This window comes from Thermobia domestica, chromosome 5 (assembly GCF_964235325.1).
Source record: "Thermobia domestica chromosome 5, izTheDome1.hap1.1, whole genome shotgun sequence".
NCBI lineage: Eukaryota > Metazoa > Arthropoda > Insecta > Zygentoma > Lepismatidae > Thermobia > Thermobia domestica.
The window spans coordinates 26,631,782-26,703,870 of record NC_137458.1 but is presented as its reverse complement, the minus strand read 5'-3'; the positions used below and the strand labels follow the sequence as shown (position 1 = coordinate 26,703,870).

Genomic DNA, 72,089 nt, shown 5'->3' with positions numbered 1-72,089 from the left:
GTGATATGAAAGATGAACTGAAAATGTTATCCGTTATAATTAAGCCTAAAAGCTCACCAAAAGAAACTTTAAAATTAATTAAGGAACATGACTTTGCTCCCAATGTCAGTGTTGCATTTAGGATTTTGAGAACTAACTCCGGAGAGTAATGCTCCCGGAAGTAGGAACGAAAAACACAGTTCTGATTGGTTGGCGTTCTCTGTCTTGCCACGTTGTATTCAAATAGCAGAATTCAGACGGTTGTTGTTGTCGGTCCTCGTGGCCGAGTGGGCTAGCGGTATATGTTAGTAACGAAAGTCTCTTTTGGCGTGAGTTCAAACCCGGCCCGAGGAAAGTTTTTTTTACATTTTTATAACACTTTTTAAATTAAAATAATACGAAAATAATACTCAAAAATGTGATTTACTTTTGTGCAGATAAGTAGTAGTAGTAGTTCAATTTTTTTGTTTACTTTTCCGTTTCATACATGTTTTTGAATGGGCCATCATACTTTTTCGTGACACCTGAACGTCTTCTGTCAAAATAATGTTTGCGGATTAAAGGGGCGGCATCTGAAAGTACTGCCCAGGGCGGCAAAACTGCTAGAGCCGGCCCTCTGTATAGACGAAACAACCAACTTTAGATAACAGTCATCTGTAGGTGAAAATGTAATTATATACAAGGAGCGAAAACATGGATAGGGAAACTTTCCATGTGCTCTGATCTCAAGGGAAGGAATGTATAGGTATTCAGGTAGCAAAGCGATTAAATCAAGAGCATGGGAAGTCGGAGACCGTGGTTCGATTCTGTTCAGTCGTTCATTGCTTTACTTTCTACTTAATTTAATATTCACCTATATGGGTAAGATATTATTGATTGTTTCGTCAATTTATGACACGTAATATGAACTCAACCGTCAGAAATCTTCAAAATGTAGAAACAAGGTTGTCAAAGAGCATCAATTGTACAATCAAGGCTGAGCAGAAACTTCAAACATGACGGAATGTGTAGTCGTTCATGGAGCAAATTAGATAGTATAGTTGTTAAAGTACGGTAAAGCGAGAACCTAGATTTGGCTCTCGGTGTAGACATGTTATGTAGGCTTGCAATTATTTCGTAAGTCACAAGAAAAGACTACAACATTCCAAACAGTAAGCTGTTTGTTGTTTTATATTTCTCGAGACTTAGGGTTCTCATGCTGAGACCCTTTCTTTCTTTTTTATGTGTGCAAACGCTCCATTTGCAAACGTAGGGTGTGCAAACGCTCCATTTTTATTCTCTTTACATTTTTCTCGGTACACCGGACGAGTTTATGAAAAAGAGAATAATTTCGTTAAAAATGGGGAGTTTGCACACTTTATTGTAAGTGCTCTTTTTGTTTGTTTGTTTGAGAAATTCAACCGTTAGTCTCGCCCATGACACAAAACATAGATATATTTAATATTGAGAATTATCAATTTTGAGTTCACGGATGAAAACTTAGATGTATGAACAATTCTCCTTTCTGTTTATGGGTCTTCATACATTTCTTCAAGAATATTACCTAACTTTCAGATGAAGTGTCCCATCCATGATACATTATGCTTGTTTACTTATGCCTGTTTGGCGCAGTATACTTTTACCTATTAGATTAGAAGTTCCCCCTCCCCTAGTCGTCACTTATTTCACTTTCTGGATGTTCAATAAGCAATAAACAGAAAATAGTAAAGCACAACTTATCACATATTCACTACGCAAGTGAAGTTTTTCAGTAAGCTTGCACCAAGTTATTCCCTCTGCTCGACAAATAATTCTATGCTCATAACCGCTTAGACAAAATATAAGCACAACTCGAGCTCTTCTTACATATTATCAAGCACCCAAACGAGCAAATTATCCATATTTTCCCGGTAAATTTTCAAAATTTTGCTAGAAAAGAACGATTAACTTCGGAATTTAACCAACAACAATAATAATCTTCATCATAAATATTTGATATCGTTGTATAAAAGGCAAGATTCTGCACAAGACGACAAAATTATAGTTTCCTGCCCGGTATATTTACAAAGCTGGAGTGAGTATTTTACTGTAATTCCGAGCATTTCATTATCACGTATTTTACTACATGTTAAACACTAAGCCCATAACTTACAAAAGGCATTTATTTCGCTAAGACCCGCCAGCTAATGAACATGATAATGATGATGATAATAACATGATACTGATGAATAGGTTAATTTAGGTTAGGCATCATTTGATTCTTGTCACTTACTTATTTGGGCTAGCAGGCTTTATTGGAACTTAACCCTTATAAAAGATTGCACTTAAAATTATGAGCGTCTGAATATCATTTTTCAACTGAAATAAATGTTAAGTTACATTATGAAAATAGAGGCAATTAACGGTGCTGGTGTAGTTTTTCCCACCACATTTTGGGAGATTTATAGGTAAAATTAGATACTTTGCATGAAAAAAAAATGTTTAGAAGTAACATATTTCTGCGCGACAGAATTAAATACAAAGGGGTTAAGTTCCAAAGTTGGTCGTCAGTTTCTAGCAAAATTTTGAAAATTTATAGAGATGAAATGCATAATTTGCTCGTTTGTGTCCTTGTTAATATACAAAGAGAGCGAAGGTTGTATTTATATATAAATGTGGTTCTAAATATGGAACTATTTGGGAATTGAAGGGAACTCTTTGACGCAAGGTTACCGCATAGTAGGATTGTGAGAAAGTAATAAGGATTTCTCTTATACACATGGCTGCAGGTGTACAGACACGTTCCCCTGGATGTCAATTTAGTTTCTGAAACAACGCAGTGATAATCAGAAAAATATATTAACAGTATGCTGAAGTAACCGCTTAATATACCTAAGTATAAATTGCAGAAAGTAAGATAACCAAATAACTGCAAAGAAACGAGAAGAAAATTATACATTTCAATGTAACGGTAAGTAACATATTGTAACAAGATGAATTGGCATGAATTTTTAAATCAACCCTCGTATTTCCCCAGCGTCAATTCTTAGAAATATAACATAATCAGCTAACATTTGGAGGAGAACAATGCTCAGGAATTTGTTATCCAAAAGGTGCCTCACTTTTCCAGACAGCCCTGCTTCCTCCCGTCAGCCCATATAAGGTAGAGGAATTTTGCTACTCTCGAGATCAACGCCCACGCACCAAGTCCTCATGACGATGACAGATTTTTACGTGACAATGTAAAATCTATCAATAATCGTCAATCGCACAACTTATTGGAACAATCAGTGTTTTTAATGTGATTTCTATTAACCTATGAACCATTTATTATATATAATTAGCAATTTTATGAAGCAAAAACTTAATGTTTTCTACGAACTATATCTTATTTTGTTAGTGTATTCTTGCGCTGCTAACTGGCAACGATGAAAAGCGCGAGAGAGTAAGACTCACTCGCCATGTAGGAGTCATCATGTGAGAGTCTGAGTGTTTCATAATGTTATAATACTACTACGTATTAAACTTACACTCTCCAATATTAATTTGTATCAGACCGAAGTATTGTAAAAGGGAAGAAATGCAATGAAAATTTGTGCTATGCAGGTCCTGATAGTTTACTGGCCAAATAGTAGTTTTTACGCCTCCTAACGAAAGTTAATATGTTTTGTGAATATTGTGGATTTACAGCGTAAACAATGTGTTTCCATTGTACATCCTCAGTTAATATATTTCGGATTTAAAACGAATGAAGAATCTCATAGAAGAGTGTTACTACGTTCCAGATAATGAAGACGTCAAATAAACTTATCTTTATACAGCGATGGAAGTGAAGTGTCTGTAGTGAACTGCATAGTCACTAACCGATTCATCATATTCGTTCGGTCGTAAACTTCGCGTATTATTTCGGTATCGTATCGGTTCGTATACCACAGTGATTGGGCCATCCTTTTTGTCTAAGTGAAATCTTGTGTTCTTGTGTTCTCACACGTTTGTAAATGTTTTATTTTCATTGAAGTTAAAATTTAAATATAAGTGTTTTGCAAAATATCTTTTTTTTCTAATATGCAATGGAAAGTAATATGTAATAACCTCAAAGTGTGCGATTTCTATTGTCTCTTTCTCAGTGAATGGAGGATATTATCTTCTAAAAGTGTACATGGCCTAGAGTACAATTAAACAGGTAAGGTATTTGTGAAGTGGTGAAATTCAAATGTTTGCTTTCGACTCGACTCACTCATCTGGCATCAATTATGCATATGCGTTCCACCGTGTATTGTTTTTACAGACGTTAATGAATTTAATTGTAATCTGACGCAGTGATGATGGTGGGCACACGACATATGCACTTGATCTTAAGAATGCCCGAATCCTAGGACCGTGGAAGTGGTGTTATTTATTTCGTTACCAGTTTTTTACTATAACCTATTAATTTGTGTAAATGAATGATATTTTAAGGAAGACTCTTATAGAAATCCAAGGTTCGGATCCTGATTACATTATAAATTGGTCTTCACAAACTGCAACAAGCAAATATCGAACCCATTCCTCTTATATCTGGCGCACCGAACAAAGACAAATGTTTTGGTGGGGAGAAAGCGAATTTTTGAACTCCACTGTTTCGTATTCAATGCCATCGTAGTGATTTGTGTGTTGTGTTTTGTAGTATATTTTACAATGTCAACTTCTAGCGAAATGGAAACACTGCTTGAAGCGGTGAAAAGGTTGTCCGCAGATTTAGCTAATACTAACCAAGTGATAAAAGATAATCATAATGAGTTAGTCAAACAAGGTAATAGTTTAAAAGCAGAAATCACTGAGTTACGTGAAAAGTATGAAATTTCAACTCAAGAACTTACGAATGGTATACAAAGAGTCGAAGCTGAGTGCAATGCTTTTAAAGTAGAAATTAAAGTTGAAATTGAAAATTTGAAACGTGAAGTTAGGGATTTTAAAGCAGAAGTAAATGATCGTTTTAATGAAATGAAAATTCAAACGAACAATCAGCTGATCGAAACACGAAGTGAACTGTCATTAGCTATCCAGCAGGTTGAAGCCCAAAGTTGTAGTTCACTAACTCAAATGAAGCATGATTTTCAACAAATTTGTAACACGTATGAGTGTAAAATCGTAGATCTTGAGGAGAAAATACGTAGCAATCGAAATTCATTGGTAGACATTGAAAGTAAAATTCAAGCTCACCAAGCACAGGTAGTCCAGTGCATGCAAAAGGTAACTGTAAATGAAAGTAGTGTAAATAGTTGCGGCATGGAAATTGACCGTATTAATCAGTCGTTACTTTTTCTCAAAAATACAGTAGATCGTTGTAACAACATTGTAGTAGAATTAACAAATGATAGGGAAAAAGAATCAAAACGATATGTTCAGATCCAGAGTACTATTTTGGAGGTTAAAATGAAATTGGTAACCTCAAACAAGAACTGCAAATGTTACAAGCTCAACTAACCTTGACGCAAAAACAAATTTTGAACTTGCACGTGGAATCTAGACCTAGTAGCATTGCTAATACTCGTAGTATAACTAATTCACTATACAGTAGTGTAGCTAACACTTCATCAACTCGAAGTTCTACTAGTCGTAGTAGCAGTAGCGGCACTAACACAAGTTATGAATCTAATAGCAAACCAAAATCTAAAAGTAAAAACCGTAATCGTACTTATAATAGAAAACCAGTTCAGATTACAAATACTAGGCCAATTAAGCGTAGTGATATTGAGTCATTTGAAAAGTTCTTAGGACACGAAAGCGAAATCACAGCTTCAAACTTCTTGGAACTGTTTGAGAAAAATGTTAAATTAATGCAAATTCCTGAAGAGCAGTATTTAGATATTTTAGATTTTTTGATGCAAGGATCTTCTAAATGTTGGTTCCTTCCTCGTAAACCTGACTTTAAATCATATAGTGATTTTGTTTGTGCTTTCAAGCAACAGTTCGAATCTCCGCAAGTTGTAGCTGGTAAAATGTCAGTATTGCAATCGAAAAGGTACGATCCCAAAGTTGACGGTACCGTTTACCAATTCGTAGCAGATCGCTACCATAAAATTCGAGAAATGAATGAAAACGTTAGTGAAGCTTTTATTTTGAATACAATTAAATTGTTACTACCTAATTATTTTCAGAAACAATTGGTTTTGTTGCCATCTTTGGATTTGCAAACTATGTTAAATGTTGTTCAAAATCTTGAAATATTGTCAAAAAACAATGACAACTTTAGAACAAATAATGGATTTCTTAAGAAACAGATTCGTGTAAATCAGGTTAATGTCCAGGAAAATGAAAGTAATGAATATAATCTTAGAGAATCACAACATCAAAGCAAAAACAAAGGTAAAAAGCAACCCCACAGCAAAGGTAAAAATCAACATTTTAAGAATAAAAATAAACCAAGACACGTTCATCCCCAGCGTAACCTTGAAAACGATAATCAGTACGATAGCCAAGAAGCTATAAATTACACTGAGACTAGGCGCGCTGACAATGGTGGGCACACACCTCAACCATTTCCAACTTTTCATCCTGGTAACCAACCACCTTTTATTTCAAATTTTAATCAACCTCGTACCTTCCCTCCTCCTACATCATCAGGTAATCAGAGTAGACAAACACAGTTAAACTAGAAACGCTCTGCCGAGAGAGTGCTTCTGGTAGAGCTTATGAAAACTTTAGTAATAGTCATGATTTTAGTAATGAAGATGCACTCACCCCAATTTTTCCTGTGGAATACGTAACGTTGAGTAAAAATATTAATAACGTTGTTAATTGGGACTTAGATATTTCTGAAGATGAAATAGAAATTGATGAAAATGTAAGTAAGGGTAATAACACTCGCACTGCAGAAATTTATTGTAAAGTATTAGATACTCAGTTGAAAGCATTGTGCGATACAGGTGCTTCAGCATCCCTTATCAGTTTTGAGGCATGGAAACGTATTTCTTCCGTAATTTCACATCCGCAATTAAAACCTGCACCACATATTCTCTTGGTACATTATTCTGGTAAACGGAAAAAGCAGGTTAAGGGTGAAGTAAATATTTGTGTGGAAATAGAACACTTGATGTTCGACATAAGAGTTCTGGTAGTAGATGAATTAAACACAGAATGCTTGTTAGGTCGTAATTTCCTCACAATCGCCCATGCGATGATATATTTTTCGAAAAACGTAATTAGGTTTTCTGACAGAAAAGAAATTTTTGTTGTTCCTATGCTCATTGAAAAAACACATAGCAAAGAAAACAGTTGTTGTCAACCCAAGAAGATTTTGACTTATGCTGATCGAATAAACAAACCTGTTGACACTGAGTTTGGTATTTCTGTAGAAAATGATAACTTGTCAGATGAAAGTTCAGAGTTTGAACCCAATCATGACTATACATCTTCAGCATGTCCTGTAATTAATAGTTTGATTTCACAAAAAGGTAAATTAGAACAAGAGTGGATCCGTGTTTTACATGAACGAGATCAGGCGTATTCACAGTTGAGAAAAGAGTCGAAAGATTTTCGAATAAAAGATCTTAATATAAATCAAGCAGTAGAAGAGAATTTTTTACTCGAGTATTATGGTTTACAAATATCAGAAATTGATAATGAGATTCAAAACGCTCATGGTAATATTCAAAGTAAACAAGAAAGTTGTGGGGATAAGGTATCAAATGATACTGCTATTTTTGAAAATGTGTATGCTGTAGCAACAATAAACGAAATCAGGGAAAAGGTACATGAATGTGATCATTTAAGTAATGAAGAAAAACAGCAATTATTTGATTTGTTGGTAAAACATCGTGATATATTCACAGATTATCCAGGTAGATGTAATCAATATGAATATTCCATAGATGTTGACACTACTGACCCTATAGTAAAAAGACAATATACTTTACCCTACCATTCCAAAGAAAGCATTGACAAGCAAATTAGTGAATGGTTAAAAGTAGGTGTCATTGAACCAGCAGTGTCGATACATAGCCACCCAATTTTCTGTGTACCTAAGAAAAACACAACTAAACCTAGAGTTGTAGTTGATCTGACTGAGCTGAATAAACATGTTAAATTAAAACAATTGAAAGTAAACTGAATTGATGATCTATTGTTGAAATTTCAGGGTGCTAAGTTTGTAAGTTCAACTGACCTTGTGTCATCGTATTCACAAATTCCTGTGTCTGAGGAATCTCGTGATTTCATTGCCTTCTCTTGGAACGGTCATATGTACAGATTTACTGTTATCCCATTTGGATACATAAATGGTTCTGTTGCTCTCATAGATGCATTACAGAAGGTGCTAGGTTATGCATTGTATAATAAACTTGTTTCGTACATTGACGATTTAAGTATTCCAACTTTTTCTTTTGAAGAACAATTAAATTTATTAGATCAGTTATTTACTAAGGTGAGTGAAGCTAACATGACTGTTAACCTTTCAAAATCTTCATTTTGTAAGACTAGTTTTAATTTTTTGGGTTTTGTCGTAACACCTGAAGGTATTTGTAAAGATCCTTCTTACGTAGAAGTTATTCGCCAACTAATTCGTCCAACCAATATAAAATAATTGCAACGAGTTTTAGGCCTTTTCGAATGGTGTTCTAAATTTGTACACAAGTTTGCTGAATTACCTGTTCCTTTATTTGAACTTATCCAGAAAGGGAAAAAATGGATTTGGACTCCAGAATGTGAACATAGTTTTCAGTCCCTTAAAGACAGTTTGGTTCAAGATGTACTACTCACGCACCCAAAACTTGATTCCGATTTTTCATTGATCACCGACAGTTCACAGGTGGCCGTGGCTGGCATACTTTTTCAAGAAATTGATGGTAAACGTAACATTATTGGATTCTGTAGTAAAACTTTAAACAAAGCGCAGCGTGCGTATACTACAACTGAACAAGAGGCGTTAGCAATAGTGATTTCTATTCGTAAATGGGGACATTTACTGTATGATAAACATGTTAAAGTGTATACTGACCATAACTCTTTAGTATACTTACATAAGATCAGAAATTGGAATTCTCGTTTAGCTCGTTGGAGTCTCGAATTACAAAGTTTTGATTTGGAAATCATTCATATTCGTGGAATTGACAATAAAGCCAGTGACGCCTTGTCACGTATAGTTTTAGCTCCTAAAACTGAAACTCATATGGTGAATAACCTTCAAGCGTTACCGTCATTTTTCGGAAACATGACCACACAGGAACTAATTGAAAAACAACATGAACATTCAGAATATGATTCAATAATAAAATTTCTTCAAAATCCTAATGACTCATACTCTAAGGTGAAAAACAGAAATCTTGATAAATTTTACAAACTTGAAAATGGTGTACTTCTGAACAGAAATTTCCATTTCCCAAATTCTTGGAGAATTTGTGTTCCACCTTCATTAGTTCATATTGTTGTAGAACATATGCATTGTCAGCGAGGTCACTTTGGAATTGAAAAAACATTTGGTTTTGTAAATGAAATTTGTTATTGGAAATCCATGAGAAAAGATATCAGTAATTTTATTATTGACTGTGTTGTATGTAAAGAAATGAAAGTAGAAACATCACCTCCGGCTAGACAAATGGAATGTATTACTGTCAATGTTCCTCTTGTACTCATTTCAATTGATATTTTAGGACCATACGTTTCTTCTTCCTCAGGTTATAAATATGCATTGTCAATTTTAGACGTTTTCACTATATATTACACTTTGTATCCTATGCGAAATGCTACCACCAAATGTGTATTACGTTGTTTAGAATCATTGTATTTCTTGCATTTGGTCATTCCTAGTGCTATTCTGGTTGATAATGGCAGCTGTTTCATTTCTCGAAAATTTAAAGAAAAAATGTCAGAATATGGAATTAAAATACATTATATAACACCATATCACGCTTCTTCCAATCCAGTTGAGAGAATTCATCGTGAGACTAATCGTCTGTTTAAATTGTTTTGTAGTGAAGATCACACTGCTTGGGAAAAATTCATTCCTCAAATTGTAATTTTGTTAAATTATTCGATCTCAAGTAGCTTAGGTGTAAGCCCCGCCAGCTTGCATTAGAATGTAAAACCTTCTGAATCAGTATTTAAGCATTTTGGTATTGTGGTTACTGAAAAGGACACAGATGAATATGTTTTGTGGGATAGCAAATTAGTTATGGCAGATTTGAAAAGAAATGAAATAATTCGTAAAAGAAATGTTAAGCATAACCTGAAACAAGAAAGTAAATATAAGGTAAAGGAAAATGACTTAGTTTTCTTGAAGCAAACAAATTTGAGTTCAGCCATAGACAAAAGAATCTCAAAATTTCTTTATCTATACAAAGGTCCCCTGTTGTGTTCTAAAAAGGTCTCAGAAAATGTTTTTGAGTTAACGGATCCACTCACTGGTAAATGTTTAGGATTACATTCAGTTGACAGATTAAAAGTTTGGAAACCTACTAAAGAAACAAAGAGCATTTGGCTTAATTTAGCTACTAAACACTGTGGAACCAAAAGTGATGAAATCTTAAAAGAACAGAGTAAAAGCTCAGAGTTGAATAGTTGTATTGAAGAAGTAACCTATGATTCTATCAATGCTGTAATGGTAAATCTTTCAAACCAATGTGATTCCAAAATTAACTCGAATAGAATTGGCAAAATCCTTGATGAAATTTTAGAATTAGATTCATATTTAAAATATCTCATTGAATCATCATGGTGTAACGTACATAACTTAGAATTTGCATTGATAAACTTCATTAATCCTCTCGTTTTGTTTAATTAGCATTCTGGTAAGATCACAGTGATCAACTTAAGTTGACTGACTCCTACTGATGTGGTGGGCTACCACAGCCTTGTTTTCCAACTAAACACGCCAACGTGGTGAACCACTGAGTCACAAACGGGAGAATAAAAAAAATCATGGAATCTATATTCAAATGCAAATGTGAGACTAGTAAAATGAATACTTACATACTAATTGGTAGCAACTATTGTTGCATTCACTTTATATTAATCTTTTCGTTGAATACGAAACTATTTCAAGTAGCACTTGAAGACATTGAAGCAAAGGTCCCTCCAATATTATGGGTTATTCATATTATGTAATGCCCGGAGTAGGCAATTTTCTTATTAGTCCCCTATATATTATTTTAAAATTCTAACCAAATATCCTATTTTTTCACTTTGCTTCGGGGATGGAAATACATTAACTAATAATTAGGGTAGGGTCTTGCTAACTTAATGCAGGCAGTATATTTTTATATACTTTCAGCGTGACGAGCTCACATGTGCCCAGTCTTTCATTTCATAGTAAATGAAATATTTTTAGTGTTATATTTACACATGTACTTTTAATATGTAATCTTAATAAAATATGAATCAATTGATTGAATAAAATATCATATGTTTTAGTTGTGTTGAATTGTTTCGAATATTTTCGATAAATGTTCTGTGTTTAGGTCAAGGAACATACACATTTGAGTTTTATGAATAATGTTAATGTTTTCATTGTAATAAATTTTCTACACGTATAGTAGGAAGGAATATCTCATTTTCATGAAAAATAAGATCAAGATAAGTTGAATTATTTGATGATATATGCTATTTTTGAGTGATATTATGTGCTTTATTTTAGAATTAAGAAGTATTATTGCAGAATCATAAATTAATTTTACCATTTTAAATTTGTGGCTATATGTTTAGTTTGTACTATTCATATTTTGTTGTGCATTCTTAAAAATGGCATTGAATACGATACCTTCCCAAATGTAATATTTTATTGCATATGATGCTTTATTGAATACATTATTGCATTGAATATATTAATATGTTTGTGTAATTTGGTTTGAATTTTGAAAAAAACATTATGAAGTACAATGCTGAATAATATTTTGAATTACCAATAACTATCGATTTATATTCAAATATTGAAATTATCTTTGTGTCTGCATTTCAATGGAAGATTAAAGGAAAAGGACCTAAAAGACATTTACGAAATGGCCCTCGCGTTATCGTAAATGGCCCACGCGTTCGTTATTTTTCGAATTTCGCGATCATGTGCGTCCGAGTGAACCTACAAACTGTTATTCGTCAATACGAACGAACTTGAAATGATATTAACCCTCTATGGACTAATGGAGTGCTGTGAGTGCTGTTGTGTTGCAGTGTGATTAGGAAGACTTGAATTCCAGGGTTCTTGCCCACTTCTGTGGTACCATTAGTGGACAGTCCGTTCGCCGCCATTTGTAACAAGATGAATTGGCATGAATTTTTAAATCAACCCTCGTATTTCCCCAGCGTCAATTCTTAGAAATATAACGTAATCAGCTAACATTTGTAGGAGAACAATGCTCAGGAATTTGTTACCCAAAAGGTGCCTCACTTTTCCAGACAGCCCTGCTTCCTCCCGTCAGCCCATATAAGGTAGAGGAATTTTGCTACTCTCGAGATCAACGCCCACGCATCAAGTCCTCATGACGATGACAGATTTTTACGTGACAATGTAAAATCTATCAATAATCGTCAATCGCACAACTTATTGGAACAATCAGTGTTTTTAATGTGATTTCTATTAACCTATGAACCATTTATTATATATAATTAGCAATTTTATGAAGCAAAAACTTAATGTTTTCTACGAACTATATCTTATTTTGTTAGTGTATTCTTGCGCTGCTAACTGGCAACGATGAAAAGCGCGAGAGAGTAAGACTCACTCGCCATGTAGGAGTCATCATGTGAGAGTCTGAGTGTTTCATAATGTTATAATACTACTACGTATTAAACTTACACTCTCCAATATTAATTTGTATCAGACCGAAGTATTGTAAAAGGGAAGAAATGCAATGAAAATTTGTGCTATGCAGGTCCTGATAGTTTACTGGCCAAATAGTAGTTTTTACGCCTCCTAACGAAAGTTAATATGTTTTGTGAATATTGTGGATTTACAGCGTAAACAATGTGTTTCCATTGTACATCCTCAGTTAATATATTTCGGATTTAAAACGAATGAAGAATCTCATAGAAGAGTGTTACTACGTTCCAGATAATGAAGACGTCAAATAAACTTATCTTTATACAGCGATGGAAGTGAAGTGTCTGTAGTGAACTGCATAGTCACTAACCGATTCATCATATTCGTTCGGTCGTAAACTTCGCGTATTATTTCGGTATCGTATCGGTTCGTATACCACAGTGATTGGGCCATCCTTTTTGTCTAAGTGAAATCTTGTGTTCTTGTGTTCTCACACGTTTGTAAATGTTTTATTTTCATTGAAGTTAAAATTTATATATGTTTTGCAAAATATCTTTTTTTTTTCTAATATGCAATGGAAAGTAATATGTAATAACCTGAAAGTGTGCGATTTCTATTGTCTCTTTCTCAGTGAATGGAGGATATTATCTTCTAAAAGTGTACATGGCCTAGAGTACAATTAAACAGGTAAGGTATTTGTGAAGTGGTGAAATTCAAATGTTTGCTTTCGACTCGACTCACTTATCTGGCATCAATTATGCATATGCGTTCCACCGTGTATTGTTTTTACAGACGTTAATGAATTTAATTGTAATCTGACGCAGTGATGATGGTGGGCACACGACATATGCACTTGATCTTAAGAATGCCCGAATCCTAGGACCGTGGAAGTGGTGTTATTTGTTTCGTTACCAGTTTCTTACTATAACCTATTAATTTGTGTAAATGAATGATAGTTTAAGGAAGACTCTTATAGAAATCCAAGGTTCGGATCCTGATTACATTATAAATTGGTCTTCACAAACTGGAGCAAGCAAATATCGAACCCACTCTTCTTATAATATCCAAAATGGCTACGAACCCACCTTCACTCGCTGTCGCTCGCTTTGCATTATTATGTTAATTGGTAATTAAGCTTTGGTCAAGTAAATTCAATTAAAAACTGACGATTTTTAAATTTTCGTAACCTATATTACACTTTTGGCCCAAAACTAGAGAGACGACCAACTTCGGAATAAATGCAATGCTAAATAGATGTATTTAAGGTTTAGAAGTATAGGGTTATTAGTGTAAAAATAATTACAAGTGCTTTACAACTGATAACTAAGTGCATAGGAAAGACGACCCCATTAGACTGTATCTTCCATCGGTGGTATATTTCTATGTATTATCTTTACAAGTGGTGTGTTACTACACTGCGAAAAACCTCTTATTTTGACTACATTCGTTTATGCACATACCCATCATCACTAACGCGCCCGTTTCCTTCGGACGCACCTCTGCCCGAGTGCACAAACTTCGCCCTGCTCTGCCTCGGTTAGGTCGCAATCGTGCTTTTTACGGGAAACAGAACAAATTAGTTTGTCTTTCTTTGCACTGTAGTTCTTATACTACACATCCGGAAGCCAATTTATACGCAAATCTCAAAACAATTCTTCCTACTTGTGCGCCAGAAATAAACCAGTAAGTAATTAATTCCTGTCTTTCTTTCATTCCTTCCACCTTATCTGGTAAATTAACTACGCCTAGTAAACAACAACTACTAAACCGACTCCTTTTCAATAGCAAACATTGTCGCCAACATTGATTTCTACATATTCGCTTCACAATTCTATAACTTACATCTCACAAACATTTACAAACAACATTTCGGTTCGGAATTCGTGTATCATATCTTCTCTTCATAAGACTATTATCAGTCAAATAGGTAGCTGCACCAGCTCTCTATTCAAATGTCCTACAATGCTAATTGGTCAAATGTATACCTCAAACAGAGGATTTATGATTGAAAAACAAAATAGAATAATATACAGGACACAATCGGGAAGAATGGACACAAGTCGGGAAAAAAGTCAAAATCAGGAAAAAGTGAAAGTCAAAGTCGGGAAAGGAGTTCAGAAAGGGAAAGAGGGCGAAAAGCCAAGGTGAACAGGGCAAAAAAGTAGAGGAAAGTGGGAAGTGTAAAATGAAAATAGAAAAGAGAAAGAGTATAAAAAGAAGGGAATGTATGTACGTGTAAATGGAACAGAAAGTGTAAGTGTGGTGTAGGTGTATCACTGGGCCCACTTAACTCCTTCCTCTTGAGCAGCACTAGCTACGATGCACGCACTAGCACAGCCGCTGTCGAACTCCCGTGTATCATATGTTTTTCATTTTTACAGGCTATGCATGCGCACGTCCAGTTTTGCGTAGTTGCCACGTTTATTTTTCTCATCTGATGTATTTGGGTTATATTAGTTAATCATACCCAAATAAAATTTTTTGCAGTACTCAAAGTAGACTCTGTATACCAAAAAGTTCACTTTCCTTAGTAGACAGCTAGTATGTAACTAACTAGTAGGTGACTAACGATCGATTAACGAATTGTCTCTGAATACCACCCTGGGTTTCTATCGTCTTCATACGACTTAATTTTTTGGGGAGGATTTTGTATTCACATTAGAATATTTCCAGATCACTTCCATAATGCTGGTCCATAGGCTCGCCAATGTTGTAATTTAGGAACGTTTCACTTTTTGGATGTGGAGTGGTGAATGATCTAATGATTTTGCTGCGTGCTCCAAAGCGTTTTTTTTTTTTCGTCTCAGTGATTGGTTTATCAATAGTCGGCAGAAAAATGCCTCTTAGTACATTATCTTTAGAAAATTCTGCTATTATCCTGTAGTCGATACTAGTTTTCAGATTAGATTTGAAGGAGGACCATTAGTTAGATATCCTGTAAAAAAATTCGTCACCACTGATTAACTGTTATGCATAATTCCTACGATGTAATTTTCTCAGAATTCCTGAATGCTTGATTTTCTTTTAACAAAGAACAAATATAAATCTGCGATAAAATTGGGTATTCGCTGACTGAATTCACTATATGGAGTATCCGTGGACCAGTCCCAAAAACTCCTCATATCTCTCTGATTACTAAACATTAGAAAACGGGATGAAACAACCTGGTGACGAGACTAACTACTTTTATATAAAATAGCATTACTGCTGCGAACAAGTTGTGTCATATCGGTATCTTACCTGATTGTTAGTAATCAGGAGATTGTAGCACTGGCATTGATAAGCTTCGGAATTTCTCTAGAAGTATTTTTGGGATTAGGGTACAGTTAAAATCGTTTAAAACAAAATAGTTCTGAACGATTTAATTTAAAAATCATTGATTTTTACTACATTTCCCCAGGCTTTAGTTAGTAATATAGGTCCACCAAACGCTGAAATCCTTTCCCTTGGAATTCGCTAGTATCGCTAGTTAAGTCATAGTAAGATTTGTACAGAGTTGCCAACGGCTAAGAGCGTTAGGAAGAAAACATACTAACAAAAGAAAACATACTGTTTTAGAGACAAATACAGAAGGTAGTCTAGAGAGAGAATCATTAAAGGTAGCAAGTACTAGGTGTAGGTAGTATTCAGTATCTTATTTTTCTCAAGCGATCTGGATACGAACAACAGAGGGAATGACTATTGCAGAAATAGGACCTGATAAAAACTTTTGTTCTCTTCTTTTACTGTATATTAAACAAGACGGCTCGATATTAAGATTCTTTGAAAATAATAATAATAATACCAAATTATTTAATAGATGCTATTCATTTGTTCTGTCGCCATAATCAATGGAAATTAATTACTTACAGTACGAATTATAATAAGTAGCGTACGAAGACTTCTTTCGTTGAACGCAAATGTCATGTTTTGCTGTAGCGTAAGCTATTTGTAAGCAAGCATCTATATGTTTTTCAACATTCAAGTGAATGATAATGCTGACTGATTTTGCTTTTTTTTTCTGATTCTTTGTTGAAAACAAAGAAGATAACCACATAAGAGACAAAGGTTAAAATGGACGTTCAGATTGTGAGGTCAATGCATGTACGATACAGATTTCAATGAATTAGATCTTACTGTACTGTAAACAAAAGAGCTGCCTGAAGCTTTTTACTCGGAACGCAGACTACTGTAACATACGGTATTCTGCAGTTGGTAGCTCTGCTGTTTCAGTAGTAGTTTCATTTGTGGCGACCCCGTTTGTCGACCTATAGCAGTATCACTCTGTGTGGAGTGCCAAGAATTTGAGCAAGGAGGCCTGGCCCCCCTTGGCCCTCCCCTGATAGTGGATTATGATTCCAACTTAGTTTATATTGAGTCGAAGGCTCCACGAAGGTACTTCGCAACAACTTGCCGAATCCCAACTACCACACCGCACGATGAGCCACATGGAAAGACAGCTTGTGCGTATGGATCTGGTGGATTGGACAGCCAGATAACGAAGACTTGCATTAACTCAAGGATGTTGTACACCGCCTATGACCTCACGAACAATTGTTCAACCTCGTCTCGCAGACCCTGCCACCCATTACTGCGGCTGCCGCTGATCGCGTGTCGTGCGTGGAGAGCTGAAGGGAAGGAAATCATTTTTATACATGAATTCGGGTTTTATCCGCATCATCATGATGGCAATATTTGAAGTTAGCAGTAACTTGGTACTTCTTTGGGCGATGACTGATATCTGCGTCGGTCCTGCATCGGATGTTTATGGTGTCGAGTGCCATGAGATTCCTTGTTCCTTTGTTTCGCACACATTGACACTTGACCAGTGAACAGTACATCGACGAGATGTTGGACACAGTTAAATTCCATTTGGTGTATATTCCCGAGGGCTCCTTTCTAGCAGAATACTACATGTTCCGGTGGTATGTAATGTTTCTGGCAAAACACAGCATTCCCTCTGTTTTCTTGATCGATGCGTTCCCCTTATTTTGTGTCAATTGAGCATGTCTCGTTCATGATTGCACAGCATCCCTCACGCCAGTGAACTCCCTCTCTTAGAGTTTATAAGCTGTTGCATCTTGTCGAAAATGCATGCGTTGTCATACACATAGTTGTGTTGCAGCCATTCTGTACGGCCATCTTGGGGCTACATTTTACTGACCTCTGGCAATTCTGTTTTGCTGGCGTCACGTTGTTGCGCATCGATCAGAGAGGTATATTTAATTATTTGTTATTTGTATAATAAGGTGTCTACCTAGCAAATGTGGAACTGCCATCTTGTATCCTTCTTTATATTGCATTTTTCATTGCGAGCAGTGCATAAATAAATAGCATGTCAAACATAAAGTACGTCATCATTTTCCTCAAAATACAAAGAAAGGCAATTGTGTAGGTAATGAATTGTTAAGACTTAATAGACAGTTATGGTTTGGTGAGAATAACAACATTTCGTCTCTTGGTGTTGCATTTTTAAATCCTAGCAGTGTATAAATAAATGGCCTCTAAAAAACTGAAAATGTTCAAGATTATTTTCCCGACAACAGATACAAAGATATACTAGAGTATGTTGGATTGGAATGTATCAAAGCACTATACCCCAACTCGGGCAACAACAGAGTGCATAAATAGTCAAGTGTGTTTTGGCATTTATAAGGTTTTCTTCGAATTTAATATGCTACGTTCATACGGCACCATTGTTCGTGTGTTTTCTTCTCAGCTCTGGCACGAAATGGAGATGGCACCTTCGTCCTGCCCCAAACATAGCTTTCTGTAGTTATCATCTTGTACAATTTCAACTAGTTTCCAAAGCCTGGCATGTTAAGTATGTGCTAAAATTGGCATTCTTTCATAATTTCTTACGCAAAGTAAAGAAATTCTGCACAATTTACAGGTGAACAGAATAATTTGATTGTTTGTTAGTATTGTTTGATCCAATGAATGACCTTTCTATAATATCGTGCCGGTGTGTTTATTAGCAAAGTTGTATGGGTTGTACATATGGCGCATCAGGGTATGCTTTACTAACATGAATATGTAGATGTGAAGATTGCGATATTTCTGTAATAATTTTCCAATCGAGATTTAATGGGGAAAATAAAGTTATTACGTTGTTCTTAGAGTAAGGCCGCGCCTCTATTGCATCCGAAAGCGAATGCGAATGCGTACTGCGAATTCATGTGCCTCTACTACGTCCGAAGTTTTGTGAATGCCGATCAAGTTGCAATATCTCTTTCAAACCTTCAATGTGAAATATGTTTGCTTGAAAATTCATATCTCAAAGTTTTCAGAGCAATAATAATAATAATAATAATAATAATAATAATAATAATAATAATAATAATAATAATAATAATAATAATAATAATAATAATAAATATAATAATAATAATAATGTATTAATCTCCTTCGTGTGCAAAGTAAAGTGAATGTCGCTCCTGTTATTATGCTTCTGTGGTAACCGCTATTTTCACATTAAAATAACTAATAAAATTAGAGATTGCAAAATCAACCAACTTTCTAAGAAAATTTTCTCCATGAGTAAAAAACTCGTTTTTGCTACTTCATACATATTAGTCAATAATTATATGCATTCGTAAAATCATTATTTGACGAACAAAGAGGAAATATAAATTGAATAAAAAGTTGCAGTTCATGTATTAATTAAATTCTCATATTTTAAAGAGAAAACAAAGAAAATTATACATTTCTTCCACTGCAAGTTCTCTACTTACATCTGCCCATAATTTGTTCACGACGTGTCGTTTGTGGTAATCTGGACGAACTTTATCAAAAACACAATTCATTAAAACATCAACATCTATTTCCATTTTTATCTCCGTACCTCGTAACGTCGTCTACTTTCACGCAAAACGAACTTTCTTCTCTCACGTAGCGCTCAATTTCTCTGCAGACGACTCTCCATTGGCACGAATTCGGACGAGCAATCCCAGCATGTTGGGATCGTTTGCATTCGCATCTTTTCGTCGGTTTTTGCAATTCGTATGTCGGAAATTAAGATTGAGAGAAAGTGAAAATAAGAAATTGGACGGAACATATATATATATATATATATATATATATATATATATATATATATATATATATATATAATATTATATTATGTAATCAACGAAAATCAATAGAAAGAAATGGTGTTAAAGACACTAGACCCCCTTAACGGAACATTGACCACACACACACACACACACATACATACATACATATATATATATATATATATATATATATATATATATATATATATATATATATATATATATATATATATATATATATATCCAAATGTGAGCGACGTGTGATTTGTTTCAATTCTATTTTACCATATTTTACGTTTCATTTGAGTCAAATGTATGTTAGATGTAAGGTAAGCTAATCTACACTACATTGGAGTAAAGACCAAACATTTGATGTCAGTTATGCTGAGCTAACCTGACCTAATCGTTATTCTACAGAGGAGTACAAGGGCAAAATATTGGATTAAGAGAAAATAGTACTTATGTAGTTTCTGGTCAAACATTGTGTGTTAAGAAAGTGGGAAATGACATTGCGCCATCATACTTGAAATTGTCGTTTCGTTTCTTTTCCAAGCGAAGAAACTCTACGCGTCAGCAGTGAAATAACTGATGGAAAGAAACTATTAGTTGTGATAATAAAGGAAAAAGCACCTTCCGCACACGTATAAATATGCTGTTCTCATATATATCAGCACCTATGTTATATTACTGTGCAGAAATGTGTATAACAAAAGCTTTCTTATAGAGTGCTTTTTTATTTAAAAAATAATATAATGAAGATAACATATATATACATATATACACATATATATGCTCCATTATATACTAGAAACTTATTTTTCTACACTACACTTTCCACGAAATATAGTAATGCCCGAACATGCATGTTTCCGTGGTATATGGATTCCCACATTTCCGTATTGGTATAAGATGGAAACACTGTGACGTTCATTTCATCTTTCCCAAATAAGGTCAAACGCGGGATGTAATTTCCGCTGGTATTAATGTGGCGATCGTTTCGTGATTTTTTTACCCGTATTTGGTTGTACGAAGAGAAGAGTAGCTGGGCAAACACACACACATAAAAACTTGTGGGGAAGAAAGTTCGCAGCGTTTCAAATTCCAAGAATTCTGTCTTAATGCGCGCTGATTCAAAGAAATCCTTTTCCGTATACAAGGATTGACTAAAAGATATATAACGTTATAGACCTCCAAATTCTCCTGGATTCTTTCTGAAATTCGTCTCCTTCTACAGCGTTGCACATCGCTTAACTTCACTACTTGCTTAATCTAGTCTAAAGGTCATGTAAGTATACTCGGGAATATCCTGACAGATGCCGCAACAAGATTCGGAACCCTGCATGGCACTCCCATTCATCTTTCAGTCTCACCTACTGCCCTCTTTCACTACTTCCCACAATTCATTATCAACGCTGGACTGTTTATAATACCTCATGTACAAAGACACGTTGGTACTGGCTCTATGCTTATTCTCTCCGTTCTCCATCTTGGTTCAATCATCACACTCTCTCTCCCTCATTCCTCCATTATCTTTTCCGTAACAGACTTGACATCTGTATACTAACCCGACGCCTATATCTTCTTCGAAAATGCACTACTACACTTTGTAACGGTGGTGTTGATACTGGCTCCATCAAACATCACATTTTCTCTTGTACTCTCTACCAGCAATATCCCCAGCCATTATTCGCCATTCTCCATAAATATCAAGGCTCTGGTCCATTTAATTTTCACCTTCTCTCCACCTGTTCTTAATGCCCATTATCTCTATTTACAAAGATCTACATTATTACTCATTTTATAAGCATCATAGATTTGTCTCATTCTTCCATTTTTTCTTTTGAAAATAATTACCGTGAAAAATAAGAGATAATGTAACCGAAGAAGAAGAAGATTTGTCAAACATGGTGAAGGATTGATTCAGCGTTGCCAGATCTAGCATAATGATGCTAGATCTAGCATTATTGCATGTCTTTAGCATCTAGCATCTTGCTTTTAGCATCCTGCCCAAATCTAGCATAATTTCAGCAAGTTTATCAAAAAGCCGCAAAACCTGGAGATGAGAAAGAAGTTGGTCGAGGGAAGAAAAAGAACGGCAGAAATGTATCCTCTCCCACTCCCTGTATGGTCCTGATCCTTCTCCAGAACCATGCAGGCAGTCTCATTTTCCGAAGTAAGTTAGAAACGGCTTTGTCCTTCTTTTTTTTTATTTTTTTTTGTGGCTCCACCCAGGGTTTTCTAATCCTCTAACTAAGAGGCATAGGCGGACCTATGGGGGCCATTCTCCCCCAACTTTTTGACAACTTCACCATTTTTATTTCTGACTTCATGGCCATCTTTATTCCTGAAATGAAAGGTCCGAGACCGACCGAAAATCTGCCCCCCAGCAGAAAATTCCCAATTCCACTTATGCTGCGAGGTAATTTTCTTTGAAAGTATGTAAACAAAGACTTTGCATTCATTTATACGATATATACGCCTTTGAGTCTGGCAACGACTGCACTAGTTTAGTTGAGTTAAAGCTTTGGTGTGTGAAGTATTGAGTTCTATCCACGCATTCTTACGCTCTGCGTATTTTGAGTTACGTTATCGTATCTCAACTTCGTTTTGTTTTCTTTTAAAACTCTTGAATTAGTAATTATGAGGATCTAGCATAATTTGACCAAATCTAGGATAATTTCAATCGGGTTTTGGAATAATTCCGAGCTGTGCGTCTGGCAACGCTGGATTGATTAAATACAATTAATGATTAATAATGGAATGATTAATAAGTATCATAGAAAACAAATTAAGATGCAAAACCAAAGATGTAAAGGATCACTTATGGATAAAGGTAAAGCTGGGGGGAAAGGAATTATATGTAGGTGTAATATATTGGAGGCCTGAAAAAAATCTAGAGTGGAACACGGAAATATATAATTGTGCAAATGAAGATTTAAATGAAATAAGAAAAGAAAATGTAGATTACATAATAGGAGGAGTTTTAAATGCGCATTTGATAGAAACGGAAGTAGAAGTAAACAAAAATGGGCAACTTTTATACTCACTAGTAGAGGATTTTAATTTAGAAATAGTGAACATAAGACAAACACCAGTTAAGAAGACATACTTCAAAAGAGAGATGGCTACTACTATTGATTACTTTCTTGTTAGTGAAAAAAGCAGGAAAACGGTTAAAGAATTTGATGTTGATGAAGAGGGAATTTACAGTGTAGGAAGTGATCATAGATTAATAAAAATGGAGCTATTTGACCAAGAGGGCAAGAGAAATTACCCAAAAAAAAAAATAAATAAAAGAGATCAAAACAAACCTACTATTAGAAGACTGGAAAAAGAACAAGATATAAAGAAATATAAAGAGAAATTAGAAAAAGATTACACAAATGAACTAAGCTATGAATCTTTAGTAACAAAAATTAAAAGTGCTGCAGCTGAAGTTACAAATGCGAAAGAAGGGAAGAAAGGTTATAGAGAAAGTAGAAAGTTCAATTGGACCAAAGAAACAGAAACAAAAATTAATATAAGAAAAGAAAAAAGCCGAACCCATAGACTAATACTAAAGAAATTCAAGAAAGGAGAAATTGGGAAAGAAGAAGTAATTCAAGCATGGAACGAATATATAAACAGCAAAAAAGATGCACACATAGCTAAAATGAAAGAAATTAGAAATTTCAATGAAGAAATAGCAGAGGAAATTAAGTCAGGAGGGAGAGAAGCAGGGAAAAGATTCTGGAGACATGTTAGACAAAAGCAAAACGAAACAGAAAAAGAAATTATTCTTAGAAATGAAAAGGGACAAATAATGAAGGACAGGACGGAAATTGAGGCGTACTTAACAGATTGGGCGATGAAACAAAATTGTGAAGAACCGAAAAATGAAACAAATAAATTAGCAAAAATAAGTAATGAGAGTGCAGAAGAAGAAAGTCAGGACTTAACTAATGATATTGAAAATATGGAAATAGAGAAGGCTAGGAAAAAGCTAAGAAGGGGAAAAGCAACAGGAACAGATGAGGTGTCAAATGAGATGTTAATAAACTTAGATAATAAATATTTGGAAAGTTTAAAGAATATTATGAATAATATACTTGAGTCAAGAACCATTCCTCCAAGTTGGAAGCAAACGAAGATTAAGTTAATATATAAAGGAAAAGGTAGAGATAAACATGATATAAAAAATTATAGACCAATAGCGATTACCAGCTGCGTATATAAGTTTTTTGCAATTATTCTAAGAGATAGATTAATGAACTGGCTAGAGAAAAACAAAATTTTAAGTGAGTTACAAAATGGATTCAGAACAGATAGAAGAACAACAGATAACATCTACATTATAACACAACTGATAGAAATATGCAGAGAAAGAAAAGAAGATTTCATAGTAGCATTTATAGATATTGAAAAGGCGTATGATACAGTCAAGAGAAAGATATTATGGGAAGTAATGGAAAACATAGGAATATCAAAGAAATGTATTATGCTCCTTAAGGAATTTTATAAGAACAACAAATACAGATATGAAATGGGAAACGTAAAATCAAAATGGATAGAAAGTAATAAAGGTTTGAAACAAGGATGTCCTCTATCACCAGTTCTATTCCTGATATACATACATGAAGTGGAAGAGGCATTGATCAAAACAAACAGAGGGTTAGAATTAAGATTGCAAGGAAAAGAAAAAGTAAGAAAAATCCCTGGCACTCTATTTGCAGACGATGTGGCTCTGATGAGTAATAATATAGAAGATATTAAGGAAATGTTAGAAACAGTAGTTAGGAAAGGAGAAGAAATTGGTCTAAAAATAAATGAAGAAAAAAGCAAGTTCATGGTTTTTAATGGAGACATAGAGGATAAAAATATACAAGCAGGAAACATAGAAATAAGCAGGACTGAAAAAATAGAATTTTTAGGAATCACACTTGAGGAAGGAGAACAATACTTAGTTGAACATGAAAAAAAAACTGAAAAATAAAGTACAAAAATATACAGCAATTATAAAAAATATAGCAATGCGGTCATACAATAGATATGAGGTATCAAGAATATTATGGAAACAAGTAGCAGTACCGGCGCTAACATATGCAAATGAAGTAATAACTTTAACGGAAAAAACCAGGAGTATTTTACAACAAGCACAAAATCAAATAGGAAGGTTTGCCCTAGGAGCAAATAAATTAAGTGCAAATGTAACAATAACAGGAGAAATGGGATGGAGTGATTTTGAAAAAAGAGAAGGTGTGAGTAAAGTAAAATATCTTGGAAGATTAAAATTTATGGAAGAAACAAGATTAGTAAAAGTGGTGCATGAGGCCACTAAACATATGAGAAAAGGGGAGAACACGAAATGGTTTAGTAGAGTTAGGAAATTAGAAAGAAAGTATGATCAAACTACCCGCTGGCATAGAGAAGAAAATTATAAAAATTGGGAAAAAATCACAGAAAAAACATTTAAAGAGAAAGCGCAGGAAAAGTGGTATGAAGAAGTTGTTAAGAAGAGCACTTTAAAAGGAATATACACACATAAAAAGAGTTATGAGAAAATAAATTACATGAACAATGATTTAGGAAGCATTTTACTTTTCAAAGCCAGGTCAGGGAGCCTTGAAACAGGGATAAGACTGAAAAAATTTAAAGAAGTGAATGAAAAATGTCAATTATGTTTTAAAGAAGATGAAACATTAGAACACATATTGTTAAAATGTGAAGAAACCCAAAAAATCAGGGAAAAATGGAAATGGATCGATGAAATGAAAGAGGAAGGAAATTTGGTTAAATTAGCTTGGAGGCTAGGCTTTAATGTAAATGGAAGGGAACTAAGTGAGAAAGAAATGGAAAAAACCAAAGAACTTTTTGAATTTTGGTGGAAAAAGAAAATGGAAAAAGTTAAATGAAAAAAAGTACTTACTTTTTTTTCTTTTTTTCCAGGATCCAAACTTCCGAAGAGAAGGAAGGAAAATACCTTGAACCTGAACCTGAACCTGAGAATGTAAGAGTAGTGAGGGCAGTTATAGAAACAGCAACCGCGTGGAGAACAGATTTAATTTTAAAAATCTTTTTATGAAGCATATATATATATATATATATATATATATATATATATATATATATATATATATATATATATATATATATATATATATATATATATATATATATTTTTACATCTCTGACCTATATGATGTATCTCTGAGCAGTTATTTTTGGTCTTATTGTTTTTATAGAAGTAAATATACCAACGTGAGTTGATAAAATTTTTAATTCCCAATATGCAACTTTACAATGCCCGCTCCAGCTGGTATACACATTAACAGAAAGAGAAAATATGAAGTTTATGAAAATGGGTCAAAACTTCTCCAACCTTAAGCTAACCCGTTCCTACCAGTGATGGAGAGTGGGAATATTCCCGGTGGGAAAGAATTTTAAAAAGGGGAACACATCCGGGTTGTTTCCCTGGCCTATAAATTCTCGGGAAGAAATTTATTTCCATTTCTTTGCTTCCATATTATAAGAACCGTATGACTAATTACATTATTTTAGTATGATTTACTTTTAGGTTTTAAAGAACTTTGTGGTTTAAAAATTTAAAATTCTTTGAGTGTACTTTATATAACTAATAGGAGTATGTTTAGTACAAGGAGTCCAAAAGCACGTAAAAACACAAACTTTACAGGAGAAGTGAATGATGCAAGTACTTACACGTAACATAACGTAACCAAATTAACTTTACCTAACATAAGCTAACCTGAACTAACCTAATATTACTAGAAATAAGCGAAATTCTACCATTTTTTGGAAAATTATGCGGGACACCTACTCTAATATGACGCAAACTAAACTAACGTAACCTAACCTAAACTAATCTAACATAACCTAAACTAAAATAACCTACTCTAAACTAACCGAATGTAAACAGGAATTACGAAAATTGTAACATTTTTTAGAGAAAAAATCTGGACCCCTTCTGCTAAACATAAGCCAACTAATAATATGAGTTATGAAGTTCCATTTCATGTGCAGTAAAAAGTAGGGTACCGTAGTTATTTACTATTGGAGCCTACAACTAGAAAAAAGTAGGACGATTTCCGGAACAAATGAGTTGATAGTGGTGTTCAAGTAGTCAAAGTAGTATGAACACATTTTTTTTAGGGCAGCAGGGGGTTTGTAACAGACCGTAAAGATAAGTGGAAGTGATTATGTGAGAAAGAAAGTGAATTGTTGATAACGAAGATGGAAAACAACGAGCCTGCGGGACTCTACCCCGCCTTCACTCGCTAACGCTCGTTCGGCAATGCTGTCTGAATTTAATGTTGGTAACGTAATTTAACGAATGAAACCATAAGACGACCGCATCGGAATAGAATATCGCAAAAAAGTAGGTGCATAAGTGGCCCACCAAAGCTAAACAATAGCCAAAAGTGGCAAATTACTAATTTACAAATGATGAAAAGGAACCATTTTGTAAAGTGTTAGAACTAAAATATCTTAAGGGAGTGACCTATTGTCTACCACTCAATTACCAAGACCAGTAATTCATATAACAAAGTCAACATTCTAGTATAATCGTAATTACTTTTATTTTTATACTTTATTTTAAGTTCTTTTTAACTTTTACCTCTTTTACACAATCAACCTATGTCGAGGGTTTTCTTCAGACCTTACGTCAATAACAAGTTAACTTTCCTTTTCACCAACTTTACATATACATTACATAATAACGGAATCAATAACAAAAGCAAGTATCAATATTTTTTAAAAAAAAAAATAAATTCAACAATTCTTTTTCTTCTTTTTTGCAACATACAATTTCTTGAAATACCTTTTACCTGCTTTATTACAACATTTCCCCCTTCATTTTTTTTTAAAAAGAAGTTAACTCTTACTTTTTTTCTCATTAACAGTATTATTTATTTTGCCCCTTTTACGATGTCTGGTATCTCGTGCTCCATTGTCCAACCTAGAATTATCCGCAAAACAAAACTGATGTCCCTCTTGAAGAAAAGCTTCGGGCGATTCTTGAAGTATCCCCTTCTCCTTTTCTAATTCCTTTCTTTGAAAGATGTCTTTTAGAATCGACCTTCCTTGTTAAGTTCGTAGCGAAATTCCAGTCTTCTGTTTTATATATTTCGACCTTTCTTGTCTTCCTTCCCCTGTAATCCATTACTAGATTCGAGTGTGGACAGAAGTTCCTTCGTTTCAACTATGTGACTACTGCTTTTATCCATATCATATGTTGTATCCTTTAGTGTTTCTTCATCTTTGTCAGATAATACGACCTTCACATGGGAGGCCTTTCATGAATTTGATTGTTTTGCTTCTTCCTTTTCAATTTGGTTCTTTTTCTCTTTCGTCTTCTCAATCATTTCTAGATAATTACGACTGGGCGTTATTACTGTATTCTTTTCTTGTTGCAACTGGTCGTTGTTGTAATCATACCTTTCAACTTCCTTTGACTGGTACCCTTCTGGAGATATTTCTTTTGATCTGAAGAATTGCAACCAATCACAACCTGTTATGTTGCAATCTAAATATTCTTCACAAATCCGGAGATCAACTAGGTATTCCCTTTCGTTAACCGGCACTGCCACCGTAGTTTTACCCAACAAGAATACAAACGATCTTCAGTCTTCATGACCGTTCTGTTGATTGGTATAAAGATACAATTATTGAGATATTTATCGTAAGTTGCGATAGATATCACTTCCCTATCCGTTAAAAAAGGTAACTCTATTCCGTTGCACGTGACCATCTCTAATACGTCTTCAGCTTCAATTTCTTCGTTAAATGAAGCCTGATAATTCCTGGTATCAATTGTTTCTTCCTCACTTCTTTCATCTAATTCCACCTCCAACACACTACTCATGTGAAACTCATCTACAGGATTTAAAACATATTCTTGTTCCCGGTCCAGTGAAGCTAAATTATCTAGAGCCTGTTCATATTCATTAGGTGAATTTCCAGTACTTTATACTGGAACCGTTGCATTGTCCAGTAAGGGCACTCTATCTACGCAGTGCGTTGTATTGTTACGTTGTAGTTTAATATACTGCACATAGTGGTTGTTCTTTTTGCACAGATGACATTGAACACCCTTCGCCGGAAATTGATCCACAACATGCGACCTGCCACATGCACGACAACTTTATGCCTTTTGTGAATATTTTTCTCTACAATTAAGGCAAGTTGCTCTAGTTTCTCTTGTTTGATAGGGTATGAAATCAACATTATATTCTGGTTGATGAGATACCCTGATTTGTTTTTGCAGAAGTTCTACTTGATTTAAAATGTCGATGGCCTTGTCCATAGAAAGTTCAGCGGTAGCTAACAGTTTCTTACGAGCTATTTCACTTGCAATCCCAGACAATCTGATCACGAATAGCATCGCTTTTAAAAGTTTCAAAATTACACTTGTTTGCGTGCTTTCTTAATTGCAATATATAATTTTGCCAGGGTTGACCAATATCTTGCTTTAAATTATGTAATTTGTTACGTTCGACAATGAAATTGGACGTACATCGAAATTCGAAAAAAGCATGTCTTTGATTTCTTAGTATTTTAAATTTGGCACTTTTTAGGAGCTGCTAATTCTCTTAGTGTTTGAGAAACGGTGTTGCCCATGTCAGATATAAACAGACTGATTTTTTTCTGTTCTTGAATGTCATGAGCAATGCAATATTCATCAAACCGTTCTAAATATGTTTCCACATCCATTTCTTCAGTATTTAAGGTATCGAAAAAAGGCAATTGTATAACTTGTAACATGTTTAATCCTCGTCGCCAATTCGTTAGAACTAAAATATCTTGTGGCAGTGATCTATTGTCTACCACTCAACTATCAAGACCAGTAATTCATACACCAAATTCAACATTCCAATATAATCGTAATTACTTTTACTTTTATACTTTATCTTAAATTCTTTTTAACTTTTATCTCTTTTACACAATCACTCTATATCGAAGGTTTTCTTCTGACCCTACGTCAATAACTAATTAACTTTTCTTTTCACCAACTTTACATACATTACATAATAACGGAATCAATAACAAAAGCAACTACCAATTGTGTTTTTTAAATAAATTCAACATTTCTTGTTCTTCTTCCTTGCAACATACATTTTTTTAAATTACTTTTTACCTACTTCACTACATACAGTAACGTAGAATTATGTAGAAATAAAGATGAAATACTATTAATAAACCCTGAACCACCGTTACTAATAGACGTCGGTCTGTCTCCTGTCTCTGACTCGAATTTCTGAAGAGGTACTCGAACTTCTTTTACATGTGAATTAAAGCATGTAATTTCGAGTAATGGGCATAGTTTCACACAAGAAATGTCGTGTGTGGCAACATTACATGCAAAATTTTAAAGATAAGAGAGTATCTTGCAAATATTGTGAACATGCATATTTATGCGCAAATGTTGACAAATTGGTTTGGCATGTGTCTTCTGGCAGTTACACAACTTAATTTGTTTATAACATTTCAGAATTAAATATGGTTATATCAGTATTAGAGTCAAGTTTAGGAAATCTACATACATGTAAATTTAAACTTTTTTGCGGTTTAAAAGTATGTGGACTTACTATACAATTTTTGAAACATTTACTTTCATAGAACATATTGTAAATAAGTATCCATTTATGCGTACTCTCTAAATATAATAAAATATTAATAAAATAACATCACATCGTTCAGAATATACATTTTAAAGACTCCTCTGGGGACAATAGTAATAATAGACCGTGATAAAAAAAACTAATTTAACTTTAAAATCTAATATAGTAATAGAATGCAATTTTATTTGTGATTGTACATATATTCCCGGAAATTCCCATTTTTAGAAATATTCCCGAGAAATATCTTCCAGGGAATTTACCCATCACTAGTTCCTACCCCTATACTACTTATCTAATATATTACCAATTTATAGCAGCGTGGTCTTAATTATCTATGTGAGGGTGGAACCTGCATAGTCCCTTAGAATTTATCACAAAATCCGAACTTAGCATAGATAGAGTTCACGGGATCCACCAGAGATAATTGGGTGCTATTTTACTATAAGAATCCACAGATTCTAAAATGTACAGAAAATTTAGGCGTGTCTTAAATTTGCCCATTTTATGTCGAGAAGAGAACCAAACCAATCTCTACGGGGCTTCTAGGATGTTCCTACTACTACTTCTATTATTATTTATACTATGGATGTCTATAGTGAAATTGAACGAAAAGTTGTTTAGAAGATAAATTCTTTCATGGTTTGTATAGAAAAAAAGAAAGCTACAATTAAAAACAAACCAATTTGTGCTAAGTGACCACCAAACGGAAATAAAGCCGTGTAAGTGATCCAGGCAGTGCGTATCTGGTGCTCGGATGTGAGTCCTGAGATCAGCCTAGTAATTGCATAACGTGGAAAAGATCCCTTCTGCATTCCCCTCCTTCCTACAATCATTCACTCGCAAATTTCAAAAATCAAAAGGGATTAATTTGCTACTGGTAGTTTTCTTGTATTCAAAATTGGACCAAAACAATTGATATGTCACGTGTGACCTACCTCTACAGGAAAAATATTCTCAGGACGTTCACTAAATTCATTTTCCCAAATTTATGGATATGACATTATCAAATATGTTTTCTCGCCATTTTTGTTTTAAGACAAGATACACACCGATATCGTATTAGAACACCAACATAACAGTAAGGAGGATTTTCGCTTCATCTATTAACGAAACTACGATCTATGAAATTCAGGGTAAAATTTAAGATTCCTAACTTCGTGTAAGTACGAAGGAGAACACAAATTTTGATTCCAAACGCGTCTGTATGTGAGAGTAGTCTCGGTGTGTTTTGTATTGAATGGTAGTTTTTCATTCGAGAATTAATTGTGGAATTGATGAGTTCAGAAGGTTTCTGACTGAGATTGAAAGAAATATTGCGGAAGCGCCTGTGAGCGTTCTTCAGTCCGATCGGAAGAATCCTGAGGGGAAATTTGAAGCTCCGGGAGGAGCCAATCACTGTCGTAGAGAAAGAAACTTTAGAAGATTATCTGGTGACTATGATGCAAAGTAGTAGAAGTCACGTCTGACTCAAACCAATATTTGTAAAACGAGAAAGATAGTATACGATTGTTTTTTTGTAATGTTGAGGAAATCGTGCAGTTTTACTTTAGGCAGTTTTACATATAATTGTTTCACCAATTTCCTTCTGATTGTCCCCTGAAGGATTTGCGATTGCCAACATGAAAATGTCACTAGGCCTAGATAAAATTAGATGGGGCCACCAGAAGTGATTGTTGAGAAATTAAAATTCTTTCACGATTTGCGTATAACTGCAGCTTCTGGATGTATAACGTAACAACTGCAGCGTAGAAAATCACCAACCTGTGCTAAGCGGCCACTAAAATGAACAAATGGTATCGGTTCGATTCAGGGCAGTTGGAGCGCGGTACTGTGTGCAAACGGTGTATGCATGTGAGCGTAGGTGTTTACATGCGTAAGTTAGTAAAAACAAGGAGATTAAAATATGTTTCGATAGTACTTACAATGGTTTCATACTAGTAACGCTACACATGTAAACATAGAATACAGCATCTGTACACTGTACAGAAATACACCGTTGGAATAAAGTAGCATGTAAGTGAGCCGTTTTTCATATGCATTTACTTATTTTATCAGCAGTAAAGCACCTGTAATGATTATGGTAATACCCCTACATTTGGAAACCTAAAATACATCTGTATTAAATTTTGTCGCTTACAGAAAATTGTTCCTTAAAAATATATCTTCTCATGCCTTTTTATGCAAAGTATTTTGTTTTACCTGTAAATCTTCCAAGATGTACTCGAAAACTATATCACACAGAGAAAATGACCTGTTTCTGTGTCCTAGAACAAGCAAATCTTTCTACAACATATTACAGTACGTCTTGACAATATTATCCATTTTTAAGTGGAAAATTTGCATAGCATTGCTGTCGTGTTTATTTAAAAAAAATATATAACTAAAATATCTTCTACTTTATTAATAAATATAGTAGAAGATGTTTTAATTTTGGCGTTTTCTGTACTCATGCAACACTGATCGTACATTGAGTATTGGTAAATTTATTTAAAGGAAAGGAAAAAAAAATCAAGATCTGTACCTCGATAAAATGTAATAATGTACAAGACAATTATATTGATATTAAAGAAAGATAACATAGGCCTATAACCCAGGGAATTTAGGCCAAAAATAGGATGGATGTGAAATAAATACATAATATGCTGAAATTAGCAGAGTTAGCTCCTAGAGATTTCTAATTTTCAATGTCCGCTTCCAACCAAAATAGCGGATCAGAGATGGATGCAAACTCTACTCTCCCAGAAGATGTTTTGTTTTCCTTCATATCTCAGTAAAAGAAACATCAGTTTTCGATTGTGTAAAACCTTGTGTACTCTGCAAGAATGACTGTTGTGATTTAAAAGTAGATTTATTCAATGGAAGCATTGTAGCTATTAGGTGTAAGACTAGTATACATTGACAATTAGGTGAAAATGCTATTTATTTTGGGGGGGGTTACAATTTAATATTAATCTGTTTAGCCATATAACTTTGAAACAATTTTCGATTCGTAAGAAGTGATCCAAAAGTTCTTTGTATTTTTGTTTTCAGACGGGAGTTTCGAAAATTAAGGTCGGCAGAAAAATTGCTGACGTATTTAATTCTTAGTAAAACGGTCGTTGTTGCCTCAAAGTTGAACTTTTTGTGTACAAGAAGGTACTTGATAGATAATTATGAATGTTTCTGCGTTACTTTTCCATATGTCAATTCTGATTGAAGTGGCTTCCTAAACCACATAAATTAAGTAAATTCTATAAATATTGCAACCCCCTCCTACCCACATTGCAGTTCCGTCACTGTTTACATCGTGCTATCTATTCTAGTAAAACAAGCGCCATTATGTAGTTGTTCAAGAAGCGGTACGCGATAAATGTAATATTAGGTGGTTTCGAAGCATTCTGTGTCTGCAATGTGGTAATATCATTTATGAATGTTTCGTGTATATTCCAGTGAAAATTGCATCAACTTTGAACAAACTGTGACTGAAACATAAGCAAAAATTTAAATTTTATTTTCTTTAACCCATAAGTACTATATACCGTCTCTCAGACCGCTTGGGCTTTTCGTATTATTATATTTTCCACAGTCCCACTACGGCAAGTGGATATTTTCGTCTACCTTCCTGTCTAGCAAATGATTAGGTACTGTGAAGTTCGTGTTATAGTTGATCCCGTGTGCGCGGCGCTGGAGGGGTCGAGCGGTCTCACAAACGTACTATAGTAGTTACGTGAGTATTCTGATGTTAAGTTGTGTTTCGTTGTCTATTGATTAGTAGCAGTTCTGAGTCTTACTGTGGGGCTCGTCTTCGACCACACATCAAATAATGACACAGAGACGGAAAAACCTGAAATAATCATACTTTATAAAATGAGTAAAGTTGGAGTGGATACGCTAGACAAAAGATGTACAGATTACACATCAAGTCGTAGAAAAAGGCTGTATCCATTGACAATTTTCTTTATGCTGGAGGATGTTGCGTATGGTGTCAATGCATATGTCTTGCATTAAGTCTACGCTAAGTCCGCTGTGATGACAAAACGTGTTTTCATGAAAACGTTCACAAAAAGACTTGTTAGGCCTTACATAGAACCTAGATATTTCATCGGACATGTGCCATGAGAACTGAGTTTTTCAATCAAGAGCATACTACAGCTTGAAAGTGAGTTTCCCACCATCGCGCACAAGGAGTTGAAGAGGAAAACATAGTCTTCTGACCACTGAGTTGTAAGCGGAAAGAAAAGGTATTCGTGTCAATGGTGTGGGTTACCGATTTCCTTGTAGTGCAGAAAATATAATATATAAATGCCTATCTGAAGAAAGTGCATGCTGTCAGAAAAGTTAGTGCGATACTTTCTTTACGGGCAAAACGTATTTTCTTTACTTTTGCCATCAAATGAGAACCAAAAATAAGTCTTATTCATTACCTTTTCACTACAGAAAACATAACCGTACCATTATAACAGTACTTTCTTGTAAGTTTAAAAAAGCTAATAATCCACGTTTTTCTCCGTTTTTACTGTATTTTTTTATTCTTAGTGCATCTATAAGAACAGTATATTTTAAATTAGTGTTATTTTGACTACATAGAAACGGAGAAACAATTGAATATTTCAACATTTACAATTTTAGGATAACAATGGAAGCATTGTTGCAAATTTTGACTATGTTCTCTTTCTCATTGTAGTAAAAATATAAAGCTTTCTTTCCATCGTGAAATTACTATGTTTTATTTTTCTATAAGCAACTAAGATATGTAGGATAGCATTTTAAAAAATATGCAATAAAACTACTATTCAGAAAATGTGAAACAACAATACAGTTTGTCAGACCGTTTCATAGTAGTTACGTGATTATTTTCGTCCATAGTACTTAAGGGTAATTCCATATAAGAATAACTTTGGTTGTAAACAGTGCACAATTATTAGTTTATACTGAAGTGAAACTTGTTTGATAAATTGTAGTGTATTTTAATACTTATAGTGCACGAGCCAGGGACTGATCTGTCAAAAATTGTTTTTTAGTTTGGTGGGTTTCATTTGGTAATGTCTTACCTAGGCACTATTGGACACCTAATGTCAGGCAGTAGAATCGAGGAGCTGTGTGTGTGTGTGTGTGTGTTTGGTGGGCGGGGGGTTGTATTCGAATAACTTAGTTTAAAAAAATGAAGAATGGTCATGCTTATTCCAAAGAACTAAGGGTTCATTTTCTGATATTTATTATTCTGTATGTTATACTTCCTGTACATTCTCTAAAAGAGTTTAACGAAAGAAGCAAAACTGTTATTCGAGACACTATTTATGAACCCATGGATAAAAATACAAAAAATTTTTTAAGATCTTCAAGAGAGCATCAGCATCAAACAACTAATCGACATTATTGAAAAGGGTGCAGAAAATGGAAACTTCTCGAGAGCTGCTAGATTACGGTATATGGAACAGGTCAAACTTATCCTTGTCTACATTCAGGCAGATCTAGTTAGGGATTGGGAATTATATTTGTATTGTATATGATCAATGATGCCTTACTTTCACGCAGCAGGTTCACATTTTTAGATCAAATGAGCCTATTTATATGCACAGAAAGTGAAACAGTTGAATGAAAATATTGACATCGCTGAATTTAGGATATTTACTATTTAAAGGAAAGACAAAGTATGGAGTAGAGATCGCCAGATATAATAATAGAACAGTGTCTTATGAAATCCCTGAAAGTTAGCGTGGAGAGTAACACAAGCTCGAGGAGTGGCTGATTCTACTTTATCAAGATGAGTTTCCTCATGCCCTATAAACAAGAAAGTATCAGAACTTTTGGAGGACTTATGAAAAACGTTTTGCACCCTGAAAACGTAGAATATCGACCTTTTAGACAGTCATGAGATGACTCGGATCTGACAAAGCTACTCTAATCGCTACGCTTCACAATCTTTTCAATAATTGTCCTAAGCACTTATTGATAATTATAGCTACCGGGTTGGTTGCTGATGATAAAACGAATTGTGACAGTGCAAATGAAGTTGCTGAAAAACTAGAATCCTTTGAAAAAGTTAAACTTCAGAGGAAAAACAAACTTATGAAAATCTCTGGTACGAGCAATCCATTGATGATCAAAAATGAAAGTGTAATATTCAATCAGCATCAGTTGTTTATCAGGATTGCTGCTGTGCTAAAGTCAAATGAAAATTTACGAGATCATCTCAAATATAAATTAGCTGCTCAACCACCCTCGCTCTTTGATGATGTTTCCTTGAGGAAGAATGCAAAATCAGCTTTAGCAGCTATCATTGAATCAGTTCAATCATGTGCTAAGGCTCCATCAACCTACTCGTCCATTGCACGGAGAGGAGTTCTTCTCACGCATTGACTTAGAATGAGTTATATGCCCGAAATATGTTAGATTTGTGCAGGGACGCTTCTCTCCATGTGAGGGAGTGGTTTTTGATGGATATACCTGCACCTTGTAAACTAAAATATTGGAAAGGCCAAAAAGGGTGATGTCAAAAATGTTTGCAACTATTGCCTGTGACTAAAACATGGTGGCAAAGACTGAACAGGCTATTCCTTTGCGAAATTTCTAGAAGAAATCGAGGCTAATTCAATAATGATGGGTTTTTCCAATCTGATGCAGTCAGATCGAGACGCAAATACACTAATTGCTCAACTCCAATAAATGAAAGTAAGACCAATGCCAGATCACTTGCAGTAAAAGGTACTAATAAAAATCTGCTTACAATTCTAATTGCACGAGGTATCCTGGAACATGACTCTACCTCTTAAAAACCTACTCAATTACGAAATAACCAAAACACAAATAGCTTGGGGCCGATGAAGGACATCTTTCTCTTCCTATACACAACTGGATGTGACACTACGTCTACAAAATACAGAAACGGGAAATCTACAGCTTTCAAGTTGATGAATCAGAATGACGAATTGTGTTCTTTGATTTCAGATTTCAACATTCCTCAATACAATCACCAAAAGTTAATTGAAATTGGGGAAACATTTTGAAACATTGGCTTGGGAGACCCTGGTTCGATTCGCGGTGGGCGCTCATGTGGTTCGGATTCCACATTAATCAGTAGGTCCCGTCTCATGTAGCCTCGCTGCTGAAATGGACGTTAAACTCAAAACTAACTCATTTCTGATTCAGTAAGTGCAGCAGCTTCACAACATTCACTTCGGATTTATCTTCAAGTCCAGCAGTGGCTAGAGAACAACTTGAACCCTACTGAATCGGATTGGTTCATAAAGGTAGATTGAACTTAGTGTCTTCAGCACTTCCCGCAGCTTCAGAAAAACTTCTAGAACTAATATCGTGTGACTGCAAATAACATCAAGAACGGACTGTGACGAATCATATCGATGCAAAAGACAGACAGGTTCCAACTTTTGTACCTCCTGGTTAGGAGAGATCTGTAAAAATTCAGCTTCTCCCTCTTACGATTTTGATGACAGCGATAATGATGTTGAATGACCGGCCAATATTTTTTGTGTATAAACTGTAAAAATGCCCCACAAGAAACATTTAATAACATTTTTCTTGATTTATCAATGTATCCAAATTTTAAGTTCAGCTAAAACTTAACAGCGCAAAAATGTTGCCTTGCGTCATAAGTAAAATTAATACGTACATATATGGAATTGTTTTATTGGTCATTTTATGGTATACATCGAAGTAGTAATTCTTGTAGAATACATAGTTTTTTCATAATTGAAATGTATTTAATTTAGATGCGTCGAAAAATATCATAAAAGCCAAAGTTCTTGGTGGCCATTTTGGATAGAAGCGAACATGGAAAATTAAGGGACATTTCAGGATTCGTTCTGCATGTAAAGAGGAACTATTCCTGAAATTTTAAGCTAATTATCAATTAGTTTCATATCAAAAATTTACTGGGCTACTATATTATCTCGTATGTAAGTGGAAGAAAAAAACAGGTTTTTCTTTGACAAGAGAGAAGATTGTAGAAAATCGGGTATTGGTCAGTAGTTGGATATTTCGGTATTTAGGTATATCGATATTTTAGTATCAGTACTAGCAAAATTTCGGATTTTTAAAGTAATGGTTTCAATACTTTTTACATTCCTAGTCTGATCCCAAAGCATTCCATCCAGTACCTCAATTTACCTGTAGCGGCAATTATCGTTGTTTTCTCGTGGCCAGCTCATAAACTTTGTTAAAACGAATAATATTTTTCTTATTGATTTCAGATCTATTGGTTTTTCTTGAACGTCAACTGCTGAAGGTTTCAAATTTCCAACATCAACAGTTTTGTGCGACCAAAACGCCTTTACATTATTTCAACCTTGCTTATAATAAAATTGAAATGTAAACAGAAAATGCTCATATTAAAGTTGAAATGAAAATCGAAAACGAGTCATTTGAAGAATGTAATTATAAACTATGTACTGGTAATATTAATGATCATAAAGATCCTCTTGCTATAGCTTTGGAATACAAGGAAAGAGAAATTGCAACGAATGTAGTGAATATCGCTTTTGAAACGAATAAGGATGAAATAATATCAGATTGGAAACTAACTTCGAAAGCATTATGTTTGGTGGAGCGTTTACCATTAGGTGTATTTGTGAAGGACGAACGTTTTCATGGTAACATCAGGCCAAGATCATCCGATCTTAGAATCATCACGGAAGGGTCAAGCAGTGACAGGAACGATGACGGAGAGGTTGATCAAGAAAATAATAATCGAGAAGCTTTTGGCAACGCGCAAGTCCTGAGGTACGTTTAATGCGTTTATTTTATTTGGGGTATGTTTTGTATAAATATTTCTTTTCAACCCTTGGAATACTTCGTTAAATATTCTTTTTTTCTTCACCTTAAACTGTGTTATTGGAATCACGAACATTTGAATGTCCATTCCATAAGCATAACAAAGATATGTTCATGCACAAAAAATTGGGTGCCACGGACAAAGGAGTAATGCCCTGGGGCTCATTAACCGTATTACTATAAAGAAAATCGTAGACTCGTAGTGAAATATCTACTGCATCAACGCTGTTCATTGGAGTCATGGTTTATATTTGATTTTCTTCTCCATGAAACAAGCTTTCCAGAGGTGCTATGTATTGGGGTCCATAACGTACTTGAACCGGGAAAACTGGGAGAATGTCGAGAAAATTGCCTCCACAAATCCCTCCCATCAACTTTAAACTCCTTGGAGTGGCCCCGGATGAAAGCGCACAAATCATATATATATCTCGAACATTACTACAGGGGATAAGAAATGTGTGTAGCAAGTTTTGTTTTCATAGTCGAAGTAGATATCAGTATAAAGCTTGCATATAAATACACGCTTTTTCTCTGGGATTGAACTAAGGATCTCGCTCACAAATATGACAAATGGCACTTAAGAAGTGGGATAGTACAATGAGAATTAAAAATAATCTCAATAAAAGAATTGAATGATCATAACTTCAATAAAAGAATTGAATGATCATAACTTCAATAAATATTGGTTTGCACACGTTTGTTAGTAAGGCAATGGTTAGGTAAGGGAAATATATACTGGATATACACTCTGTAAAGAAAAAATAGCGACACCTCAATTCTCAAGCTAACTTACCCAGAAACCATAGTTGCACCCCGTTAGAAGAGGAATAGAGAAAATGAAGAGTGGGATAGTTCATTTGCGTTATCTATGACACCTGTGGTGTACGACATCGCTTGCCAATTGTTTGTGTATCAGTAATATTTTCGCTAGATGGCTAGATGGTGCGTCTCGTAAATTATTGTAGTGAGAATTCTGCATTGCATTTGTGATGGGTAAGCTGAGGTAAATAACATTTTATGATTGTTTTTTGCTTTCTCATTGTTTGGACAGTGTCAAGTGGCAAAATCGTAGTTGTGCAGCGTTGTTTGTGTGTGATACTGTTGCTACATGTGGAATGTAAACAAATAAGCTGGGTAAGAAATGTGACTTGTTCCCATGTGAACAAGACATAATTCCTGCTTTGCGCAACTAAGGCAAATCTCTAACGGAATAGATGGAATACTGAAACTCCATCATTCTACGGCAGGAAGAGTAATTCACAAGTGGAAACAGCATAACAACTCGTCCCTTCGTCAACAGTGTGAAAGATAAAAGAAAGCATCACCCAGAGCAGATAGCTAAATGAAATCAATAACACTGCAGATTTAAGGAGTGATTTCCCCCAAAATCGCTTCTGCAATTTGACATGATCTTGGAACTGCAGTTACTCGTACAACTGTATTGTCTTGACTGCATGAAGAGGATATTACAAAGAAGAAATGGCGTAGAAAGTCGAAACTGACAAAACACAGAGGACTTCAACATGTAGTTTTGTGAGTCGATATGCAACTTGGACTTATGACAACTGCATGCACGTCGTTTTCTTCGTTGAAAAGAAGTTTAGAATAGTAGGAAACGATGGTGGTGTGAAGTTGTGGATACAAACAAGCAAGGAATTTGGCAAGGATTTTGTTTAAGAGATGCAAATATTCAGTTACTGAGTGATTGTATGGGCTTGGTTCACCGTTAAAGACGTCACAACGACGGATATATGTGAAGGATCGTTTCATGCACGAAAATATCTTCAAATTCTGGTACGTTAAGTTCTTACAACAGCTAAAGATGACTTTTCTGAAGAAAATTTGGACTATTTCCTTTTCCAGGACGATAATGCGAGCGAAAATCGTTAATACGTGGTTCAAGAATATGACTGTTTAGAGACTCATGTGGCCTACAAACTCACCTGACGTTAATCCAGTTGAAAATATGTGGATCAATATGAGCAGAAGATTCAATAGACAAGTATCTCAAATAGAATGGAATTCAAGGAACAGATAATCCGGGTGCTATTCCGTGAAATCGAGGTTGCATTTTGCAATAGCCTTGTTACCAAAGGGCTCCGATGATTCCCTGCACTGCAGAAAGCCCATGGTGCACATACAAAATACTAGTTAGGTGTATGGTACTTCGCGATGTTTGCACACAGTATGTCTTACTGTTAAGAAATTCCATTCTTGTTTTCTGCTATTCTTGTTCTTTTTCAGTTTTATGTGCAGCTCTTTCTATAATCGATTTTGCTCAAAATACACATAGCTACTTATATATGCATATAAATTTATTAAACTCAAGCCTGAAACTCTGGTGCAAGTATTAAGAATGAACTGCTCATTAGGAATATGCATTGTAATATTATCAGGAATTCATGTAAAAAATCATATTGATTAAAGTATGTTGCGAAAACCATATCCGAGCAAGTGTCGCTATTTTTTCCTTACAGAGTGTAGTAAGAGGTGAAATTATAGTAACAAGGATTAAAGTATAGTAAATTATAGTAAATTTCCTTTCTGATAAAGGTAGAGAAAAAAGGCCACAGATCGTTCTATAAAATGTACATTGTAAGAAATATCTCGCTCGACAGGATTTAGCTGGATTATATATAATCAGGATGTAATTCTTTTTGCCGTTGTTTCTAACGTTTTAGACTGTAGCTAAGTCTTATAGGTTTAACTTCAGATATGTTCAATTGCCTCGAAATGCTTGCTTATCGCCAAAATTTTTGTTACTCCTACTGAGAATCTAAGTTACAGTTCCGCTTACCTAAGACAGACTACAGAAGACAATATTGTAGTAGGCTATGCGTAAAACCAAGTAACAGCGTCAGGTGTATATCTCGTGAACAAGTTGTTTACATTGCGTTATGTATTTTCTCAATTAATATTGAAACCGGAAATGGTAGTATATTTTTAACTTTTCCGGTTTTAGTAGAGAGGTTAGTGATTTTAAGTTATGAGTAGCTACTGTAGTTTCCAAACCATATTCATTTATGTTTATACCCGCCGTCGCTTCTCGCTTGCTCCCTACGGAACCAGCCCCGCAAGTTTCGTCCAGCTCTAAGGCTGTCAAGTACTAAACATTTTTGAAAAGCTAACAATCTTTCTTTTGCCCGCTTTTCGTAAGTGAAAAGAGATAATGAAAAGTAACACACCACAATAATAGATAATGTTATTCTACAGCCGAAAATACGAATCGGAAGAATAATCAGTGTTGCTATCCATAGATTTTACAGTACGTCCAAAAGTTAAAATACTTATCATGTTGTCTTGGTTCCTTGTTAACTACTTTCTAATTAATGTTTGTATTTTTTTTTAATAATTTATGTGAGTTATTACAAAATAAATACAAACATTAATTATTTAAAAAATATATAGCAAGGAACGAAGACATGATAACTTATTAACTACCGTTGAATTCATTTTTCTAGTTCCTGCCTTAACATAGTTTTCTGAGTAATTCAAATTTTAGACACAGTGTAATTTCTATGGATAGCAAAACTTATAATTATTCCGATTCGTTTTTTCTGGTGTAGAATAACATTATTTATTATTGTCGTAAGTTACATTTCATTATCTCTTATCACTTACGAGGAACGGGCAAAAGAAAAATTGTCAACTTTTCAAAAATATTTAGTAGTCTAGCCCCTTAAGGAGAATATATATACAATTATTGTACAGTTAGTGCATGTTTTGCGCATCAATATTCTTTTCAAAATGTGTCAGTTTGCAAGCAAATTGATTTGAATGTTTATATGTACATAAACCATGATAATAACACCCTAGACTTGATTAAGGTATTATTTTAGGAAAGGAAAATGAAATGCAATAATATCCTAGAGTAGATAGCAGCTCGTAAAACTGTACACCATGCAACTTAAGCAGTGATCAAGATCGAATAAATAATTACAAGTTGAAATTAGTGTGAGTTTCCTACACTTAAGAATACAAATTACACGTTATTGTTCCACAAAACCTACGCCACAATAAATGTTACCTATTTTCAATGTGTTAGCTCATAGGTTATGGGAATTATATTTTACAAACAATTTAACGTGAAGTTATCTAAAAAAAATAAATCATTCATTACTTTTTCTAAATTTTAAAGTATGTTTCAACTACGCAACAAAGATTACACCACGTCAAATTTGGAATGTCAAATTCTTTATTATTACATAAAATATGTTTAAATTGTTTTTCGAAAATATTATTTTATCTTTGGTGACTGAGAACAAAATAATACTTTGTTTACCAAAGATAGTCGTATGGTTTATGTAGAATATTTGTAACAACATCAGATTTTGCAGTTGCCTCGGTAGCCGAGCTTGCTAAGGCATGTCTCCTTGACAATTATTTTCTAAATTTGAGAGATTTATTTTTACGTGGTTCAAATCCCACTGTGTTGTATTTTTTGTTTTTCTCCTACGATGTAATTGTATAATAAATGTATTAACTTCAATTGTCTATACCATTTAATAGTGTTTTTTTAAGAAGAATATTAAAAGTTTATGTATGAAACTTTAGTTAGAGATTTCATTAGATTGCGGTGAAGCATTATAAAAACATTTAAACAATGAAGCAGAACTTATTTGAATTTACCAAGTATTTAGATCTGAATCATTCTCTTTTAAACCAATTGTTTATTTGCGATTCATTACAAACAATAATATTAAACTCTATCGGTTTTAACTGCTATCTGGAAAGAATCGATGTAATTATTTGATGGAATGGTAGATTAACTGTGTGCTCCTTTATCGGTAATGCGACGTTGCCACGTTGTGGAAATCGCGTCTTCAGACGACCAACAATTTTTTTAATATTTATTTGGCCTGGAAAATGTTGCTCTGTTGTCCGTTGGCGACGTTTTTGGAATACACGATCTATCTGTCTATCTACTTAGTTATTCTGATACTTAGAATATGACAGTCTCGTATATGCCTGCTGATTCTGAATTTACTAATAATGCGCTACAGTCGTGAATATGTACTCTGTTTTTCAGTCATCGATGCGATATTACAATGATTAAGTGTTGAAATGTAAATAATACAAATATTACAACACTGGTATTAAAATTCAGTAGTTATAACAGCCAGTAAAGAACATAAAGTTAAATCATTACATCTTTTTGTATTGTTCATATTAAATGCATAAGAAGTAGTCATTCATGGACATAATCTTTACTTCAGTCATATTAGATTAGTAACAAACGCGTCATTACCTACTGCTTATCAAGGCGAGATATTACTCACGTTTAAGGTTAACCATAAAGTAAATGATTACACATAAAAGAGTACATACCCTGTCTTATAAACGGTTAGTCACATGCTGCATATTAGTGCATCAGTAATTTCCATACTCTCAACAATAAAGTAAAAGTGTGAATGTATGTTGGAATAAGGGCAAAAATTTAATTTGTGATGAATTTATCTTGCATTGCTGTTTCATTTGTGATTCTCCACGTTAATTCCAGGCTTTTACTGGTAGTAATCTCAGAACATCCTTCACATGAAACGGAAAACTACATAATTTTAAATTATTACTAAAGGATTAAATACTCGCATTTTCACTTTTAAAGAATTTCTAATCTGTTTTCGAGGAAGTCAAAAGTGTTTTGCAGATATTCGTGTTTATTATATGGACAAACAAATGTGATAATTTTGCAAAAACAGGTTTGATCATCTGTTGGGTATACGCATCTGCATATAAATGTAAAGTATTCGAGAACAAAAGCAGCTGAAGTACTGTTATTTCTATAATAAGGACCATATTCTAGAACAATTGTTTTTTGGTTTAATTATGTTATACGTATGTGGAAAAATGCGATGATTCTGGATCCAGTGAGCCACTTTTCTGTTTGATTGCAGTCGATTTAAGCGTAATAAAAAATATACCGACATAACTGGAAAAAGCTCTCCCAATGTTTTAAACGCTCATTGGACATAACGAAGATTTGATTGTATTAAATTTCAGTTACCGTCCGGCTAAGGAGAGGCTATATAAGACGTTGATCTACAGTCTAACCTGGTATCCGAACCACATAACCTCCCGCCGGAAATCGAACCACGGTCTTCGAAACCGATGCCACGTACGTTATCTAAGTGAGGGCTCGAATGACAAACGATAATTAACGTGTTTCCTAAAACTCTTCTTCAAATGAATCGAGATTATAATAAAATGGTTTGCTTAGAGGTTTGAAACCAATGGCTTGTGGTTTAGGTCTTTCGTTCAGTTTCACGATCAGCATTCAGGTATAATTTTCGTCCATGCTAAGCAGTGCTTGTGTGCGTTATTGTAGTCGTAATTATATGTATCTTTTCGACAAGTCAATTCATTCAGTGGTAATACTTCTTTCACACCATCTGATTTCGTTCCGTATTGATTTGAATCGAATTTTCTAGTATATCTTTTCCGACAATAGGCAAAAATACAATCAAACATCACATTACCCAGAGAGAAATAATAGGGTCAGTTAATCTATAGTACTATACGACCTCTTGGTTTCCTTTGGATAAGATTCGTACGAAAAAGAAATAATTGTGTAAAAAGATTGTTACAAGTTGCAATTTTCTGTTTCCTTGTATTTGGATACCACGAACATTTTCTTAAGGAGTAGTGTATATATCTGGTAAGAATTTCTATATTTTATTTTTCGTTTCACTTCGTTGTAACAACTCTATTAATACACTAGTAAAATTAGTTTATTATCACAAGTTCCTATACCTATAATTATCTAATAATGTGCACGCATGAGTAATGAACATCTTTGGCGTGATTGTTTAGGGATGAATTTAATATTTATATATGTTTAAGAATAACTTTACTTCAGCATTTCTGGCGTACACCAAAAAGGTAATTAAAACATGCATACGTACCAATTGTGGTGTTCATTTTGTGCCAACTGTGCACTGAAACGAAACATATTCGTACTAATTTTAATGGAGTACATTCTCATTTACTCTTATATGTTTATGCTAATATTTGGAGTAATTCATTTTCAAATATGCACATGGAGCAGTCTACCGTTCTTTCCTCTGTTCTTGAATAGCACTGTTCGTTCCACTTAGTCCTTAAAGAAAAACAAATCCTATGTGGTATGTACAGACGAATTCTCGTAGGTTATCTTGAACTCTGTGTATTTTCACACACCTTCCTATTTCTCTCTTATTATTGGTATTGTATCATTAGAGACAATACAACATTTCATCTTTAGGCTGGCCTATATATTTCAGGTGAATTTTAGTCAAATTTAGATGAGATGGACGCCTCTTACTAAGATATGCCTCCGATTATCTTATATTACTTGTTACTGCAACGATTAATAACAATTCTTGGCTCTAATTACATAAACCTAGTCATATATCTTATGATATAACTTTTTGCAGAGTTGGAATTCAAGTCATCACTTAATTGATTAAACCTTCCTATCTGATCAATAAGACAATTTCTTTCTTTCTTAATCTCGCTTATCCGCGTACTATTGGATACTACGAATTTTTATTATACTTAGGTGTTAGAAATTTCGTGCTAACTTCTGCTTTATAAATCCTTCATTAAAGCATTAAGTCATTTTTGTCTTATTATGTAATTATGTAATTATGTATACTTTTGTATATGCAACAACAAGTTCTGAACTCTACTATTTTTGTGGGCTCCGAACCACACTCTAATTGAGTAGTAGTGAAGGATTTTTGCCAAACTACTTTTCAGCTTACGGACCATGTGACAAACGGTTTATAATAATTTATGTCAGTGATACTTCTTGCTGTAATCATGGCAATAAATGTATATGTTGAAATGGGCTTGTCAGGCAGCTACAGTTGTATTTTCTAATGTAAGAACCGTCAATAATCGTTGCCATCGGATAGAAAAAAGAAACTCTTCACTAAGATCACAAAATATCTTCTCAAATGTAACAAATTCACATGGAACACTATCATTGAGAAAATGATTATTATTCAATTTTTCTGGCCCTGATTTAAGCTAAATTACAAAATATTGTAATAAATGCAGACTATGGTATTATATACTTGGTTATTAACTTGGAGAAAATAATACTGACGAATTTTGAAAACTACCTGAGACTGAAGTGAATTACAACAGTGTGAGGTGAATTGAAAGAAACTTAACGTCGCTCCACGTATAGTTGAAAGGAAAAGTTCATATATTATTACACGAACAATGAAATCGAAATGTCTAAGATAGGTAGGTCTTGTCGCTTCAGTCAGTAATGCACAGGGGTAACGTAGGAATCCTGTTAAAGAAAATGCTATACAGCCGGTTATGTAAGTCGGAAAACGATATGGCATTATACAATGAAATGAAAGTGAGTGATATGAATCCATTTTGTATTGGTTTAATCCAAGATGACATCCAGTGAAAAAGTTTTATTTCTGGCTCAATAAGCTTTCCATTTTGATGAATGACAGGGCGAATCGTTTTCGTATATTACCGAACGTGTACTGAAGTTTAACGGTGAAGGGTATGTTCTGTTATCTTCTGTGTTTAACATTTGCTGGTGAAGTTAAATAGTGTACTACTAATTATTATCAAAACTTCAAATGAAGGTCAGGGCTGTTGCAAATATTTAACTCTTTTTCGGTCTTCATTCACACTTTCCGAAATGTGACCACAATAAATATTTTACCTGCTTGAAGCCAGCAGAACACACATTTCATCACGAAGGTGCAGCCTCTACAACAAGAGGGTCCAGAAAACCAAAGCATTACTTAAACTTTTCAATTTCACAGATCGTTCAGTAAATACAACCAGGGTAAGCTATGCACGTTATCCCCGGTTCCGAACATTTACAGGTTTTTGATCTTTTTACTGGAGTGAAAATTGGCCAGTTTTAGGACGTATTTTTACAAAGAAAAGGAACTTTAGCTGAGATGATATGAATGAAATGGGTACTCTTTTTTAGATTGCTTTGATAAAGACGGGAAAAGAATATATTTTCTAAAACACTATTTTGAGTGTTAATTCATTTTCTGTTTTCGTCGTTATAACGGTTTGTAAACATTGATTATTCATCACAAAATTAAGTATATAGTATCATATGTTTTACTGCCTCAAGCAGTTGTTTAAAAAAGTCATATAATGCACGAACCCCTTAAAATTACATAAATATAATTAGTGAAGAAAGTTGAGAAAGTGTTGTCAATATGACTGTGAATAATGCAGAAAGAGAGTGTGATTATTGGGCATGGTTTTCTCAAAAGTAAGTAAAGCGATACGTTAGGAACTGGAAATTTGCGTCATTTAGAATATAAATTAGGATAATACTTCGTTTGCCCGAAGAAATTTCTGAAGTCTTATGCCACAAGAACCTCTGCAGTGAAAGGCGTTGCTAATATTAAAATTTCAAAAGAAGACTATATATTTTGTTTAAGATGTATGGGTTCACATCTTAATAATATTTGATGACCTCCACTTGAAAATCTAGTTTTCCTAAAATTTCTTGTGTGCTGGCAAAACTGTGGCCAGTAAACTGTATTAGATGATGTGTGATAGATGTATGTGCATAATATGTTAATTTTATATCGTACTCCAAAATGGTAATGTGATATATATAATTGAAAACTACACAAATAGCCCTGTCAGCCCTTAAAACATAGATCACTTGCCCACTGCTTTTTAGTAAAGAACTAATATAGCAGATTTCACCATCCTGACATAACCCACTCGTAAAAGATCCTAGTTTAGCTTACATTTACATACGTTCCTTTACTCATAGAAGCTTCATTCTAGTCGGAAATAGTGGCATCTTCAGTATAACATTTAATTTCAAAAGATTTTCTCCTTTCCTGCGCTAACAAGAGAAGGTGGCTGTGCAATATACGTTCTGAGAAGTAATACAGGGATCTTTTTCCTTTTTGGGGGGGGGGGGATGAACACAGTATTTACGAAAACACTTGTGCACGACACATTTATTTTCATTGAGAGTCATGTGTACTAAGTTTTCTGTATATAAGAAGAGAGACTCGTGAATATATCATTTTTGACGTACATTTGTGTTCTTTTATGATACCCATTTCAATGAAAGTAATATGATAAAAACCGAATTGAAGGTAGGCACTCAAGATATTAGAAAATTTATTTCAAAGAATTCAGTTGCTTTCTCTTTATAATGTAATGTATAACACGTTTCTTGCATTTCTTTAAAATATAGAGTGGACCATTTATCTTGGCACGCTCCTTTAACTTTTAAAGTAACAACAATAAACACTGAACTTTTTTGCGATTTAGCTAATACTCATGAGACGTTGTTTGATATACCTTGCAATATGAGTGTTATAAACCTAGTATAGAATTTGGTTTCGTCCAATTTCATTACATGAGGTTATTACAAATGAAAATCTGCATCTTAGCCGGAATCTAGAAGAATAGTACTTTTTTTTTTTTTTTTTTTTTTTGATTGCAAGATAAGGACGTTCCAGCTTTAGAACCTATGAAACACTAAAAGCTTCTAATACTAATAACTGCAGTGAAACGACCGGGGCACTATTTATCCTCATTATCCTAGCGTCGAATTCTACATCATAATCGTATTTCTTAAGAATAGGTGAAAAGATACCAGGAAATGAAAAGTCGACGTATCTTAAAAGATTTGTGTCACAAAAGCATCTATATATGTATCACATTTAAGGACGTAGATATATATCTATGGACATGAAGATCGTAATTTTCATTAAAATTTAATATATCAAAGCAATCCAATAATATTAAAAATATCAGCAGTTATTCTTATAGTGCTTCAAATGATATTTTGTGCATTTTTTTAATTTGGTATAGCATTCCTATTTTACCTTGTCGTTATAGTAACAGTATTTGGTATTTGTAATTGCAACAAGTTCTTGCATTTACTAAATTTTCTGACATATTTTAACAATACATTTCTTAAACATATCCATTGACTTCCTGCCTCCATATTCATCTATAATATCATGTTCGTTCCATACTCCAACATATGTTCATTGATATGTACATGAGTTTAATCTGATTCCGAACTTTTAAATAAGTTCAGATATTAGGTCAAAGGGCATTTTCATCTTTGCAGAGTATATTTTGTAGGAAAACCCCTCGAATGTTCTAAATTCCATATATCTACGTTTCATGTAAAAGTTCAGTATTTTTCTGCAGTCTCATATTATGTATTTCCAATTTGTGGTCGTTGCTTTTTTTTTTTTTAATTCCTTAAACATAAACTTTCCAGAAGAGCAAATGCCTTTATTGGACGAAAGAAAAAGAAATCTCATTCAGCTGCAAAACCTGATACGTGCAGAGAATGTGGAAAGGGATTTACTGGCAGTTCATATTTGGAAACTCACATTTTAAAACATTCAGGTGAAAAACAGCGCATATGCGAAGGGTGTGCAAAGGGGTGTAAACGTAAATCAAATTTGGCAAGACACATTTTCTCACATACATATGAGAAACCTCAAACTTGCCAAGTGTGTGGCAGGGGATTTAAGTTTAGTTCATATTTGGCAAGACACATTTTAATTCATACAGGTGAAAAATCTCACAAGTGTCAAGAGTGCGGAAAGGGATTCATTGGAAAATCAGATTTGGTAAAACACATGTTTACACATACAGGTGAAAAACCTCACAAGTGCCTAGAGTGTGGTGGGGGATTTGTTAGTAAATCAGATTTGGTATATCACATGTTCACACATACAGGTGAAAAACCTCACCAATGTCAAGAGTGTGGTAAAAGATTTGCTACCGTCAAATGGGGTGAATAGAAACATGGGGGTGAATAGAAACAAACACTCCCAGATTAGTTTTGGATTTATCTGGACGATAAATTAATCAACAAAACTGAAATTTCTTAACATAGTCTTATATGGCTAAAGTGTTCACAGCAGAGACAAAATGTTTTAGTGAGTTGGGAACACTGAGGTGGACGGCAGCAGCGTTAATATGTTACTGAAATCCTACACGGTATTTTGGCGCTCCGCAAACTTTCTTGATAAGTATGACATTTTCATATTTGTTGCGTTTGAACATATGCTTGTTTTGTAGTTTGTTGTTTCATTTAATGAGGTTCATAGTAAAAGTTTTCCTTTTGTAAATTATTTGTAATCAAAATTTAACTTTACTGGGTTATTGTTATGATTTTTAATTAATGGTGTGAATAGAAACACTTCTTGAGGAGTGGAAAATTTTTGAGGAGCGAAAAAAGGACCTGATAGGAATGAATCAACCATCTCTAAGAACAAATTTCCGTCTTCTTAAAAAAAAAAAAAAAAAAAAAAAAACTGAAGGAGGTAAATATAAGGACTGGATTTGAAAAGTGTGGAATTTTTCCCCTTTCTCGAGACCAAGTACTGAGGATGCTGCCAAAAAGACACTGAACGAGAAGAAACAGAACAGCAAGAGACATCTCAGACTGTAGACCGTTCCCTTATGGGTCTTCTCAAGAGCATGAGAGAAAATGAAAAAAATTAAACACGGAACAAGAGAGTACGAATAGATGTTGTTTCTGGTAAGAATTTTGGTTTGTTTTCTGAAAATGATACTTTCATCAAATCACAACGAAACTCAAACTGGGCTCTCTTACTCCGACAGCAACGGAACGAACGGATCTCTCACGAACAAGAAAGATGATGCATGTAGAACACTCGTCATCAGAGAGCTTCGACTATTATTCTCTTCACGATAGTGACAAAGATTTAAGTTTAACCCGCGTATTGTCGGAAGAGGATAAAGGAAACACTCCAGAAGACAACATTCCAGACGATCACGAACTAGATGATGGTTTTCCAAAGCTGGTGATTTTGCTGTGGTAAAGGTTTATGGGAAGCTAAAATACTCGGTGAGGCTATTCATTACCCAAGTGCGAAATTGTGAACATGGTGGATATATGGGAGTGTTTTATAAGAGCACCAAAAACAATGAAATTTTCAGAAACTTTTGAAGAATCGTTCTTACTACATGAGGATATTGTGAAGAAACTGTTGGGTCCTATTAGGAGTTGGTCAGCACGCTTTAAGTATATGATAAGTTTCCCTAGTAATTTCAGTGGTTAAGTCTTTTTTTCAAATATCATCAAAATTGTATGGTCGTTTGTACCTACTTTGTACGTTGTATTGTTTTATAAGTTTGTAACTTAGAAAATGTTGGTCTTATTGAACTTATATCTTGCAGATATCAAATAAATAATTCGTTTCAACAAACACACTGTTTCTTTTTATCTTTCCAATAGTATAAAAGGAACAACAATGAAAATAAAGTCATTGTTTCTATTCACCCCTACCCATGGGTGAATAAAAACATTAAGAAAAATCAAGGTGAAGAAAAGTGGGGTTGATAAATTAATATGTTGTTTACTTAACTTCATTAGCATATTAAGACCGGTTTTATGGAATACTTTGATACGCGAAATCTTTAACGTCACCAAACTTATATACTCATATAGCCAAAAATGTGTTTCTATTCACCCCATTTGACGGTAATAAATCTCATTTGGCATATCACATGTTAACACATACAGGTGAAAAGTCTCACGTGTGCCAAGAGTGTGGAAAGAGGTATTTTACAAGGTCAAATTTGGCAAGACACTTGTTCACACATACAGGTGAGAAACCTTACAACTGCCAAGAGTGTGGAAAAGGAATTACAGTGAAAGCAGATTTGGAAAAACACATTTTCACACATACTGGTGAAAAACCTCACACGTGCGAGGAGTGTGGAAAGGGGTTTTCTAGAAAGTCACGTTTAGCAACACACATGTTCACACATACAGGTGAAAAACCTCACAGGTGCCAAGTGTGTGGTAAAGGATTTATTAAGAAATCAGATTTGGTAAAACACATGTTCATACATACAGGTGAAAAACTTCACAGCTGCCAAGAGTGTGAAAAGCGATTTATTTGTAAATATGATTTGGCAAAACACATGTTCACACATAAAGGTGAAAAACCTTATAAGTGTAAATAGTGTGAAAAGGGATTTGTTTGGAAAACAGACTTGGCAAGACACATGTATAGACATTCAGGTGAAAAACCTCACAAGTGTCAAGATTGTGGAAAGGGATATATTAAAAGGTCAGATTTGTCAAGACACATGTTCAGGCATACAGACGAAAAACCACAGAAGTCCGAAGAGAGTGGAAAGGGAGTTTTTGAGATTTAATAGAAAGTCAGATTTCGCAAAACACATGTTCACACATAGCGGTAAAACTACTTATTGCAAGAGTGTGGAAAGGGGTTTAGTAGAAAATCAAGATTGGCAAGGCATGTTCACACACAGATGTAAAACTACAATTACTAAGATTGCGGGATGATTCACTAGAAAAGACATTCAGCAGGACACTTCGTACAGGCAAAATTGAAAACCTTGTAATAAGAAAAAAAGCGTTTTATTCAAAGGCCAAAATTGGTAACGCACATGTTGACATGAACATGCTATCTCAGACTCAAAATTGAACCTACCAAATGATAATAATGTAAGTTTGAGTAAGTACTTGTTTACATATATATATATATATATATATATATATATATATATATATATATATATATATATATACACGTGTGTGTGTGCAAGGTATATACACTTGCCTGGATAAGTTTTTAATTCTGTTATTAAAAAAATGGGTTAAAAGTTACTGACTGAAATACTGGTTATTTTTCAGATGTTGGTAGACCCGTAAACTATTTATTTCTTGGTTTCAGACATGTATTTACGCAAGCTTTCAGACATATGTATTTACGCAAGTCCGTACCGATTCCTGTAAATTTCGGGTGGGAATATAGAAACAGAGAATCTTTCTAATACCTAAAGCGAGGCCATATTGCTCTAAAACGCATTTATATGAAAAGGTATGACTAATTCGGCGGGCTTAGCGTGCTGATCTGATAATGATGCAAGCTCAAGTAGAAACAAGGCTTTCTATCTACGATGATTTTATAGTCCCATTCCATTCTTATAAAATTATTTTTCTAAATATAATACTTCACAACTTATAAGAACAAACAATGTGACACGTAAGAAGTGAAAGAATTTTCATAATGCATGACACTTTCGTACCTAGTAAATTCCTACCTGTTTCATGTCCCCTTTTTAATCCAGTGGAATAAAAGTATTCTGCTTACATGGAGTGGTTCTGATTTACAATTCTAATTCAATGCTAATTCTTTAGCTTCCGGCGTAAGTACACGTCAGGCGTGCCACTCGAGTATGTGTGTGTGTGTTATGTGAGTTATTTGTCTGGAGGGTAATTGTCCGTAGGAACACGATTAACCCCACCCAAATGTGATATGTGCATTGTGTATGTGTGTTTTCTTGTATACGTTAGAGTGTTGATGTGTTTGTGTGACGTCCTGTCTCACTTCAATGTGTGATAGAAACCACTCAGTATGAAGCCGTGTTATGAGTGTCCGTACTACTTCGCTTAGAATAATATTTTCTAGTAAACTCTCTCCTATAGGGTAAATACCAATAATTGACAGTATACAAGTATTTGACAAATTACATGTTTTCTTACACTTTAAATGGGCCTGACCTAATGATCTCTCGTATAGTTACGAAGGGATCCTTCCCTCATCCACACACACCACCATAAAAATATACACTGATAATTACGGTATTATTTTTTAAATAGGTATACGAAAGGTTGTTCATTGTCCCAGAGATATTGACACTATGATTTGAAATAATCACCAGTAATTGACACATCAAGACCCAGTAATTGAGATCTCTTAATATCATTCCAATGAACCGTATAATTTTCTACCAACCTTCCAAGTTGATTTATAAAATTTTACATACATTAACGTGTTTATTTCTTTCTCAAATAGAGCTTTTACAATATTTTTGTATACAACTGATGTTAATACTGAAATAATACAAATATTCATAGTACAGAAAAAGAAAATTCACTTTATGACTAAGAAGCCATGGGTAAAATACAGGGTGAGCCAAAAGTCTAGATCCACCCTATAAAAGTCAAACGGTGTGAGGAATTATAATGTCGTTTGGTATGGGGTGTCTATAAATGGGCCCAAAACTTATAGGGGCTATGGCCACAGCGGTCTCCATCTCGGATTTAGGTTAGGTTTCCGAAATGAAAAGGGGGTCATGTCGCATATCATTTTACACTGTCTCTTTCTGGGAATACACCTGTCTAATCCATTTCACGATGTCTTTATATGTGTAGGAGTTATGACCTGTTAAAATTTGGGACACTTCTTACAGTCGACATTACAGCATATGCTCAATATGACCTCCACTGCGCTGGATACACAACTGGAGTATATTTTGCAGGTCCTGCTGCACACGTCGCAGGATCTGTTGGTCAATAGAGGCACATTGGTTATATATTCGTAAAAGGGTTTTCCAGTCATTCATCCCTACGAAGTTTTATCTTATTCACCAGTCATCAGGCACACTTTGCACAACTGCACCATTTATAGTGTTCCCAATGCGAGCATACGGGAACAATATAAATGGCAGGATTACCATCGGCACACAGTCAGAGATTCGGTGATGGATTCTTTATCTGAATTTTAAATTATGTTATACATGTTTTTTCTCTCTTCGTGGTCCAGTCACTTTATTATTACTTTTTGGATTCAGCTGGAATGCGGCTTTGTCGCAGTTTAAAACACGAGAGGAACCCTGAAGAACTTCAATCAGCTTTTTGTCTTCTGTTTATGATTGAATTTCATTAAACCAGTTGCGAATTTGCTGTTCGGAGACATTCACATGCTGGCTTGTGAGCTGCTCAGATATTCATTCAGCTAATTCGGGGTGACGCCCGTGAATGATTCATACCGATGACGGCCAGGTTTCGGTGAATATTTTGACGGTTAAAACTCAAGACCATTTTCTGAACTGTTACTAGAACATGATCTGACATTAACGGGAAACCACGCTTTGCTATCGAGAGTACTCAATCAACAATACGTTACTCTTCGGCTTCAGTAAGTACTGTCTGTTGCCTCTCCCTACCCTTTGGAATCCTTTCTTAACACTTGTATTAGTAAGGTTGTTCTAGAAATCTCGAAATGTTTTTTTGCACTTGAACATGATATTCTACTCTCACTGTTGCGATTGCCTTCGACATTCCACCTTGAGTATTCGAAGAAAGGTTTCGATTTTCCTGGAATTACTTTGATGGATTTACAAAGTAGAAGTTTTATTTAGTTTAATCAGTATAAAGCATTTACAGTATGCATAAACGAATGTCTTTTTTTTAACTAATTGGCTACTGTAGGCTATTCTACCCGTGGCAACGTGTCAAGTAAGAGTACTGCAGATTAAGGGAAGGCACTTTCTTAGAAGTCACACTTAACACTTAAAGAAAAAAAGGCGTAGAAGTACTTAATCCCGTACCAAGAGGTATTTACCAATTAAAGAAAAAATTAAAAAGCAAGGTAGGTTCTATGTTAATCACAAAGGTGTCAACCCAGGACCTTTCGAATTATAACAAATCACACTAACAATTCAGATGTGCCTTGTTAAATTGTTTGTACATTTCATCTACAGTAGCCTAGTAATTGACACCCCTGTCCACTACTGGGATTTTATAAGAAATAATGGTTTTAACTCTATCAGTCAACTTAACTCCAAGGAAATACACGACATACAAATTTCTACTGAGGTGTATTGAGCTTAGGCAAATCACTAGTAATTGACAGGGGATGTCAATTACCGGCTATTGTAGATAACCAGTGACCAATAATTGACACCCCCTGAAAACTTGGTTTTACTTTCAAAAAGCAATATTTATTTGTTTAGACTGATCTATTAGTTCTTCAATTACCTCAAAAGGTCTTTAACTCGTCAGCTTTTATTATGATCTATTTGATATACACCGGATACAAAACCAACCTACCTTAAGATAAACCGTTACTAGATGTCTGAAAAAAATAGTTCACTTCTCACTGTCCATCGATGTTTTGCTTCCTTTGAAGTACTACTAACGAGCGGCAAATTTTAGCAGTAGAATAGGATTGACAACACTACAAAGGTTTAAAAGATGAAAACATTTGCTCGTACCCAGCCCCGCAGTCTTACTATGGCGAGAAAAAGACAACAGTGTCAATTACTGGGACAGTTATCCCACGGATCATACGTTTTAGCTTCTCCTTCTCTTCCACCTAGCAACCAAGTTCGGAGATCCAAAACAAGGACATTTAAACCTTGGACGTCAGGCTCCATCTTCTACTCGCTAGTTCGGAAATATAAGAAGGCAAGTCTCTTTAATGAACCTTGAACCTCAGATGAGAGAATACACCAAGATTTGTACCAGGTATTTATGGAACCAAGTTCTTATAACTTCAGTTAAACTGGTGAATAGCTTGAGGTTCTATATTGGTTGAAGCAAAGAAACAATGCCTAGCAATTGATTTTATAACAATGAAGAAAAATGGAAAATTACATGGAAAAAACAAGAGGGTTACATGGTGTGAAATACGAGCGTTAGGTTCTAACTTTCTATGAAATCAACTCCAACATAACTGACTATACGTATGAGCTGCTAGAACACAAGATCTCTATCGCGAAGCAAAAACGTAAGTTACTTGAAAAGTTTCTTTCGTCAGACTAAGTTAGGAAAAAAGAAACCAATACAGGAAAGAATTTCATACTACCGTAAGGCATGATCATTGTTTACGGATTACCGCTTGCTTCTTTCTAATCATCGGTACGCTCAACACTTTATCATTCAACCCTCTATCTCCTAAGTTCTAACTTACAAATTCATACTTGCAAAATGTGCTCAGCTGACAGTGACTGGCCATTACTTCTGATCTGTTCGACATTAGGTTTCGAAGTGACTGGCGACAAAATTGAAGATCATCCTTGATATTATATAGCACGTGGCGTCCTACGCATGGCCTTCAGCTTCTGTTTTTCAACAGGGGCCACTTTGGCACGCGCTCAGAAAGCATAGGAGGTTTCTGTGCAGGCGGCGTGGTGTTCAACAGTCTTCTAGCTCAATCATACCGAAAGAGAAATATATATACATATGCTTACTTTTTTCTTTTTCGATGTTTTAAAATTCACTTTTTTAATTCTGGTTCACTTTGCAATGAGTAACGCCAGTTAGGTTTTCCTACATAGTGTTAACCCGGCTCTGTGATTTGAGGAAATCAGAAAGCCAGGTCTAAAACCAGCAACATTTTCCGGTTATTTAACGTCCCTTGGTAGCGAATTGTAGGTTAAATTAGCATCATTTGAGATTCATTCCATCTCTCTCTCCCTCCTCGCACATTCAAGAAAGCGTGAGACGGATATATTCGAGCAGTTCGGCATTAGGACGCTAAGAAACAATTTTGTGTAACAGATTATTCGTCTAGCATGTTAAAAAGAAAAAAAAAGGAAAAGTAAGATAGTCGTCTTTCCGAAAGATGTACTTGACCCTACAAGAACTTCCAGTCAGTAATGGTTAAAGTGCAAAGTGGCTTTGGTTATGAGAAAAAGGTTAATGTGGACTGTAGTTCTTGTATACGGTTAGTTACATAACGGAATCGTAGGGTTTCATTTTTCGATTATATTGTATGTCGAAATCAACTTGAATAGTTAATTAACTTCTATTGCTTAATCTTAAAATGTTACAACCCCTTTTTATAAGCATTACAGTATCATTATTATTAAGTATTCTGCCTTTGTGCAGGTCCTGGGACTAGTGAGGTTTTTCTCTTATTTCTTTTCTTAATTTTCAGTTTGAACCAGGAAATGTTTTTCCCTTGTTTCTCGATTTTCAGGTTCCTCTTTTAACTCCCAATACTTTCTTCTATTTTTAAATTCATCGATGACTTATGTTCTTCTTCTTCCTCTTCCTCGCTTTCCTTCTATGTTTCCTCCTATGGCGATATGAAGAAGACAATTTCTTCGCAAAACGTGCCCAATCCCATTGGCTTTTCCACGAAGGATAGTGGCTAGAAGCGTCCTCTTCTCTCCTATTCGTTTTAAAACGTCTTCGTTTGTTACAGTTTCTGTCCATTTTAACTTCTCCATCTTCCTCCAACACCACATTTCAAAGCTCTCTAAATATTTCTTCTCTAACTTCTGTAATATCCAAGTCTCTGAACCATAAAGTCCTACGCTCAAATATAGCACTTGGCCAGTTTCTTCTTTAGCTCAATAATAAGGTTGCTAGTTAAGAGTGACCTCTTCTTGTTGAATGCTTCTTTGGCTATAGCAATTCTTGACCTGATCTATTTGATGCAGTACGCGTCTTTCGTCAAAATACTTCCCAGATATTTGAAATGGTCAATCTCTTCAAGTACTCTTTGTTTTACTATTACCTTTAACGGCGTACTTCCACGGGATATTCTCATAACTTTCGATTTTTCAATGTTGATTTTAATTCTATATAGTTTTCCTGTGTAAGCTATTTTGTCAATCATCTACAAAATACAGTATTACATATAAACATTACAATAGTTATAGATATTGATCCATCTTTTTACCTTTATGAAAACTTTCCTTGGCAAATAGTAGGAGATAAATCCAGGGTGTTAGGTGGCTTTCTAGCAGCTTAACTTCTGAATACGCTAGTTTGAGAGATTACATGCCATTATGTGTTATTTTCACTCAATTTGTACAATATGGTAAGAGTGTTTTACCAAGTGACCAAAGGCACTTGACACTAAGATTTGACTTAAACAAATTACGGACACTAGGAGAAGACCAATTAATAATTGATAATTTAAGATGTGTTTGTAACCTATAACTACTTTCTTGTGTTATAGCCTCTTGTATTGCATATGAAAGAAAATAAGCTATGAGACAAATTATAGGGAACTAATTAACGAATAGACGTTTAGACTAATTAATATTTGAAAAGACAAACATTGGCTCTCTGCAATAACCATGACCTGAACTAGAAGTTGTGGTGGCCTAATAGGTGGCGTTAAGCACCATAAGATCTGAAAATATACAAGCTTGGCAATACGTCTATAACTCATACCTTCACCAAATAGAATGCACATGCTTACCCAAAAATACTATTTAAGAAAAGGTTACGTCCCGCATTATTCAGTGATACTCAAAAAGGAAGAAAATACAGAATACTGAAATGTATTAAGACGTTCCTACTTTATTAGCGCACCATTAGTTAAAATTGGGGTCATACTCTCTTCTTACTTTGCTAAATATAACAATTATAGACCTATATTGTAGGTCTAGTTAATAGTAGTGTATCGTCGGTTATTATCAATATCTTAAACGGTTTAAGACATAAATCTTTAAAAAGAAATAATTTTACTATTAAGTGCCTATATGCGCTATAAAGTACTAATACAAAAATTAATCAAAAATATTTTAAAATTTCGAGAAAATTACAATCTTAGGCTGTATGAATGAACATTTTTTATTGTACATTATTCAATGTGTAAACAGTTTCAGTCCTGTCGTACATTCAACATGTATTATCGTTTTGATCAATACACATTGATTTATTTCAATGACGTACTTACTAACTAAAGCGGGTATACATTTATCTCCCTTTTGTATACATATTTAATCATTTAAGCACAAAGTTCTGTGAAACTCATTCTGTTAATATGGGACTCAATAAGAATCGGTTGCTATATGACAGAATACTAAACGCATCAAGCAGTGCTCAACTAGTTCTATTTGAAATAATAAGTTCACATATTGGGTGCTGAAACTGACTTTTGGATTATTTTACCCTGTGTGATATAAAATATGCAATACGCACTAAGCAACGAGTGATATAAACTATATAGTGATAACCTTACGTTAACTCACCTTATAGTACCGGATGTGTACTTCCTCAATATATAGCTGCACGTCTGAATTGCTCCAAGCCCATTAAAATTGTCAGCTTAGCAACAACGCGCTTGGTGTTGTATCATGGGAAGACATAAGAAAGAAAGGGTAGTGAACCCTTCTCAACACATCTTCTTGTTTGCTGTTTGAAGTATTCAGATTCATTTTCATTACTTCATGTAATGTTATTTTCAGCGCATAATATTACCTTAGCTAAAGCAGAAAACTTTGTTTAGTTAAAGAAAACACTCAAAGGTTTAATACAAAGAAAATTGTGAAAAAACAGAGAATTTTAAGGAATGCCATCCCTATCAATACAATTGAAACGTAGTTCTACAATAAATTGGCGCTAGTCCCAGTCGGATGAGGGGACATGTCCCCTCCAATCATGTAATTGGGAGACCGCCCGAACAATCCGATTTAAAATGTATTTTTGGGGGAGAAATGTGACGATTTGTGTCCGATTGCCACAAACGAAAGTGAGATAAAATTGATATGCCCCCCAGAATAAGCCTCAAATCTGCCCGCCTGCCAGTGTTGAAGATATCTGATCTTCCATGGCATTATGTTTCAAATTCATAAATATTTTGAACATCGCTTGAAAAGCATTGTGGAAACGTTCTTACACGCTTCCCCCTAATGTTGAAGACAGAGTTGCGCCGCTTGTACACGGTGTTTCGACAGTCGTGCGTATTGCGTCTTCCTATTGGAATTCATATCTTTGAACCCGGTTCGAGTCCCACGGGGGGCTTTCATTTATTTGCTTCAACGAACTTTTCTGCTCTTCTTAGTTTACAGTTTTTTGGCTTCTGGATTGACTTCCTTCTTTCTTTCTTCAGCAGAAGTAATTCTTTAGAAAGCCGCTAACGAATTACCGTTTGTATCCAAGGATTTCAGAAACTAGGAAATGAATAATCTGAGCAACTTTTCTCTTTTTAAAGTTACATAGATGCTACTAAAATGAGTTAAAGCCTTTATTCTTCCTAGTATTCCTATTGACGGGAGAATGGATTTCACCCTCACCAAAATGTGTCCTCGAAGACGAAACTTTTCATCCCTGATGCAGTGAACGTTTCCCCTACTAGAATGTTTTAGAATCTTGAGGCTGGATTTTATGGATTTGTTAGTTGAAACAGTGTTGTCAACTGCACATGTTATTTGAATCACGGAGCATTGGTTAAGCTGTACTGCTATTAAATCTGTAAAATAAAAGGTTTTGATTTGGTAAGTCATTAACCAAGAGTTAACTTTATTCATGGAGGAGTTTGTATATTCGTTCATAATAAGTCAAATGCTAATGAAATTGATGTATCGACGTTCAATCTGAAACTTCACTTTGAAGTAGTTGCAATAAGTCTCGCTGATAAAGTGTGTATATGTAGTATTTATAGGTCTAATTCGGGTAGCTTACGGGTATTTTTTAAAAATCTTGAACTTCTTCTTGACCATCTGTTGCAAAAGATACAAAAATGAAATGAAATCTTTGAGTTTTACGTCCCGCGGATATGCCGGTTAGGCTAAAGGAGACGGTGATGATGAGTAATGAATGAAATAGTGGAATGAAGAAAGTGGGAGGAAACGGGAGAACCCCGAGAAAACCCACGCACACGGTGTTTGTCCACCACAAAGTTCACTTGGCGGGGGGCAAAAGATACAGTATTATCATTTTGTGTGGTGACATAAATATAAATTGGATTGTTAACACTAAAGTTAAAACTGATTTACAAAACCTATTAACTTCATTTAATCTCAAAGCTATTGTTAATACACCTACCCGATTTGGAAAATCAGCACTTGATCAAGTAATAGTAAGCTGAGAGTATCGTAAATACAAACTAGAAATATTCAACTCAGGTTATTCTGATCATGATGCGCAATTAGTTAGCTTATCACTTCCATCAACTAACTTACCGGTGTTCCAAAATACTACCAGAATTGAAAAAAAAAGTTATTTTCACCGAGCAACATTAGTTACTTTTGTTATTTGTTGGCTCTTCAGACATGGGATGGAATCTATTCAGCTTCCACTATGGACAAAAAATTTATCTCCTTCTTAGATGCGTACTTGCACTGTTTTAATGTAGCTTTTCCTCTCATGCCAATTAGTAAATGTAATAAAATTAAGAAAAGTTGGATCACAACTGGTATTCGTAATTCCAAACGAAATTTAATTAAGTATGCTAAACTGCTTAATGATACAAATGTTTCTGATGTATTCAGAAATTACGTTAAAAATATAACCAAACATATATGAAAGTTATTAAGACAGCAAAGCTAATGCATCATTCGAAAATGATTAATAACTCTAGAAATAAAATTAAAACTATGTGGAATATTATTCACCAGTCGGTACATGCAAAGAAGAGTAATATTGCTAACTTGAATCACGTCATTTTTGACAATAAAAGAATTACAAACCCTGCTGAAATTGCAAATAAATTTAATAATTATTTTATAACTTCCCTTCAGGTAGCTCTTGGTGCTCTATCCCACCAAGCTGGTACAAGTGGTTCTTCAAATATGCTTTTTTATCCAAAATGTATTTTTGTTACCCTGGTAACTATTGACGAAATATTAGCAATTATAGGAAAGATGAGAAATAGCAGTTCTGCTGGTCTTGATGAAGTACCGTCCACTATTATAAAAGAATCTGTTTCGATAATTGCTCCCCACCTGACTCGTGTAATAAATTTTTCCCTTCAATCAGGCATTTTCCCACAACGGTTAAAAGTGGCTAAAGTGATTCTCTTGTTCAAAAAAGGCAGTCGTTACAATATTAAGAATTATCGCCCTATCTCAGTTTTGTCTGTATTTTCAAAAAATTTTGAGACGATAATGTCAAATAGGATAAAAAATTACGTACATTCCAATAATCTAATATCATTATCACAACATGGGTTTTTAACTGGCAAATCTACTGATTCTGCAATTTTCGATTTTCTTAGTACTGTTATGCATGCAATAAATAATATAAAAAATGGGCAGTTGGACTCTTTGTTGATCTTACTAAAGCATTTGACACTGTAAATCATGATATCTTACTAAACAAAATTATGCTTTTATGGTATAAGAGGAACTGCCAATAAATGGATCTAATCTTACTTGAAGGATAGGTATTAGATAGTTCAAATTGCGAAAGATAATAATGGCAAATGGCAAAATGCATAAGTTTAGTAGTTATAAAGGTACAATACTAACTGGTGTACCTCAAGGATCAGTGCTTCGTCCATTGCTCTTTCTTATTTACATCAATGATTTGACACATGAAATGTTGCCTAATAAATGTGTTTTATTTGCTGATGACACCAAAGTTATTATTACAGGTAACTCACGACATGATATTGAATATAATCTAAACACTGCGTTTTCACGATTAAGTAACTGGTTAAGTAGTAATAAATTATTTTTAAAGAGTGATAAAATCCTTGCTAAATTTTTATTATCCTCTTCAAGATAAATTTATTCCTGACGTAATGGTAAATAACAAAAAAATCGACTTTTCTATTTCAACTAAATTTCTTGGTGTCACCATTAGTTCGAAACTAACTTGGAATGAGCATATTTTTCAACTCAACAAAAAATTAAGTAGTATTTGCTTCTGTGTCCGTAGACTAAGAGGTAATGTCACAAGAGAGGCTTTAGTTTTGGTGTACTATGCAAAATTCCATTCTTTAATTACTTATGGTATTATTTTTTGGGGTTATTCTACTGAATGTATTAGCATGTTTCGCTTACAAATGAAAGCACTAAGGGTTGTGTTTGGATTGTCACCAAAGTCTTCTTGCAAGCCCATCTTTCGAGGACAAAAATATTATCATTACCTTGTGTATCTATATAAAATTATCTTATTTGCCGTAAGTAACAGACACTTATTTATTGAAAACAGTAACGTCCATTACTACAATACTCGATTCGTTAATAATTTGCATGTTATTCCCCTAAATTTCTTTTTTTTTTTTTTTTTTCAAAAAACCGTATATATTAACTGTACAAAAATTTTCAATAAGTTACCTGATTTTCTAAAGCAAAACAAACCATATTCTATGTTTAAATCTGATCTTCACGAGTTCTTAGTAGATAAATGTTACTGCTCGGTAAATGAGTTTTTTGAAGACAATGTATAAATGATTTTTTTTTTTTGTTAATTATCTTATGAATGTGTAAGCTTATAAAAGTCATAGTTATGTATGTATTACTCTATTCGTTTTTTATAGCATATATGTAATTATTTTGTAATTTTGACAACTGTATGCGTACTCGAGAATACTCTCATTTGTATGCGAAACAGGCAAATAAATAAATAAATAAGAAACAAGGAACAATTTTAATTTGTGGGCGAAAGTGTTATAATGAGGAAAAAATCTATTTAAGGAGATTGGGTTATTAAAACTCCGTTATATACCTACAAAGTTCGTCACTCCGCAAGACATAAACATCTTAACGATTACTTGATAATCACCACAGTTTATTCAGTAAATAGTGAGTTAAAAGTATTGAATCGATTTCAATTACCTAGGCAATAATTAAACAGGCTATAAAAATGAACAATTACCGGGTTTTACGTTGATCGCTATAGAAGAACACGGTAACATATGCGTATGAAGAAGTGGTTTTCTGCTATCGATTAAACACCCCAAGAGTACATACCATCTATCTTCTTTATTTTGTACTGAAACCGAAAGCAGTAAAAGTCAATTGCAACTTTCGGTTTCAGTATTGCTCTACACAGGTCAAACCTCCTAAGAGACAACTATCAGCTTTTTATTTAAAAATCGATGTAGCGTTCTCAAAATAGAAAATATCTTCCATCTTAACACCATTCAAACCTGCGGTTTCAGATATAAACAGTGGTGCTATTCAGCCAGTTCTCTAGAACCGATTGTAAAATATTTTCAGCTCGCAGAATCGTTTGTTATACCCAAACATTAACACACACGCACACACATGAGATATCAAGAATTATGCTCACATATTAAGAATGAGAACTGGAATCATATGAGTGAAATAGTGACGGTTATTTATATTTGAAACATCATTATCAACAATTGTTGATCCATTGCTGGTTGAAGATCTTTCCAACACTTTTTGAAACAATCTATCTTGGACAACTTGTTTAGAAGATATTAACATTGCTACTTAATTTCTACACACCACCTTGTATTCGGATACTCTCTAGTCGCTACTAGTCATTTGTGGTATCTAGTAAAAATCCATCCACCTTTGTCTCTCTTATGTGGTTTGTTTCATAAGATCATTATATTTGTCTATTTAACTATCTATCAGCTATCTCTTTCATATATATATATATTCAGAGAGAGAGAGAGAAAGAGAGAGAGAACCAGTTGTTAGAAATCAGAATAGCACCACTGGATATATAACATTTTCGGATTCAACGTTGTTCGCTATAGAATTAAAACCAGTAGTAGAGAGCAAAAAGCGGTTTCCTGTGGGAGAAAATTGTCCACTTCCGGTTTTAACAGTCATCACTATAGAGTAAAAGCAGTCATATAACAAGAAGATATTTTCTGAAAGCAGTGAAACGTCCCAAGATTATATGTCCCGCCTTCAATCTAATCTCACTACTACAACCAAAGTAGTAGAAATCTACTGCCATTCAAGCTCTTTCGTGGCTAAGCGGTTAGCGTACACGTCTTTGGCGTGGGAGACCCGAGTTTGATTTCCGGAGGGAGCTCATGTGGTTCGGATTCCATATTAATCAGTAGGTCTCGTCTCATATGACCTCGCTGCTGAAAACGACGGTAAACTCAAAATCAACTCAACTCTAAGGGCCGCGGTAGCTCAGTGGTAGAGCGTTCACCTCTGGTGCTTGGGATTCTGGGTTCAATCCCTGCTCCTGCCAAGTGAACTTTGTGGTGAACAAACACCGTGTGCGCGGGTTTTCTCTGGGTTCTCCCGTTTCCTCTCACTTTCTTCATTCCACCATTTCATTCATCACTCACCATCACCGTCTCCTTTAGCCTAACCGGCATAACCATGGGACATAAAACTCAAAAATTTCATTTCTTTTCATATTCAATTACATCTCTACTAGCACTTCCGGTTTCAATATTAATTGAGAAATTATCGCGGCACATAAACCACTTATTCACGTGGTGTACACGTTTCGTAATATATAGGTGTATGTTTAGCCGTCACACTCAGTAGTACTATACGTTATAAAGCAGTAGGATCACGTGTACAACACGCGAAGAGGTGGTTTGTGATTGCATAAATATATATGTGATGACTGGGCGTATATATGTGAAATCATCCTACCTGAGGAAAATATTGAATTCGCACACAGATTCTCCTTTGTTTTTAAACACTCGAACTTTATGCCAAACTGTTGAACTTCCAGAGAGTTCATTTTTCTTCATTTTTTCGATGTTTCAATCCCATAATCATTGCTGTTGAACTAGTTCAGTTTAAATCAGTAGGTCGTGAACTTTGCGCCACTATTCCCTGGTGCTTTTTGTTACGTACCAATAGACTCCGCGATTTATTTCGTTATGCAATTATAAATTCGTAATTAATAATTTGGACACAAGAAGTTGTTAATTATAACTACTGCTCCCTTATTTTTAAAATTTAAACCAAACCAACTGATATCATACACTTGGTAGATCTACGTTCTGACTTTCCTGTAGTGGTAGAATCTTGGCGCATTTCCCAAGGACACCTATGTTAACTTGATTCTTGATACACTGACCAAGGACTCTGCAGAAATATCTAATTTAGTAAAAAAGAATCTACTTGATTTCTAAGTGGCCACGAAACGAAATCGTTTGCGATCCTTGATGGAACTCTTTTGGATCTCTGATGTCAAATATTAAATAAGTTGCACCTCTGGATAAAGTTTGCAGGTATTGAAAGATTGTAATTTGACTAGGCAGAGCCGTTCTGTGGCTACGAAGATGACGACTACAACGCAAAATTTGCTTAAGGCCAGGCCCTCTTGGGCCAAATAAACAATACAGGGTGATTATAAAAAGCAGTATTAGAAGTAATGGAAAAAATTGATTCCTAGCTAGGCAAAGTTTTCTGTAGGGAAACGTGAGCGAGTGCTCGATTATGATCACTTATCTTTATGAAGCAGGTTCAAGCAGGTTTTAGTAAAATTTCTAATTAAGGATGTTACTTTTTTATTTTTTTTATCAGACTCCAGTCCCGAACGAGTCTTGAACCCACTTTAAGGGACAATACAGTTACATTGCTTATACATATTGAAATACAAAATTAAATAGCTTATACATAATAGATATACAAGAATAAAAATAAGGCAATATCTGTTGAGTTTATCCTTCCATTTACTTGCTACTTTTTTAAATGCTAATTATTTTTATAATCTTAATAATAATATAATTACAGTTTATATTCAGTTTTGCCATTTACCATTTTGGAAAACAAAATTGAACGCAGACAACATACCTAATCTCCGCTCCCACTATATTAATATGTGATTGTCCAAAGTAAGGTGATGGCCAGAGCTTTATAGAACTCTGAGGGAATTCTTATGATACATTCCCTAGCAAAGGGCGATACGTGACTGGAGTATACTATTAAAAACTACATACACGTTTAAGGAAAAATAATTGAGGTTGCCTTGAAAACTACTATAAAATCGTTCTAATGCATCAGGACAATATAAAGTTCGTAGGTGTAACAACAAACTGCGAAGAAATAAAACGTTCTGTCACCAAATCTAGTACCCTAAAACACGTTTATCTGTTCGCTACTTAACAAAAATAATAGTAATTTGATTTGATTTTGAGTTTATCGTTCCTTTTAGCAGCGAGGCTATATGAGACTTGGACTTACAACTTAAAGTGGGCTTCGAACTACATGAGCTCCCGCCCGGAACCGATTCCAGGTCTCCCACATCAAAGTCGCATATAATAATAATAATACCTAGAGCATCCGCGAAAAAAGGCTTCAATGGACTGACTAATTTTCATTTAAAATAAAATAAAGAAATTTCTAAAGATGAACTGGTGTAGGAGTTATTAAAAGACGACGACAGCTACGGCAAAGGTTTCTTCTCTTTCTGGTTAAGTGTTTTTCTGCCAAATAGACAGTACAGGACGATTATAAAAACAGTAATAGGGTAATAAAAATAATTAGTCGATTTCTTATAAATCCGTTATAGAGTTGAATATTCTAGTCCTATAAGTGTATTAACTGAAAAATTAAACTGTTATTTAGTTGAACTTTTACCTCTTTCAAAGAACAAATGATTTCCGTTGCGTAATGATAAACAATGATAGATTTCCAAATTATCCATTGGAATTTTTGTATTAAAACCAAAAGTGGTAGATCTATAATTTCCAGTTGTAATAGATAGACAACATCCAAGATGGAACCTTTCCTTCAAACTCTGAATCCATATGAAAGCATTCTCTCCATATACTGCAATTTTTGATCCAAGAAGTTCAGATTTGAACTGGGTAGTTATATAAATTTCTAGAACTACCAGGTTTTTCTATAAATATAAGGATGGAAATGTAGATTATTCCTACCATGCTGAATCCAAATAAAGAGACTACTTCTAGCTATTTACTATCGTGTTTCTTCATAGCGATCAGTGCAGGATGTAAAAGTATTTTACACCTTAAGTTTGGATGTAGTAATAAAAGTGAAGATATTCTATTATGACAATAATGAACTACATTCTAGAATGGATGAAAGCATTATTATAATAGTAAATTTCCTGAACACTAGAACTCCAGATTTTTTTTTTTTTTTTTTTCAGGTTCACGGAAATCTTATGCATAGCTGTAAGAAGTGACATGCACTAAAAAGAAATTACATTAAGCAATATAGAAAAGGCATCATGTCTGTACGACTTCTTATTTTTGACTAAGTTAGAAAGTTGTCAATCAATCCTGTGTAAAATATATAACAATAATAATAGTAATAATAATAACCTACTATAAGAATACCAAAAAATTTGAAAAATAAAAATCAGCTAGTAGGATTCGAACCAGGTTCAAAAATATTGCATTAAAAAAAAATATACTACTTAACACACGTGGTTATCGTAACAACTGTAGAACACCCCTCCAGTTGTATTGTTTTTTCTTTTAGCTATGCTCATACTGTGAGTTCCAGAAGTTCAATTTTGACCTTAATGTAGTTGCAGCTAGTGTGAGCCGGAATTATTTTCAAATATGTGATTTGTTACTACACGCTTTTCTTTAACTTGCGATGTTTCAACTTTGATATGAAATCTCACGACCTTACTTTAATGCATTTCTCTACGTTATATGATGATGACTTTCTGCACAACGGCGACAATCGGACAGTAATATTCCATTGTTACTCATATATATAAATCTGGGCCGGATGAAGAGGGGATTACTGGGGCTCTAGCCCCTGGCCTCCAGGTGGTCAGGTGCTCTACTCTGATCAAAATCTCAACTGGTTATCTAAAAAGAATCATGAAGATACAATCATCATCATAAAATAAAATATGACCAAAAATATGAAACATATTCCCTTAACTTTCCCACTGTACTTTCACAGAAATGTGTTAGGTGAAGTCAACAGGGGTCGTATATAATATCCATAGCAAGGCCGGATTAAGGGGAACCTATAGCCCCAGGCCTCCAGGTGGACAGGGACCTCCACTCTGATCAAAATCTCAACTGGCTATCTAAAAAGAATCATGAAGATATAATCATCATCATAAAATAAAATATGACCAAAAATATGAAACATATTCCCTTAACTTTCCTACTGTACTTCCACAGAAATGTATTAGGTGAAGTCAGCAGAGGCCACATAAAATTTTAAAAAATCGGGCCTCCAAATGAAATAATCCAGCCCTGGTAAGACACTGAAACCATGCTTCGGAGGGGAGGGGACAGAGTGTAAAAGTAATTGTCTAATTGAATGCGAAAGATATTGATATGGAATTGACAGTTTTCGGGTTTGAAGAGATGAAAAGCGGCATTCCAGATAAGCACTTCTCACTTCTTTTTAGCCACGCGCAAATGGAAAATGATTTTAAAATTTTATTTTTTTCTTTCAAGTATGATTGTTTAAGAACTTGTCTTTCAACTTTATGTTTTAATTATTTTCTACTTCTTAGTTATAATTACATGTACATATATTTGCTATTTATATTGTATTCTATGCTATACATTTATTATTTACATTTTAAATCTTATACATTTGAAAAGAAGCATATAACAATTTAGAGCAACAGGGACATACAAATGATGTTGACCTTGGCGATCCAGAGCCTCCCGCTCCCTTCCCCGAAATACTACTTTTTTTGTAAATTTTACCTAATTTTATAGATGGCGTCAGTCAGTTTAGTACAGTGTGTCCTCATATTGATTTTTAAACCACTTAAAGGTTTCGATTCCTGAAATTAATTCTTGTCTATGCCCCTGCGAAGCAGTGACGATTTTACGGAGTGATTATGATGAGTTAAATTAAGATTGCAAAAGTTAATATCAAATTTGAAACCTTGTAAATTAAAGAAAAACATATAATAATAATGTCTCATATTTGAAACTAATTTCGGCTACTTTTAGTTCACTAGCTATTTTTATATTTAATTCAAAATGAAGGTCTGGAATGCACAAATTAAGTATAGCTTTAAAAAAAGTAACAAGAGCGTCGAGATTCGAACGCAGGACCACAAACGTAGGAATTCCGTTAACTAACTCTTCATCTAAGAAACTATAACGTAAGCATAACTTTTTGTAATTTATTAATTTGCATCGAAGTGACACCATTATGTGTATGTGCAATCAATGTTTCTTCCAGACATGTTTTTGGGGGGCCACCCCCTTCCACCGGAGCTCTGAGAGTGCCCTCTGGAGGAGACCAAAATAATACGTCTATAATATAATAATAAATAGAACAAAGCCAGCAGTGCCGTGCCCCCCCCCCCCCCGCAACAATTTTTGTTGAAAGAACGGCTTGTGTAATAACTGTTTTCCTCTTTATTTCTTCCAAAATGTAATATTTACGGCAATGCGTTTCAGTTTCCACAAATCATTTTCCAAAAAGATGATTATCAGACAGTTGTACGAAATACAACTCAATTCGCAAAGCACTATAAAAAACTTACTGCCTAAGAAAATATTCATAAAAAGGGGAAATACGTGATCAGATGAACAAAAATAGCACTTTAATACAGAGACACTAACTTACATTGCAATCATTGCGATTCATTATTGCTCTCCTGACATGAAAAGAGTAAAATGATCC

The 72,089-nt window shown here is 34.4% G+C and overlaps 1 protein-coding gene across 4 annotated transcripts; it reads left to right on the top strand.

Annotated features, from left to right (window-relative positions):
* The first annotated feature begins 25,633 nt into the window (after positions 1 to 25,633).
* On the top strand, positions 25,634 to 54,218 carry LOC145685801 (uncharacterized). Of its 4 annotated transcripts, none has more exons than XM_081758351.1 (3): positions 25,634 to 25,690; positions 38,510 to 39,038; positions 50,332 to 54,218. In XM_081758351.1, exons 2-3 carry the CDS (start codon positions 38,659 to 38,661, stop codon positions 50,861 to 50,863), a joined length of 912 nt encoding a protein of 303 aa, XP_081614477.1. In that variant the 5' UTR covers positions 25,634 to 25,690; positions 38,510 to 38,658; the 3' UTR covers positions 50,864 to 54,218. The 4 variants fall into 4 exon arrangements, with proteins under 4 accessions (XP_081614477.1, XP_081614475.1, XP_081614478.1 ...); XM_081758349.1 differs by lacking the exon at positions 25,634 to 25,690 and adding an exon at positions 25,847 to 25,941; XM_081758352.1 differs by lacking the exon at positions 25,634 to 25,690 and adding an exon at positions 26,002 to 34,540.
* The last annotated feature ends 17,871 nt before the right edge of the window (positions 54,219 to 72,089 follow it).

Bases quoted from the DNA above. Each gene is read 5' to 3' on its own strand.
- LOC145685801 (XM_081758351.1), top strand. From the start codon at position 38,659: ATGAAAATCGAAAACGAGTCATTTGAAGAATGTAATTATAAACTATGT. The intron at 39,039-50,331 runs GTACGTTTAATG...TAAACTTTCCAG, and splicing joins GGCAACGCGCAAGTCCTGAG to AAGAGCAAATGCCTTTATTG.